Source organism: Ostrea edulis, chromosome 9 (assembly GCF_947568905.1).
Source record: "Ostrea edulis chromosome 9, xbOstEdul1.1, whole genome shotgun sequence".
In the NCBI taxonomy this organism is placed as follows: Eukaryota; Metazoa; Mollusca; class Bivalvia; order Ostreida; family Ostreidae; genus Ostrea; species Ostrea edulis.
In genome coordinates, this window is record NC_079172.1 from 61341619 (window position 1) to 61402566 (window position 60948).

Consider the following 60948-nt stretch of genomic DNA (forward strand, 5'->3'; position numbering starts at 1 on the left):
TAGCATCCAGATAACCCTTTGATTCGATACCAATAATATTCAAATACCTTTTTGATTGGATGCCAATGTTATAGTATTCAGACATTGCTTTGATTGGATGTCAGTATTATAGTATTCAGATATTGCTTTGATTGGATGCCAATGTTATAGTATTCAGATATTGCTTTGATTGGATGCCAATGTTATAGTATTCAGATATTGCTTTGATTGGATGCCAATGTTATAGTATTCAGATATTGCGTTGATTGTATGCCAATGTTATAGTATTCAGATATTGCTTTGATTGAATGCCAATGTTATAGTATTCAGATATTGCTTTGATTGGATGCCAATGTTATTCAGATATCTCTGTAATTGGATGTCTTCTAGCATTCAGATATCAGTATAATTATGATATCCATTTCATCGTATACTATTGTTATTTAGATATTACCTTGATTGGATAAAATTAATGCTATTGATTAGATACCATTAGTATTCAATTTTCTCTTATTATGTATATCATCAGTGTTGAGATATCCTTGTAATTGATTATCATTAATATTCAGATGTCACTTTAATTGTATTCCATCAGTATTCATAAATCTCTGGGACTGGTTGTCATTAGTATTCAAATAACCCTTTGATTGAATATCATAAAAATTAAGTTACCCCCGTCCTTTCGTTGGACACCATAAGTGTTGCAATTTCCTTTTGATTGGATTTTATTAGTATTCGATATCATTTGAACCGTTTACCAGTCAATAGTACTATATAATAATACTATTAACATTAGTATTTATATATCCTTTTAATTCGATAGTGTTAAGTTAGTATTCAGATATCTTTTTGATTGGATGATATTAGTATTCAAATATCCTGTTGACTGTTTTTCTTTAAATTCTATAGCGTTAGGTTAGTATTCAGATATCTTTTTTGATTGGATTCCATTGATATACATAAATCCTGGATTGAGTAGCCCGGATGTTCAGATAGTGATTTCAGTAGGATATTTAACATGTTGGTATCATTTTCATTTTGTAGGGAGGCTCCACCTGTATATGTATCCCATCCTCTGCAGCAGACAATAGTTTGTTCGCTTTTGAGTCTAGCAGAGTTTCGAACTGGACTGTGTGTAGCAACTCGGAAACACCTAACACGTGCGGGGGCACAAATAACGGCCGGGTGATAGCCAGCCTGTACGTGGATTCAAGTTATTTAGGTAATGCCGAGTAAACATCCAACATGTGAATGGGAAAATAAACATTCAACACCCAGCACGAATGGGGGATATAATAACCAGGATGTAGTCAGTCTGTTCGTGGATTCAAACATCCAATACATTTGTGTGTGTGTGTGGTGTGTGTGTGTGTGGGGGGGGGGGGGGGGTAATTTACATGTACTAGTTAACACGAGTGAGTGCAAATGACACCTATATGTGCAACACGAGTGGATGAAAATAAACAGCTTACACAAGTGGACGAATATAAACAACTAACACTTTTGGGTGAAAATAAACACTTATGAGTGGGCAAAAATAAAACCTAAAACGAGTAGGTGAAAGTAAAAGACTAACAAAACTGTGATCGAAAATAAACATCACGAGTGGGTGGAAAAATCACCTAACACGAGTGGCGAAAATAACGACCTAATACATATGGGAATTTTCATTCAATTATTCCCATCAAAATTCCCATATGTGTGAGTTAGCGAAAATAAACACTATCAAGAGAATGCGAAGACCAACATCAAACGAGTGGCGAAAATTAACACATACCTGTAATACAAATAGGCGAAAATTAACACATACCTGTCATAATGGCTTTAAATGCGTGGTGTTGTGGTCTGTTAAAGTGCGCCAGTTATGGCCCAATCACCTCCGACTTCAGCACTTAGGATTTCTGTTAGGGTTACCTCTCCCTTAGCCTTTCTCATAAATGGGTATCCACAAGGCAGCAGAGCTATTTGACCCATAGCTGGGACAAGGCTGATGAGTGCTAGGGCATATCCACACGCCGGTGGGCCTACACACTGCATCTCTGGGGCCCTTGCTGCTCCGAGATCCACAGATGCAATAAAAAACGGAGGGGCTGGTATATACATCCAATATCCAAATGGAGAGCGACAATCTGAAGCAATACCAACAGGCTTGCATTGTTCCAACTATAAAGCTGAAGAAAAAGCCATCAGTCATGCTGCACATACCATCACAGACAAAGTCAATATCACAACTCCAGTTTTTTTCTTTACAGATGCTCTGTCTGTATTACAGGGATTGACAAACAACAAGCTACCATCACTAGAACAGGCGCTATTTAACATTCAAAGTCGCATAACAGTGCTACAATGGATCCCTTCGCACTGTGGAGTCTATGGTAATGAACAAGCTGACATTCTCGCAAAACAAGGTGCTGGACAACAACAAGAGGAAAACCCAGTCTGCCTTGCAGAGATGAAAACCATAATAAAATCTCTGTACAGAAAATCCAACCATCAAGACAGTTACCACCATCTGTCGAGACCTGAACAAACCGTCATATTCAGACTGAGGACAGGACACAATAGACTAAACAAACATCTGAACAGAGTGATGAAAGTGGTACCATCCCCAATGTGTCCCTGTGGTGAGGCAGAACAAGATACAACACATATTCTACAGACATGCAAGAACCATCAGGCATTGAGACAAAGGATATGGCCATTACCAACAACCATCCAGGAAAGATATTTGGAACAGTGGAGGATTTACAGAAGACCACCAGATTCGTAGAGGAAGCAGAAATCCAAGTGTAGAGGCGAACGACAAGAAGAAGAAGAACACGTACATGTAATACAAATAGGCGAAAATTAACACGTACATGTAATACAAATAGGCGAAAATTAACACGTACATGTAATACAAATAGGCGAAAATTAACACGTACATGTAATACAAATAGGTGAGAATTAACACGTACATGTAATACAAATAGACGAAAATTAATACATACATGTAATACAAAATAGACGAAAATAAACATTTCTCACGAGTGGTTGAAAAACCACATCACACGAGTGGACAAAAATAAATTCCTAACACGAGTAGACCAAAATAAAACCCACCTTCGCAAATAGAGGAAAATAGACACTTATCACGAGTGGGCGAAAATAAAAACCTTAAACGAGTATGCAAAAACAAACACTTGCCACGTGTGAGGGGAAAACGTTTAGGGGAATCAGATAATGTGGATAACGTAACGACCCGGATGTATTCCGCCTTCATGGATTCAGGCCACTTTGTATAGACTAGGGATATGCTGTATGCATGATTATAGACGCAAAAATCAAATGAAATGAACACAGCTAATATTATATATACTTAGTGACTAGTCTCACAAGATTTTCAACTGTCGTTCTAATGAATTTAATTACCCGCTTATAGATGCAGTATAAACATCATTTTCAATGTCTTTCTCTAGTTTCAAGCGTTTCTGATGTTGATGGTAATTGTATGAGTGTTCAATGTGATGGGACAAGTGGAAACGCTGTTTTAAAGGCACGTGATTGTGAAATCCACAAGTTCAGGTCCTGTGAAAACGGACAACCAGGTAAGCTTTGAAATACTCCTAATAGATCCTCTATGTGTGCATCGTTCGCGTATTCAATGCTTACAAGAAGTATCATAAGATTTCTGTGGAATAGTATTGTATATCACGTGACCGGACCTCTGTTGCTGAATATTGAATTGATCTTCACCAGACTTGCGCACTTGAATATTATAGATCACATAATCAGACTTCTGTGATTTAGTTTTGAGTGAATGAAGAATTGAACTGAAATGATATTATATCTATTATTGTTATGCAATACATATATTTCTAAATAAGGTTCAATAATTAGACGGAGAATAAAAGAAGTTAAGTTTATTGCATTGTTTTAGCTACAGATCTTACGGGACTATCTGCATGGAAACAGGCGTATGAAGGCTGTTTGAATATTACCTCTATTTACGCCATGCAGTTGTCTTGTTTGTTTTTAACTCAACTTCCTCGCGTCACTAAAACGTCATACTGGATCGGATATAAAAGACAGTTCTACACGAGACAGGACAAAGGTGAGAAGTTCTAATCTTTGTTACACCCTCCAATATTAAATTGACATTTAAATTAGCTATCTCATGGTTTCTAGAAGCTTAGAGAGTAGCGAAGAGTTGTGGTTTTTTGTTCTATAGTCAATCAATTTTATACGGATATGAATTCAAGTAATCAACTAAAATTTATCCCCCTCTAAAATGATAATTTCAGAGTACTAAAGCATATCACAACGTTAACCAAATCCATCATATTGTGGTACAAGAATTAAACTATTGAGAAAGGCTTCTACAACGATATCATTTATAACTAGGATATGGTGAAATTTAAGCGCAGCTAATTTTACTAGGTATTTTCAAAATTATCAAACAGGCTAGACAAGACTTTATGAAATAGTTTTGTTTAAAAAAAAATGATACCACAGCTTTCCAAGCGTAGTAGTTGTACATGTAGCTCTTATGGCGGTGAAATACTTAAGTTCATGTTTTAATGGATGTACCCATATTAGCCTTTTAACCATCTGGACATCCTGAACGCCTCAGAAAAAGATTAGCTTGCACGTTACTTGTAACACGAAAAATTGCTGCATTTGCATCGCTGATTGTCTATCACAACTAAAGCTCGTTAAGGATGTTTGAGACATATATGGTTCATGTTCCATCTGAAATAACCATGACGTTATAAATTCAGGGGCATATCATTTTCCTTCCAAAAGTGTTTGCAATTTTTTCCAAAACAGAATATACAATGTATTCTATGCAGAAAATACCCATGCAGTAGACTAACGAACTAATGCAATTAGGAAAATTCTAATCAACTGTGTAGAAAACTGCTGTAGACTTTTCTATACGATTATCCAAAACATTTGAAGGTAACAATGTAAACGTTGCTGAAGTACAGAAATGTCAGAGTTGTAACACAAACGGGAGCTGCCAATACCAGAGCAAAAGTCAATGTGGTGTGGCGAAAAGGGTGATGTGTAGGGTAAATATGTCCATGATTTGACAATATACATACCAACATTACAAGATTTCCTGTTTTGGAAAAAAAAAATCTCTGTGCAAGGAGGAATCAAAATATTAATACAGATTCAACATTTTGTATGTACACTGATCATTTTCCATGTAAATCTCGAAATCAAAATGTTCACTTTTAAATTTTGTGACAGCATTTGTTAAACTTGGTCATTTTTTGAAAATATTCTGATTAATTCATGGGATTGTTTTTATTACGATAACAATTTTATCGTACCACAGGTCCCTTATTCAGATGAAACAGCAACTACTGCCCTGACACCGGAAACAGAGACAACAAGGGAGACAAGAACGTTCTCATTCTCAGATATAACACGTGGTGGCTCTCCACAACCAGACGGTTCCTCAAGCCCACCACCTGGTTCCGTTTCCCTCGAAAACAGAGGTAGCAAAACAAGTAGGTCAGCAGGGGTATATGTGCCTCTGGCGGAGAATTCTCATTATCGATGGTCGATCTATTAGAAAGTGTATATCGGGAAATAAAAAATAAAATATTTTCTGATGTTTTTTGTTACAATAATTCCTTACTGATAACATATAAAAGTTGAGAGTAAAAATAAAATGATATTTCAATTAAATTTGTCTTAATTGCTGTTATTGATAGGTTTACTTTTATTCAGTATTAATAAGATATTATTGATTTACAATAATTGTATATGAAATTATTCCCCGTAATGGCAGTGTGTAAGATACAATGTATAAAAGCAATACGTTATAAGTTTTTAGCTATCAAATGAAAATATTCTAGTGGAAGAAAGAAACTGTGCATTATTTAATATATGAAAAAATAATTTAAAAAATAACAATGAACAAATTTTATATTTTGAAATACTGTTAACAAATGTATTCGTTACAACATTTCATAATCCATTAATGTTAGCGTCGAATAACGTCAATTTCAGCACACTCGAAAGACACTGCTATTCGAACTTGAATTAACAAAGCTAATAACGCGTGGGACCACCATTTGCATTCATGCATGCTTGACAACGGCGTCTCATTGATGCCATTAAAGAGTTCAGAAATGCTTGAGGGATGTTGTTCCAGATGTTGTTAAAGCCTGGCCTAAATCAGCCAATGCCACTGCTTGATTTGATAAACGGCGGAAACATCGTTCTATTTCATCCCAGACGTGCTCGATCGGTGATAAATCGGGAAAATTGTTGGCCAAGGCAAGACATCGACATTATGTTGAACCAAAAAGTCCCTGACTACACGTGTAACATGTGACCATACGTTGTCTTGCTGCAGAGTGATGTGATTTTGCTGTCTCTGTATGAAGAGTATCACATGGCGCTGAATAATTTCATCTCGATAGCGAATGCCGGTGAGATTTCCATTGACAATTTGTAGAGGGGTCCTTCCACGTGCTGTTATTCCACCTACACCATAACGCTACCTCCACCGAATTGTCAACGTTGCACAAAACAAGCGTCCTGATACCGCTCCCCAACGCGACGATACACCCTACAACGGCCGTCACTGCTATCCAAATGAAATCTGGATTCATCAGTGAACAGAATATTGGACCAGTCCTGTATTCTGAATCGCAGATGTCGTCTGTACCACGCTAGTCTAGCGATACGATGACGTTGAAGCAATATTGGGCGCACTGTTGGACATCTTGATCTGATATTGTGCTCGCGCAGACGATTACGCACAGTTCTTGGACTGATTGGTGGAAGTCCAGGAATGCTACGAACAGTCAAGCTTGCTGTCTGGAAACGATTTCTCAGGTGCACAAGTCTAATGTGGTTGTCCTGTCGACGCGACGTCACACGAGGACGCCTAGAACGTGGTCGATCCCGAGTGTTACCAGATTGTTTGAAACATCTCCATAATGACTTGATGGTGTTCCGATGAACTCCAAAGTGTCCTGCTACGATATTTTGTGCCATTCCAGCTTGAAGCATCCCAACAGCACGATTACGTTGGTTTTCGCTGAGTCGTGGCATGACAGAAGTGTAATTTTTTTTTTTTCAAATCTAAAGTGCTTTCCTTAACGAATAGTGTCCAAACAAAACTTTTACACTTACTCCAAATAGCATTGGCCAGTAAAACTCGTGCGTACGAACACTTCAATAAACAACATGTGTTCACTAACCATGAAAAAGTTCGTGCATCTGAGTCGGGTACTATCTGATATTGTTCAAAAACATCACTTTTATCGATTGTTAGATTTTATGAATATAAACCATAAATATAGAAAAATTATACTAAATTTTATAATGCAGTTTCTTTTTCCCGCTAGTATATAAATCTGTAAAAAGAAATTATTTTGGTTTGAATATACTTCAACTGCAAATATTTATAGATTTGTTATATTTTGGTTATTGTGATATTCAAAAACCGCGACGCACAAATTGGAATTGCAGACGTGAAAACTCTATAAGCTTGTTTTCTGAAACAACCGGAAATCCTGCGATGTCAAGTACACAAAAAGTGCATACGTCATTTATTGTACCTTTGCTTTTAAATAGCAGCCGCGATATAATTATTTTAACAATCGTGTCATATGAAAGCGAGACGACAATGTGATAACATAATGGCAGAAAACAATTACCGGGTTTATGTAAGAAAGCAGAGACGAAAAGTACATACGAGGTTGGGTATTGTCAGAGATTATATTGCTATTGTTGAAATAAACGAGATTACTGGCGAATGACATTTGTGTTTATACTTGATTTTATTTATGTACATACATGAATTTCTTCTTCCTTGGAGTTTGTTTGGAATCTGAAAATACCATGGGTGAAATTATTTATTTGTATGTATGTCCAGTCTTATACTTTTGCTGTACTACTATTTTTATGCCCCCCCCCCCCCTTGAAAAAGTGGGGGCATATTGTTTTGCAACTGTCGGTCGGTCTGTAGACCATGTGTTGTCCGCTCAATATCTTGAGAACCATTCACTTGATGATAATGATATTTCATATGTGGGTTGGTTATGAGTAGAAGAGTACACCTAGTGTTTTTCAGGTCAAAAGGTCAAAGGTCAAGGGTCAATCTACTCTGGACATAGGAATATAATGTCCGCTCAATATCTTGAGAACCCTTTGCTTGAAAAACATCAAACTTAGCACACTAGTACATCCTAAGGAGTAGATGACCCCTATTGATTTTGAAGTCATAAGGTCAAAGGTCAAGGGTCAAACTGGGCATAGGAATATACTGACCATTCAATGTCTAGAGAACCCTTTGCTTGACAGACATCAAACTTGGCACACCAATACATCTTCAGAAGAAAATGACCCCTATTGATTTTGAGGTCACATGGTCAAAGGTCAAGGGTCAAACTGGACATTGGAATATACTGTCCGTTCAATATCTTGAGAACCCTTTGCTTGACAGACATCAAACTTGTTACACTGGTACAACTTCAGGAGACGATGATCCCTATTGATTTTGAGGTCACATGATCAAAGGTCAAGGGTCAAACTGGACATTGGAATATACTGTCTGCTCAATGTCTTGAGAACCCTTTGCTTGACAGACATCAAACTTGGTACACTGGTACGTATTTAAGAGAAAATGACCCCTATGGTCAAAGGTCAAGGGTCAACCTGGACATAGGAATATACTGTCCGCTCAATATCTTGAGAACCCTTTGCTTGAAGACATCAAACTTAGTACAGTGGTGTATATTTAGGAGGAGATTACTCCTATTGATTTTGAGGTCACATGGTCAAAGGTCAAACTGAACATAGTAATATACTGTCCACTCAATATCTTGATAACCCTTTTGCTTGACAGACATCAAACTTAGTACACTGGTTCATCTTCAGGAGAAGATGAGCCATATTGATTGTGAGGTCAAAAGTCAATTGTTGAACTGGACATAGTAATATGCTGTCTCCTATATTATAAGAATTATTTGCTTGATTGCCACCAAACTTGGTACACTGGTACAGCATAAGGAGTAGATGACTCCTATTGATTTTTAGGTCACATGGTAAATTCACTCTTGACATAGGAAGATATTGCCTGCTCAATATTTTGAATTGATGATACTACTATCAATTAAATGATGTGTATGTATAACCCTTTTCAATTTTGCACCATGGGGGCATATGTGTTTTACAAACATCTCTTGTTTTTTTAATTTTGGCCACAAAAGGCGGGCTCTAAATCCGCCACATTTTACATTGCTGCAGTTTATACCCGTCTGTTCCATTAAATATGGTCACATATTCCAGAGAGTGTATACTGCGGCTGTGGATCAGTGTATTCAAGCAATATCTCACTTAACTGATTTGTTTATTTCTTTAGATACTCAAGACACAGTGCCATTAATGGTGTTCAACGTTGTTATCATTGTCCTAGTAACCTCACTGGTTTTAGTGGTTACGCTGAGCATTTCCTGTATATGCTTTATAGTAAGGTAATAAAATTATGTTATAATATCAACCGTAGTGTCCCAATATGTCTGTGTCTGTTTTAGTATACCTTTTATGTCCGGTAATCGGACATTAGGGGATATATAATGTTTGGTTTGTCCGTCTGTTTGTCTGCAAAAACTTTAATATAAGTTTCGAATAGATAATGATAGGGTTTTCGTATTTCACATGTGTGGTCATTGTGACAGGACCTTTTATTTGGTATCAAATATTTTGACCTTCATTTTGGGGTTTGGCCTGCTTTTGAAAAACTTTAACATAAGTTATGACTTTTATATGGTTACTTACATAGCTTTTATATTCTACATGTACATTTCTCTTGAAAAGATCTTTCTTCAGGTAACATTTGGTGTACAGTAAGTACCTCATGACCTTAAACCATTGACCTACTTTTGGAAACTTTAACCTTGGTCATAACTTTTGAATGGATGTGGCTTTCATATTCCATGTGTCATTCTTGTAATAAAATCCTTCTTTGTTATCAAAGTGTTTGGCTTCATGATTTTGGCCTTGAGGTTTGACATACTTTTGTAAAACTTGGTCATTTTCAACTTCGTTGCAATTCAGGGACATAAGTGTTTCACAAGCATATCTTGTTACATTGTGAGATTGTAATACTAAATGTTTTGTTTAACAAAAGTCAAAAGATAATTTGAATTTCTTATGCATTCATACGACCAACGTGATAATTCCAGCTTCTCCATCGTCAACTTCCCATATTTATGTAGCAATATTGCATTATCACCTGCATATGGTGTTTATATCTCTCAACTGATTCGATATGCAAGAGCTTGTTCTGCTTATGGCCAGTTTTTAAATCGAAGCAGGCTACTGACAAATAAGTTGATAGTGCAGGGGTTCAAACAGTCTCGTTTAAAGTCAGCATTTCGCAAATTCTATGGTCGTCATAACGATCTAGTTTCCCAATACAACCTATCATTGGGTCAAATGCTGGCTGACACGTTTCATACCGATTGTTAAGCCGTTTTTGGCACACTGATTTTGACTGCAGATAACTCCGTTTGCCTTATCAAAATATAGGGCTCGCGGCGGGTATGACCGGTCGATAGTGGATGCTTACTCTTCCTGGGCACCTGATCCCACCTCTGGTATATCCAGTGGTCCGTGTTTGCCCAACCTTCTATTTTGTATTGCTTATTGATCACTGTTCGTTACCTTCACCTATGATAAAAAGCACTAAAAATAATCAATGAAACGAACAACAGTGAATTGTCAAATTTTTGGGACGATTTGTCCCTTCCTCAGGACGATAAAATATTTGCATAAATAGAAAAGGAAAGCAACACTACAACTAAACTACAAAAGCTGATAACAAACAAAATGTCTATAATTATATTAAAATTAATGGGCTTGCGGCGAGTGTGACCGGTTGACAGGGGATGCTTACTCCTCCTAGGCACCTGGTCTCATCTCTGGTGTGTCCAGGGGTCCAACTCTCTCTTTTGTATTGCTTATAGGAGTTGTGAGATTTATCACTGTTCGTTATCTTCGCCTTGATATAGGAGTTGTGAGATTTATCACTGTTCGTTATCTTCGCCTTGATATAGGAGTTGTGAGATTTATCACTGTTCGTTATCTTCACCTTTATATAGGAGTTGTGAGATTTATCACTGTTCGTTATCTTCACCTTTATATAGGAGTTGTGAGATTTATCACTGTTCGTTATCTTCGCCTTGATATAGGAGTTGTGAGATTGATCACTGTTCGTTATCTTCGCCTGTCATGGAAGGAGAAGTTGTAAAAGTGACACACATCAAATGTCGATATATTCTAACAAAGATTCTAGGAATTTAATATTTTTGCTCTGCGTTTCTGGAATGTGATTAAACATGGCAATAAGTTTTGTAATAACATTGTATTTATTTTCACTATATTTTTCTGTAGACGATACGCGAAAAGGGGGACAAAAACAGCTACGAGTAAGTATCTTAATGTTTTTGTTTTAGAAATAAAAGTTACTGTAGCAATTCTTGTCGTTAATTCATAAGCAATAGGATACAATATCAAGTATGGTAGACGAAAAGTCTAATGTCGTATCACGAAATTAGTAATTCATCTCCGAGATTTTCCAAAATTTCAAAACTCGTTGATTACAGATAATGGACCCAAAAATCATCAATGACATTAAAAGTCACCCATCTATTTTTATGACGTCATGATCCCATTTTTTTTTTTTTGGCATTATGGCATAACCATCTGTTACTCTATTATCCAGTGTTTCGTATTGTGTAAAATATTTCACGGTTTTTTTTTTTAGAGTATCCAAAAACTCGCGCTCCAAATTTGCTGAAAATAAATTCCAAACCAATTATTGATGATATGATGGTCAATAAAACATTTTAGAACCTGTGACTGATGCGATGTCATACAAAATATTACACATCAGCAAGATGTACCTATTCTCACACAATTTCACAATTTTGCCCGTAAATAAAGTAAATTCAAACAAAACTAAGATATATATAAAAACACAATGCAAGGTTTTATGAAATTGCAAAATAATTGAATTGAAGTTACACCGTTCGTAAAAAAGTCTTTAAAATAGATAAAGTTTATAACATTTTATTTGAAAGATATAAAATTTTGCAATATCGTTTAACATTGCATATTTGGAGAATTATCATATAAATGAATGAAGAGTGTTATCAATTCTAACTACCGTTTAGAAACAAAAAACAACGAGATGTCGGAGACAGCGGAACACAATCCAGATTTCAATGCGTACCTTACCATCAGAGAACGATCTTGTCACCTGTATGGGGATGTTCAGTATGACAAAGCGGAGGAACGGAAGAGTGTATCCTTACACAGCCAGGTATACGATACCAGCGTCAGCGATAAAAGTGGAGGATCAGATGATTATTTAACACCTACTGTAAAGACTGCCAAAGAAAACACAACCGGTAGTCAGTCATCTGAAAACACAACCGGTAGTCAGTCATCTGAAGGTTATGATGATATTATCACATCATCTTCACAAACTCGTATCTGACAATTGAAATAAAATTACAATCAGAGGAAATGAAGGTAAAGCATAGATCTCTCTCTGGTTTTAACTTTTACCGTTATCCTTTACCTCTTTACCTGGCTACATTTACAGTGCAGCTCTCTTGAACCAAATACAAATAAACATTTTGATATTGCAACATTTATATGATAAAATGTTTTCAAGCACTGCAAAAAAATTCATAACCCGCGTTAGTGGGTTATGAAAAAAATTCCCCGCTAAGATTGCTACCTTATCACCTGAAAAAACAACGAAGAAAGACATTTTATTATTTATATAATATACATTTTTAAAATATAAACTAAATTTTAGTATTAAAATATCCTGATCCCGTGGGAATGCGGGTTAGAATAGCTCCTCAGTACCCCTTGCTTGTCGAAGAAGGCGATAAATGGGGCGGTCCTTCGGATGAGACCGCAATAACCGAGGTCCCGTGTCAAAACAGGTGTGGCACGATGGAGATCCCTCCCTGTTCAAAGGCCATAAACGCCGATTGATTTATTTTTCACGCATATGGAGACGTCACTAAGACCGATGAAGAGCTTCAAATTTAGGCCTATTCTCGGCGCATATGGTCATTGAACAGTGAGGGTTCTTTAGCGTGCCACACCTACTGTAACACGGGCATCTGTTTTTAATGTCATCTCCGAGGACCCGTGACATTCCCACCTTATGCCGAGCGTTTGGTGATGGAACTACCTGTTTTAACGACTTAGGTCTGCCGCGGCCGGGATTCGAACCCCGGCCTTCCGCATGCGGGGCGAACGCTCTAACCTCTCGGCCACCGCGGCGGTTCATAAGCACCGAGCATAGGCCTAAATTTTACAGCCCTTCACCGGCAGTGGTGACTTCTCCACATGAGTGAAATATTCTCGAGAGGGATGTTAAACAATATTCAATTAATCGATCATATCGTTCACCTATTCCTGACTTTAAAAAGCTTTTGAATAAATTATGCTTGTAAGATAATAAAACAGGTCAGCTGATAAAGGAGAACAACTCATGCCCATGGGAATTCCAACAGAAAGCAACTAAAGTGTATGTGTGCGTAAACAAAGTGATATTCAGGATAAATGATCACACAAGATATTGAATTAGGAATTTAAATCACATCTTACTCACTGTATTCACGTTTGTATACTCTTTCCTTCTATCTCAAAAAACAAAAACAAAAAAAGTTTTATGAAAAACAAAATTTGAAGACATGTGTAGAAATAGCAATTTCACACGAAATAAATGGAAGTATTGTTTAATACCGTATCAGGATAGAATCACATAGTATACTGAAGAAAATTAACGTGGCCGAGGACACCAGCATCGACATCGTAAATGTGTTCCGACGATTATTGTGGGGTTGGGGGCTTCTTGGAAATCTGAGGAATCTGAAGCATATCTAACAGACGAATGACGCAAGGGAAACTATCAACTCTTTCTAATCTTTGAACGTACAGACTTGTGCTTTTATTATTCAAAGAAATATTGTGGGAAAGACAATGTTTAGTTGTTTCGGTCTTCAAAAACAACTTAAAAGTAATGTATATTTGGTGAAAAAGGAAATACTATGTACTATGCTAATTGTAATTGATAGGATAATGTGAAATCTACCTTTTATATAACTCAAGGGAAATCTACCTGTTTCAATGCTCATGGAGAAATCCGCTTTATAAGTCACAGGGAAATTCTACATAATATGAAACTACGAAAATCTACCTGTTGTATACCTCGTGGAGAAATCTGCTCTATAACTCACATATAATTCATAAGGAAATCTACCTGTTGTATAACTCATGGGTAAATCTACCTGTTGTATAACTCATGGGGAAATCTACCTGTTGTATAACTCATGGGGAAATCTACCTGTTGTATAACTCATGGGGAAATCTACCTGTTGTATAACTCATGGGGAAATCTACCTGTTGTATAACTCCTGGGGAAATATGTTGTATAACTCCTGGGGAAATCTACCTGTTGTATAACTCCTGGGGAAATATGTTGTATAACTTATAGGGAAATCTATCTGTTGTATAACTCATGGGGAAATCTACCTGTTGTATAACTCATGGGGAAATCTACCTGTTGTATAACTCCTGGGGAAATCTACCTGTTGTATAACTCCTGGGGAAATATGTTGTATAACTTATAGGGAAATCTATCTGTTGTATAACTCATGGGGAAATCTACCTGTTGTATAACTCATGGGGAAATCTACCTGTTGTATAACTCCTGGGGAAATATGTTGTATAACTCCTGGGGAAATATGTTGTATAACTTATAGGGAAATCTATCTGTTGTATAACTCATGGGTAAATCTACCTGTTGTATAACTCCTGGGGAAATATGTTGTATAACTTATAGGGAATTCTATCTGTTGTATAGCTCATAGTGAAATTTACCTAATAAAAACTTCTACTACATGTATATATTTAGCTCTATTATATAAATGTATACATATGTTTATAGAGAAATCTACCTGTTGTATATAGAAACACATCCAGATGCGGGATTACAAATCTCATCAGCAGACAGTCACATGTGGAGTAGCAGTCATCACCAGATCTACTGATGGGGCAGACATAAGAGCAGTTACCGCCATAAAAAAAATATATATACATAATGTATACACACACACACACACACACACACACACACACACACACACACATACATACATACATATATATATATATATATATATATATATATATATATATATATATATATACCTTTGCTCAGCATAATTACCGTTAATTAGATCTACAATAATAACTTTTGACAGAGGAAATCCAATGCGAATTTTCGATGGTCATTTTTGTTTCATTTAGGATTACATTTACCTTCACAATTCCTGATTCCATTGATTTGATATTATCTTCACATGGAATATACCTGTAATGAAAATAACTACCATATACACGTATACTCGCATATAGGTTGACCTGCATGTAAGTCGTTAACCCTCTTTTCGGAGATTTTTTAAAAGAATTTAACTAACTTTATAAGTCGGATTGATTTCTTTTTTTATCATATTGTCCGTCATCTCCATATTTACTCTCTAGCAAGAGTTGTGTTTCTTTGTTGTATATATTTTGGAACGTCATTAAACAGGTTGGGAACTAGCTGCAATAATGTAGCCCTATCCAATTTTTTTTAATTCTGACGTTTTCGGGATAGGACTACAATTCCATAGGATCTCCGTAATGGTGCAAAATAATTTTATGAATAACCGATAATAAACTCTGTGTATTAGTCCCAAATGTTGTTAACACCAAAAGGAGTACCAACTTTGTGCTCGGGTATGTCTAATAAAGGTGTTTTTCATTAAATACAATGTACAGCATGCAAAATTCGTCGTCTGCTCCGCCATGCTTGTTATCACGAGATCTCGTAGGTGGATCTAATGAAAAACCTAAACATTGACAATCAGCGTGAAAATGTAGTTACTCGAGCCACTTCGACAAAGAAAGGAAAATCATATTGTTGCAGAAAGAATTTACACTCTGCTGTTCGGTTTTTAACTTGATATTAAATTCAAACCTTTTCAATACCGACGAAATAGCTTTCGCCTCCATACTTGTCCATTGATGTAAATACTACCTTATATGGCATATGCAAATGACTTGACAATCGGAAGTTGAAACTTCAGTACATCAAACATGGCGCACAAGTATGAATCGAGAAATTGGAATTTATCGAAATTGTTGAAAACGGTAGAATAGAGCCTCACAAATCTTAAGTTGCAGGTTGTAAATTTATATATTGACTAAGAAACATAGAATATCATTTTATTTACGTAAAGAAAGTCAGGAAATGTTTAGAATGAGCGCAAATGTTGCGGGAGTGAATCACTCCCGCATTTGCACCATTACGGAGATCCTAAGGAGTTGTAGCCCTCTCCCTAAAAAAAAAAAAAAAAAAAAAAAAAAAAAAAAAAAAAAAAATCAGAGAGGGCTACATTATTGCAGCTAGTTGGGAACACTTCCCCTATAGCGAGATATTCTCGCTAAAATGCGATTATCCCTCTTTAACGAGAAATAAACATTATCATAAACAGGTGTTTTGGCGTCTTTATTGAAAATAATGGCAAATCCCGTGCAACGCTGAATAAGTGCGACACGCACTCAACATGATGCGAATTGTTTCTATGAAATTGACAACATAGTCATGAAATTGCATATCAAAGTTGCTGGGTAAGAGGGAAGCAGTCTGATATTCAATACACATCGTGAGTGTTTTTGTTTTGATTCATATATTTGCAGAAGTATCAGACATTTTAGCACTTTTTCTTCTTTTCACGTGAATCACGAAGAGATGTACTCCGCGGGTGTTTTTCTCGGTTGTACGGAATATATTTATTCTCGCTAGAGAGGGATAATCGCGTTTTAGCGAGAATATCTCGCTATAGGGGAAGTGTTCCCAACCTGTTAAAAGGTCATTTACATTTCCAATGCTTTTGCTTATCAATTGAAATGATAGCCATTTCCTCATGAATATGAACTACGTGCGTATGAATCTTGATAAATATAGTACCAATATTCAACGGCTAGGAATTACCATAGCAATGAAATGTGTAATATAAAAATAAATGGGATATGATCTGCGATGCTGTATGCCAGCATACTTTATGCTGGCAATAGGCGATGTAGGTCATTACCTCATGTATTTTCTAAAAACAATGAAATTTATTAAATACATGCATCTAAATCATGATTATATATTCCTGTGTTTAGTACTTTTTATTTATATGTACTTATAGCTATTCTTCATATATATCTTAGATTTGTAGCAATTTTCTTTTAAAATAAGAAAATACAATGATCTTGTACCTCAGGGCATGTCTGCCTAATTCTATTACATGTATATTATATATAATAAAGTATGTTTAAAATAGATTTGGGTTCCTTTTAGATATTTCTATGATATGTCTATGTAAAGAAATATCTTGAATCATTTTCATTAACACCTAATCCCTTAGGGGTTCTAGTTAGAATAGCTCCTCAGTACCCTTTGTTTGTAGTAAGAGGCGAATAATTGGCGCGGTCCTTCGGATGAGACCACAAAAACCGAGGTACCGTGTCACAGCAGGTGTGGCACGAGAAAGATCCCTCCTTGTTCAAAGGCAATTTAAGCGCCGAGCATAGGCCTAAATTTTGCAGCCCTTCACCGGCAGTGGTGACGTCTCCATATAAGTGAAATATTCTCAAGAGGGGCGTTAAACAAGATACAATCAATCAATATCTGATTTACATCTATAGGATATAGATGAAGTCTCGGGCCTCATACTGTATGGGGTGTATATGAAGTTAGGGGCCTCATGCTAAGTACTGTATAGTCTATAGATTAAGTCACGCACCTCATAAGATGTAAATCTTGATGTCACGAGCTCCATAGTTATAGGGTGTTTATGAAGTCATGAGCATCATACTTCGTAGGATGTAGATGAAGTCTGTTCGTTATCTTCACCTTACATTCAATATGATGTAGATGAAGTCTGTTCGTTATCTTCACCTTACATTCAATATGATGTAGATGAAGTCTGTTCGTTATCTTCACCTTACATTCAATATGATGTAGATGAAGTATGTTCGTTATCTTCACCTTACATTCAATATGATGTAGATGAAGTCTGTTCGTTATCTTCACCTTACATTCAGTATGATGTAGATGAAGTCTGTTCGTTATCTTCACCTTACATTCAGTATGATGTAGATGAAGTCTGTTCGTTATCTTCACCTTACATTCAGTATGATGTAGATTAAGTCTGTTCGTTATCTTCACCTTACATTCAGTATGATGTAGATGAAGTCGCGGGCGTCGTACTTAGTAAACGGTGAAAATGACGTCGAGAGCCTAATACTAAGTTTTCTATAGGGTACAAATGAACTCACGGACCTCATACCTACATGTTGTACTGTATATAGAGTAGATGAAGTGATGGACTTCTTAACATGTTAATCTAAAGGATGTAAAGGAAGTCACAGGCTTCATACTTCGCACTGTATAGGGTGTAGATGAAGTCACAGACTTCATACTTAGTACTGTATAGCGTTTAGAGAAAGTCACATGCTTCATACTTAGTACTGTATAGAGTGTAGATGAAGTCACGGGCCTCATACTTATATTGATGTGTTGAGTGTAGATGAAGTCACGGGCCTCAAACATAGTACTGTATAGAGTGTAGATGAAGTCACAGAAACCAACCATTAAAAGTTTGTTGTTTTGTTTTTATCAATTAAATGTTGCATACTTGTTTGGTTAATATTTCTTAATATGTCCCCAAGAACGCAATACAGTCAGTACCTATTCTCCTTCAAAGGGAGATTACTCTTGAACAACATGTTTCAGGTCTTCCGCATTTCTGATGTCGTTTTCTTGCCTTTGCTCTCGAACTTTAAACACTTTCCATACAATTTCTATAATGTTAAGGTATGGGCTCTCTCTCTGTGTTTGTAGGGGGGGGGGGGGTAGTGTTTCTATAACATGTTTTGTTTCCATTCATTCGATCTAAATGAAACATGACACAGTGCATTATCCTCTTCAAAAACGCAAGCGCAACGATTTGCAACAAACCAAAGACATTCGTTCAAAACTTCAATATGAAAGGCGAAGATAACAATCAGTGATAAATCTCACAACTCCTGTAAGCAATACAAAATAGAGTTGGGCAAACAAGGACCCCTGGGTATACCAGAGATGGGATCAGGTGCCTAGGAGGAGTAAGCATCCCCTGTCGACCGGTCACACCCGCCATGAGCCCTATATCTTGATCAGGTAAACGGAGTTATCCGTAGTCAAAATCAGTGTACCAAGAACGGCCTAACAATTCTCATGAAACACTTCTCTGTTCATATTCCCATCAACAGCTTTCAAGGTTCTTACTCCATGACAAGATACAGCCCCAAAACATGACGGAGGCTCTACATGTCTCTCTGTCACCACGCAAACCAAGGCACTTGGGTCTAAATCTCTCGTCTGCTTTCCTCCATACGTATTCCTTATTATTTCCCAGCACAATCTTTGTTTTATCACTAGATATGATGAATGGCCTCTGATTACCACTGTCCATTGTATTCTTTGTGGGCAAAAACGGCTTCTTTTGAGAAACTTGTTTTCTTTGAAATCAAACGTTTATATCTGTCAATCGTCTTATTATGGTCTTACACGATGGATTGATAAAATATTGTTTAACATCCCTTTCAAGAATATTTCACTCGTATGGAGACGTCACCATTGCCGGTGAAGGGCTGCAAAATTTAGGCCTATACTCGGTGCTTATGACCTTTGAGCAGGGAGAGATCTTTATCGTGCCACACCTGCTGTGACACGGGACCTCAGTATTTGCGGTCTCATCCGAAGCACCACCTCATTTAGTCGCCTCTTACGACAAGCAAAGGGTACTTAGGACCTAGTCTAACCCGGATCCCCACGGGATCCTATACGAAACATCACATTCAGTTCTAGTAGTAAATCTGGTCGTTAACACCTTGTAGGTGCCTTCTATTCTTTTTTATGCTCCGCAAGAGATACCGGTCATGTTATTCGAGTTTTGTGTTTATTATTAATTATTATTTGTTATAACAAATTATCAATTTGTTATTTCAAGTTACTAAATTCCTATTTAAAATCGTTAATTTAGCAAGAGTCCCACATGCTGTATTGGTAATCTGAGCATTAGTTAAAAGTATCACTACTGCAAAAGGCTATGAAATCGATACTATTTTTCCTGGTTGCATATCTAAGCTACATATAATGTAAATTCTATTCATATGATATTTAGCTTTAGCAGATTAGCTCAGACTCGGGCGATCTTTAAGGTCCATGAACCTCTTGTTTTGCTTTATTGCCACTTTAGTTAATATTGTGAATTATTGTAACTTATAAAGCCTTCTAGTACATGATGCTAGATCTGATATTGAGCAAATAACTTTCAGTTAGCAGGAAACCCATTTTGAAAATATATGCATGTTATTGATTGAAAAGTTTTTGTACCGATAGTATTTCACATTCTTTCTTTAAAAATATTGCTTAATAATTACACCCCCCCCCTTCCCAGAAAGGGGACATACTGTTTTAGTGTGAATTCTTCTTCCGCTCCTCATACTAAGTTTGTCCAGGCCATAGCTATCTTTTGACGTAGACCTTTGGTATGTGGAGATTATGAAAAGAAAATTCACGATTGCATGTTTATTATGATCTCTTGTAGTAAATACGGCATTAATAATCTGTTAAATTTGTTATAAAAAATTAATATTTTGTTATAACAAATTCATATTTTGTTATAACAAATTAATATTTTGTTATAACAAATTAGTAATTTATAACAAACTAATAAAAGATACTTCCGCGGCCCTTATATGCTTCCGTACCTACATGTTTGTCAATGCAGTGTAGTCAAACGGCTTCCGTGACCTAGGCTACAGCAGGTGTGGCACGATATATATATATATATATATATATATATATATATATATATATAAAGATATATGAAAAACTCTCATATGTTTATTTGACCGTGTTTGTCTCAAATTATCGGGTCCTCACGTTTTAGATAACGTTAAACCTACACAAATTATGATAACACATCTTTTGTATCTCGGCATATACACGATTTTCAAGGGAAATCAAAACTAAGAATAACCTCCAATGTTAGGCAACATCCGGTATAGCCTTACCTCTTTGTAAATCATTACCGCTATGATATAAATTCGATGCAGATAAGGGTATATACCGATTGAATATTACGAAATATGCATTAAAGGGACTGATTCAAGATTTTCTCCAAAATTTTGTTTTTCACTTTTAATGACCAAAATCTACTGTAAGGTGAAGATAACGTACAGTGATCAATCTCATAACTCCTATAAGCAATACAAAATAGATAATTGTGCAAACACGGACCCCTGGACACACCAGAGGTGGGATCAGGTGCCTAGGAGGAGTAAGCATCCCCTGTTGACCGGTCACACCCGCCGCGAGCCCTATATCCTGATCAGGTAAACGGAGTTATCCACAGTTAAAATCAGTGTGCCAAGAACGGCTTAACAATCGGTATGAAACACGTCAGACAGCATTTGACCCAATGCGATATTGTTTTGACGAACTAGATCGTTATAACGACCATAGAATTTGGGAAATGCTGACTTCAATCGAGACTGTTGAAACCCCTGTACTATCAACTTGTTTGTCAGTAGTTTACCTCGATTTAAAAACTGACTATACGCAGAACAAGCTCTTGCATATCGAATCAGTTGAGATATATAAACACCATATGCAGGTGATAATGGAATATTGCTACATAAAAATGGGAAGTTGACGATGGAGAAGCTGAAATTATCCCGTTTGTCATACTGTTGAGTTGTCAGTTTGCCGTTAATGTCTACTTTCAATAAAATATCTAAGTATGAAACAGAAGTGGACGACTCTATGGTGTCCTTTATTTCGAGCTCACGGGGATATATCAAATCGACATATGAATGAAAGCTATTATTGTTAATTGTCACTGCGTTGCAGCTAACCACACAATCAAACTCAGTTGTATGTTTCCAAGTTTATTGAGGAATGTGGTGAAAAGCTACAAGATACAAACAAACAAACATGTACATAAAATCAACTGATACTAGACAATGAATTCTACATACATGCATCAAATTTACATTTAAAACAATATTGCCAACTATTTGACTTAACAAACATCTGAATTCCAAGCAAACACATGTAGGATACTTGTAATGTTGAATTAATAGTAAGGAGATCACATATAGTAAACTACACACATGTACCAATGTGAAATTATACACCGTGAACTAGAATCTTCTATTTATAGAAACGAGTTGACATACACAACCTAACTGCACAAAAAAGCGAATGACACATACTACAAAATCATTATACAAATTCAAATAAATCATTTATAAATGCTTACAGTGTGCTCTCGGCCGGATAATGGACAATCATGGAAAAACTGTTGCTGCAAATGAGCGCGGCATCCTGCGCCAGCATGGATAGTAATTGTACTAAATAAACCAAAACCGTAAACCCGCAAATATCAGGCTACATATTAAACAAGTCGTACTTCAACCAATTCGTGAACACAACACTCCCCGTCTTATATCATAGATATAACTAATAACTTATTTACAATGACAATTTGTAGTCTAACTATAATGAAACTGACTCACAACACAGACAATCATTGGTCTAACAGAAGAATCATCTCCAAAATGGGTCGAGTATAAGTTGTCACCTTTCCATCCTTGGCGACACGAATGACAGATTTACGAACCATTTTGTCATTGCTCTCAATTGGGCGCTCCACTATCCCCATTGGCCTCAGATTCCTATGAACATTTTTCTCACGTAACAGGACAACATCCCCTGTCTTCAGATTCTGCTTACTTGTACACCATTTATGTCTCTTCTGTAAACTGTCCAAGTAGGTGGTGCGCCACTTTTTCCAAAACATGTCGGATAACACCTGTACATGCTTCCAACTTGCAGAGTACATATCCTTGATGCTCAAATGGTCTGAAAATGTTCCAATTTCCCCCTGCTTCTGGGTCAGTAAAATGTTTGGGCTCAATACCATAGGAGATGATGGGTCCGCATCAAGTGCTGTTATTGGACGAGAATTGAGGATGGTGCATACCTCGGCCATAAGTGTAACCAACACCTCGTGTGTAAGTTCTTTAGGTACTTCTTGCAGTAACATCGAGTCTAGGATCCTCCGAGCACTTCCTATAGCCCGCTCCCAAACACCTCCCATATGTGATGCATGGGGGGCATTAAACAACCATGTTGCTCTGTTGTTCTTAAGGTAGGTCTGAACTTCATTATCTTCAACGTTAATTGCATTCACATGAAGGTCATTCACAGCTCCAATGAAATTAGTGCCCTTATCTGATCGGATGAGCTTCACTGGTCCACGCAATGCTACAAAGCGTCGTAGGGCATTAATGAAACATGAGCTGGACATGTCCTCTATCACTTCAATGTGGACTGCACGTGTAGTTAAACAAGTAAATAGGACAGCCCATCTCTTGCTCTGAGCAGACCCACCACGTGTCTTCCTGGTAAGTACTGGCCATGGGCCAAATACATCAAGTCCCACAGACGAAAAGGGGGGTCCTGGGGTGAGCCGATCCACCGGAAGATCTGCCATCTTCTGTTCCTGGGGCCTTCTACGCAGTTTCCGACAAACAACACATGCGTAAATGATGGAAGAAATAAGTCTCTTTCCTCCAAGGATCCAGAAGCCATGAGAACGTACGGCACCTTCAGTGATTGTTCTACCCTGGTGGAAACCCTTTGTTATGGAAGAAACGTACAAGTAGAGTTGCCACATGTCCCCTAGGAACTATAACTGGATTAAGTGATGCAAGTCCAGTACTCTTCAGGTTGTTCAGATGGCCTCCAATCCTCAGCAAGCCTACATTATCAATGTATGGGGATAGGTGCTGAATACGACTGTCCTTAGGTAGGTCACATTTCCCCTTGATTGCTTCAAGTTCACCCCTAAAAGCCTGAGCTTGTACACATCTAAGGATGAAGTCTTCAGTGTCTTTGAGTGCAGATTCACATTTAGTCTTGTTACACAAGTGCCAACTAGTGCAATCAATCGAACCTCTGTAGGAGGCAGACACATGGCGGAGAATAGACAATGCAGACACAAGACTGTCCCATGTTGAGAATTTTGTGAAACGATCCTCAATAGGAGTTGGGTTGCTTAATAGATCTGCCTTAAAGGCACTCACTTCTGGTCGAATATCCTTGTCATCATCAGGGTTGATGAGTGGATAGTCCACATCTGGTTCACATTCCGCTAGGTCCCCTAAACATAACTGCACTGGTCCAACGAGCCAAGTATCCAAAGAATTCCCTACGTCAGAAACTGATCCCCTAGTTGCTGCATCTGCTGGATTCAGGTGAGTGGGTACATACCTCCACTGGCTAGGGGTTGATACGGCATGAATACAAGCAATTCTATTGCTCACATACGTGTAAAAACGTCTGGTTCTGTTCCTGATGTATCCCAGTACGACCTTGCTATCTGTGAAATATCTAATAGAGGACGTCGGGATATTAAGATGGTCTGAGACAAACTCTCCTATCTCTGTTGCCAATACAGCTCCACATAGTTCCAGACGAGGAATAATATGTCCTGCCAGAGGAGCGAGTTTTGACTTCCCCATGATATAGCCAATGTGGTGCTTGACCTTCAGGTAAGCTGCTGCTGCAATCGCTGCTTCAGATGCATCAGAGAATATCAGCACTTGTGGGTCAGGTGCTATGCTCAGCGATTGTGGAACAAACATTCGGGGAATCTGTAGACTGCTTAACTGGTCCAGTGACCTACTCCAACTCTCCCATCGCTCTCGGTACTCTTCTGGTAAGGGATCATCCCAGCTTGAACTTATCGTACACATCTCACGAAGAATCATCTTTCCACAGATTGTCAGTGGAGACAGAAAACCAATGGGGTCAAAGATACTGTTGACCCTGGAGAGGATTCCACGGCGAGTGAAAGAGACGCCCCCATCTGGCTTCTGGAAGATGAAACAGTCAGATCTCAGATTCCAGGCCAATCCAAGGCTGTGCTGAACCAAATCATCATCTTCACCAATCGAAAAATCCTGTACATCCTTTCCCAAGTCAGCTGCAGGGAATGCATCTACCACATCTTGTACGTTTGACACAATCTTGTGTAACCGAATTTTACCCTCATCATTCAGTACCTTCTGAGTACGCCTCATCAAATCAATTACTTCAGCAGGAGTAGGTCGAGACATCAATGCATCATCAACATAAAAATCCTGGTGTACAAAATTGACAACGTCAAGATCTGCATGTCGTACCGCTTGTCTGAGTCCATATGTTGCCACTGCGGGGGAAGGCCGGTTCCCAAACACATGGACGGTCATTCGATACTCTATCATCTGACGGAGTGGATCGTTGTTCTCATACCAGTAAAACCGCAAGTAGTCTCTGTCTCTCTCATTCACAAAGAAACGGTAGAACATCTGCTGGATGTCACCTGCGATAGCACACAAATCTTTCCGAAACCGCAACAAGATTCCTAGCAAGTTGTTTGTCAAGTTGGGTCCAGACAAAAGAGTGTCATTGAGTGAACACCCCTGATAAACTATTGAAGAATCAAACACAGCACGAACCTTGCCAGGCTTTTTTAGGTGCGCCACAGCAAATATGGGGATGTACCAACACTCTTGCCCCTTGGGTATCTCTGGTGCTCTCTCTGCTGCTCCTGTTTGGAATATGTTTTCCATAAATTCACACATCTGCTTTAACTTTTCAGGATTTTTCCTCAAACTGTGGTCAAGGTTGATGGCCCGTTTGAAAACTTGAGTTTTATTGTTCACTAGATGTTGGCGCACGTTCTTGAAAGGAAGAGGAGACGTCCAATTTCCATTAAAGTTCTTCTGGAAAGTCTGGTCCATAAGTGACAGGAATTCACGATCTTCTACTGAATTTCCCACCTTATTGTTATGTCTGTCAGTGTAAAACACATTATCACCCTTGAAGTCCCGAGCTTGAAAAGTTACATGGCTAGGGGGGCCTTGGACCTTAAGATGGATACTGTTCTGGCATGGGGTAAAGATTGTCCCTCTACCATCATTCTGAATATTGGTCTTCAGGACACTGAAATCACTTGGCTTGTGACGACCATCTAAACACACCTCTCCAATTATGACCCATCCAAGGCTAAGCTTCTGGACAAAGGGAGATGCTGGGGGCCCAGTCACTTGGCCTTGCACCTGATGTACATCCACCAAGTCTCTTCCAATTAGCAGCTGTATACCAACATCTCTGCGTAGTGGGGCAAGTTCCTTTGCAATGTGCCGTAAGTGAGGATGAGCACAAGCCACATCTGGAGTGGGGATTTCCATCATGTTGTCTGGAATATCATTACACTCTATGATAGGTGGAAGCTTATGACAGTTAAGTCCATCCATGGACTGAATACAGAATCCCACGGCTCTTCTCCCAGAGGCCTCGGTCACTCCAGCACAAGATTTGAGTCTGTAAGGAATGGGATCAGATGTGACTCCAAGTTGGTTCAAAAGTTCAGAGCGAGCTAGGGTGTGGTTGCTCTGATCATCGAGCAGCACGTATACAGTCACAGCAGCTTGTGGACGATCACTGGGAAATACCTTAGCTAGAACAACCTTGGCACAAGAACGTCCGCCATCAACTGAGCCGCAGAGTGTAGTGCACTTTGACGATACCTCTGTTCCCTCCCCGCCATGATCCGAGGTGAGTACCTTTGCTTTAGTGTCTTCATCACACAAGTCCCTCCTATACCAGTGCATGGCTGTAGGGTGAAGTGTACTCCTGCAGACAGAACATGGAGAAGATGCGGTACAAGATGACTGCTGATGTTGAGTTGATGCACAACATTTGAAGCAGATAGAGTGTTGCCTTAAGAATGCACGACGCCTATCCAGCCTCCACTTCCGAAATGCCTCACATTCGTTCAATGAATGTTTGGACTTGTGTACTGGGCAACGAGTAGTTACATCATTGGTGTTATTCTGACTCCATGTGTCATTTGTATCTATTTCTATCCGATTGTCTCTAGAAACACTTGTCTTGTGCGCAGATATCGTCTTCCTGCGTTCTACAGGTTTAGGATAACGGTAAGTATCTTTACGCGGTGGATTATAAACAAATCCTGGATCATTGCACATAGTTGCCATTTCACTGATGAATTTTAAGAAGTGTTCAAATGGAGGGTACTGTGAATTGTTCTGCTGTTTGTACCTGAAGGCTATGGTTGTCCATTTGTCTTGAAGCTTCTTTGGTAGCTTGGCTACTATAGGTGTAATACCAACAGATGTGTTGAACTGTGCTAACAAATTAGTAAAAATGTCATTTCCTTTCAAAGACTGGATCTCATTCAGAATATCACACAGTTGGTATAGTTCTTTCTCATCCTGACTGTCTAGAGTCTTAAAGTTCTCCAGCTTTTTCCTGATTGAAGCCTCTACAAGTGAGGGTGCACCATATCGCTCTTCCAGGCGACGCCAAACATTCAACCGACCTGCCACAGAATCATTGGCATGACATGCTTTAATGTTTCTGGCCTCAACACTTGATTTCGGTCCCAAGTACTTGACAAGCAGATCAAGTTCTTCTGTTGGAGTCACTTGGAGTTCCGCCATGACTCGCAAAAAGCTAGTCTTCCATGACAAGTAGTGCTCAGGCTTGTCATCAAAGGAATCGATTTTGGTTACCAGATCTTTTTTAAACCAGAACCTCGCAAAGTCTGTGAACATATGGGCTTCTGTTTTGGGAGGTTCAACTGTGTTCAAGGGTTGTAGTCCAGTCTCAGTGAGGGGTGTAAGTGGTTTTCTCATTGTGGATACAGAGGGTCCAAGGCTGTGATTCACAGGAAGTGGAATATCTGTGAAGTGAGACGGACTGTATGTTGGAACACAATTAGTAAAAGAAGTCGTTAAGTAAGATGGTAACATGTTCTCTCTCTGATTTTGTGGTTCAAATTCTGGAGCGTTCACATTCAAGGATGGCGGCTCGAGACCACGAATAAATTCATCCACAACACTCAGTTGATCCAAGTCGGATATATCTGACCTGCAATCCTCCTCCACCACAGAAAGTTCTGCCTGAGCCACTGCGATCTCCTTCTTAGCAGCCAACTCTTCTAATTCTGCTTGCATGTTGAGGGCATGTTGTTTAAGGGTATTTTCTTTCTTCACAAAGTCCAGACGAGCCTTAGCAGCTTCTAAACTGAGTCTTTTTTGTAAAACTGTATGGTGAGATTGAGAGCTAGATGATGAGGAAGATTTCGCAGATGGTGTGGGTGACTGCATACTGGAAAGCTTTTTGGATATAGAGCGTGCCAGAATCTCAACTCTCTCCATGAAGGTACGTCTCACAACCATATGGCTTGTCTGCTCAAGGGAACTTTCATAGGTGTTATTTCTTGATAAGAACTCCAGATATTCATCACTAAGATGTTTATAGTCATTAAAACTAGAGTCTAACTTTAGCCCCAATTCACTCAATTCACTTCTTTTACACACTGATATGTCATACTGCAACAGAGTTTCTAAGTTTCTACCCAACGACAACAGTTTATTTATATAAACATCACAATATTCATGAAACAGGCTTGAACCCTTTTCCGTAAGTTTTAACTGTCTTTTGGGACGCACATCCAGGCTGGACAACATGGAATCAGGGTCTGTTAGGAAGTATAAATCCTCTGGATCTGAGTACTTGGATGCCATGACTTCGAGTATTGGTCCGACTACCAGTGGGCTGCAGTACTCACACTCTTTTCACTGTCACTATTTATAAATGCTTACAGTGTGCTCTCGGCCGGATAATGGACAATCATGGAAAAACTGTGCTGCAAATGAGCGCGGCATCCTGCGCCAGCATGGATAATAATTGTACTAAATAAACCAAAACCGTAAACCCGCAAATATCAGGCTACATATTAAACAAGTCGTACTTCAACCAATTCGTGAACACAACATTAATAGACAAAATGTTATCGATATATCTAAATGTCGAATTGAAGGCCACAGCGAGAGGATTTTTCTTCTCGTGTAGAAGTTTTTGAATAAATTCTGCTTCATATGAATATAGAAACAGGTCAGCTAACAAAGGAGTACAATTCGTGCCCATGGGAATTCCAACAGACTGTTGGAAGACCTGATCACCAAAGACCACGAAGATATTGTCAATGAGGAACTCTAGCATATTTTTTTTTATTTCAACTTCAGAGTACTTGTGCGTGGAATCAGAGTGGTGTTTAACAAAGTAAGTTTTTGAATGACTGATCACTAGATATGAATATTTCCGTTTTCCGTTTTTGTTGATATATTTTAAAGATTTCACTTAATAAGAATTAAGGTTATACATTATCACAGAAGCTCATTTTAGGGAGTTTATTATTTGTTTTGTAAACAAAGATTGTGGTATGTTATTGTTTACGAAATTTTCGAAAGAAATGGATATTGATCAAAGTTTATCATATCTTTCAAATTTCAACCATTCTTTGGGTAAAATGTGTCCTCTAAAAGTTAAAATTTGTGACCCTACGGAATTAATATGTTTTATATTACAAAATTATTGTTTCACTGGTTTGTTTGTATACATTAAAAGACTCGAGTCTTTGTTTACATAACAGAGATTTAAGGCTAAAATATTCTTTTTATTCTTGCATTCAGAAAGTCAAAATTTTGGCTGTCAACATTAAATGAGTTATATTTTTAATGTTTAACATGAAAAATGAAAAATATTTTTCTCAAAAATCGTGATCCAGTCCCTTTATTAAAGCATTATGCATTATCAAATTCAAACACGTTTTAGACTCCCAAAGTAATGCGTATTTGTGATAGGATTACACAAGTTTGAATTATCTAAAAGATTTTTGTGAATTGAGGTTAGCTCAGCGCTTGATTTCCCTTGAAATAATCGCTATAAAAAGCTCATTACTTTGGGCTAGCTATGCCGGTTACAGCCATTCCAATTGCATTTTAAGAGAGAATTGTCATCCAGACTGTATTTCAATCCTTTTCTTACCAAGTGATAAATAAAATTAGAAATATTCGATGTTAGACAACCCCTGTACATAGAGCCCCACCCGAAAAATATATTAAATGTGTATGGTATGCTAATTAACCTCGGGCTAGCTAAGCCGGTTATTGGCATTGCACTTTTGAGTCGGACGCGTAGCCACTCAAGGTCAGTGACCTGCTTTAAGATGTCAAAAACAATAATGTCAGCTAGCTAAATTGAAAATAAAATCATATTCAACACTTGGAAATCTGAAAAAGTTGCGTTTTTGTAGTTTATCAAGATAGAACAGGTCGTAATAGCCTAGTGATGAGACCGTTCACTTCGAAGTCCAGAGTTCGATTCCCGATACTGTGTTAGATCCAAGACGTTTAACATAAGTACGAGTGATTGTTCTTTCAACAAGTTACATGTACCAAAGTAAAGAAGTCTCACTTCTACGGCTGTAAACGTCATTCCTGGGTCAGAAATTGTGGCACTTCACCTGGAGGTGGTCACATCTTTGCACAAGTGAAAATATCTTGAATGGAACGTAAACAGCGTACAGACTCTCTAGTCCCTACTGCTCGTCAGACACGATAAGATTTATGTCAGGTACGCACCATGTTAGATATCCTCCTATACACGTTATCATCACTACGGGAAACTCCAATGTTAGATATCCTCCTACACACGTTATCATCACTACGGGAAAGTCGCAGGTCTGTACTTAAGGAGGAATACTACACCAGAGAAATTTGATGATAAAATCTGGAGGATATGTAAAACAATATTTTGAAATCGAAAACTTTTAGATTTATTTTATGAAGTCAAAATATGCAGTTTTAGTAGAAAATGATTTGGAGGGGGGGGTGTTAAAACTTCTTGTGGATTCGAACCCACGATCAACAGTCAACACGCTAACCTACTGAGTTATTCAGCTAGGCAATTAAATTTAAAAGAAATAGACAAGTATTACAAATATTTATATTTTCATTCATGTTTTGAAAGGAAGTAAGCCATTATGACGATGAAATATACCTCCTTAAGGTATCCGATCCATAAAAGCAATTATATTCCCATCATTTGTATGGTGACTTTTACTTTTTTTTTTTTTTTTTTGCATATCTTGAAAGACTGTGGTAATAGGCATCTTTTCATCATGAGCTTTCTTTGGAAATTATATTCTAATTGACTTTATATATCAGAAATGTGTTTTCCTCATAGGGATTAATGTTAATCTCTATTACATATCCAGGCGCGTAGCCAGAAAAAGACAAGTGTACGCGAAGCATAGAAAGGGTTCTGAGGGCCGCCATGCGCCCCCCCCCCCCAGTGGGCAAGGGCAAAACCCTTGTGGGGGCCGAGGGGGCTAAGCCCCCAGAAGCTCCTGGGTTTTACCAATGAAATCAGCTATTTTTTGTTTATAGAAACGGTTTTTTGTCAATTTCCAAACCCAAAAGATTTCTCAAAATCATTTTCTAAAGTGCTTTATTTTATACCAACTCACCGTGTGTACTTGGACTGACATCACATTCGTTTTACGATTCTCCCTCTTGGACTGACATCACATTCGTTTTACGATTCTCCCTCTTGGACTGACATCACATTCGTTTTACGATTCCCCCTCTTGGACTGACATCACATTCGTTTTACGATTCCTCCTCTTGGACTGACATCACATTCGTTTTACGATTCCCCCCTCTTGGACTGACATCACATTCGTTTTACGATTCTCCCTCTTGGACTGACATCACATTCGTTTTACGATTCCTCCTCTTGGACTGACATCACATTCGTTTTACGATTCCTCTTCTTGGACTGACATCACATTCGTTTTACGATTCCTCCTCTTGGACTGACATCACATTCGTTTTACGATTCCCCCTCCTACCGTTGTTTTCGACAGCATGGTACGTATATACATGTATAATGTTAAATGGTACTGATAACAAAGACTATCTTAATCCGTCTACTACATCTACTGTATGATGTACATTAAAGTGATATTCAACATGATGTTAATGATTTGACATTAAACATTGATTGGACATTATGATCCTGATTAAATTATAAACAGAGATTATATAATGCAGTTATATTTAGGCACAATAATTATCTTAACAACAAAGTCTCTCTCTCTCTCTCTCTCTCTCTCTCTCTCTCTCTCTCTCTCTCTCATGTGTAGGCAGTTGCGTACTTGCGTATAGGCAGCTTCACACCTGATATATTTCTTATATGTCTTGTCAATTTTGAAATTTCTTTTGGTGAATCGCTGTGTATGTTAATTATCTTTCATTTGATACTAAATTTTGCATGACATAACAATCAATTCTTGACTGTTTTTTTTTTTTTTTGGGGGGGGGGGGTGAAGGGTGGGGGGGTAGGGATCGGATACCTTAAGTCGCGGTGAGATACGCCAGTTAAAGGTATTTCTTGTAGTATAACTGAAGGTTAGAGGCGTCCACTGCGGGTTATAGAGGTGTACATGGTGTATTATCACTGCGGGTTATAGAGGTGTACATGGTGTATTATCACTGCGGGTTATAGAGGTATACATGATGTATTATCCCTGCGGGTTATAGAGGTGTACATGATGTATTATCACTGCGGGTTATAGAGGTGTACATGATGTATTATCACTGCGGGTTATAGAGGTGTACATGTTGTATTATCACTGCGGGTTATAGAGGTGTACATGGTGTATTATCACTGCGGGTTATAGAGGTGTACATGGTGTATTATCACTGCGGGTTATAGAGGTGTACATGTTGTATTATCACTGCGGGTTATAGAGGTGTACATGATGTATTATCACTGCGGGTTATAGAGGTGTACATGTTGTATTATCACTGCGGGTTATAGAGGTATACATGATGTATTATCACTGTCGGTTATAGAGGTGTACATGTTGTATTATCACTGCGAGTTATAGAGGTGTACATCTTGTATTATCACTGCGGGTTATAGAGGTGTACATGATGTATTATCACTGCGAGTTATAGAGGTGTACATCTTGTATTATCACTGCGGGTTATAGAGGTATACATATGTATTATCACTGCGGGTTATAGAGGTGTACATGTTGTATTATCCCTGCGGGTTATAGAGGTATACATGATGTATTATCACTGCGGGTTATAGAGGTGTACATGTTGTATTATCACTGCGAGTTATAGAGGTGTACATCTTGTATTATCACTGCGGGTTATAGAGGTGTACATGATGTATTATCACTGCAGGTTATAGAGGTATACATGATGTATTATCACTGCGGGTTATAGAGGTGTACATGTTGTATTATCACTGCGAGTTATAGAGGTGTACATCTTGTATTATCACTGCGGGTTATAGAGGTGTACATGATGTATTATCACTGCGGGTTATAGAGGTGTACATGATGTATTATCACTGCGGGTTATAGAGGTGTACATGATGTATTATCGCTTCGGGTTATATAGGTGTACATGATGTATTATCACTGCGGGTTATAGAGGTGTACATGATGTATTATTACTGCGGGTTATAGAGGTGTACATGATGTATTATTACTGCGAGTTATAGAGGTGTACATCTTGTATTATCACTTCGGGTTATAGAGGTGAACATGATTTATTATCACTTCGGGTTATAGAGGTGTACATGATGTATTATTACTGCGGGTTATAGAGGTGTACGTGATGTATTATCATTGTGGGTTATAGAGGTGTACATGTTGTATTATCACTGCGGGTTATAAAGGTGTACATGATGTATTATTACTGCGGGTTATAGAGGTGTACATGATGTATTATCCCTGCGGGTTATAGAGGTGTGCATGATGTATTATCACTGCGGGTTATAGAGGTGAACATCTTGTATTATCACTGCGGGTTATAGAGGTGTACATGATGTATTATCACTGCGGGTTATAGAGGTATACATGATGTATTATCACTTCGGGCTATAGAGGTGTACATGATGTATTATCACTGCGGGTTATAGAGGTATACATGATGTATTATCACTGCGGGTTATAGAGGTATACATGATGTATTATCACTGCGGGTTATAGAGGTATACATGATGTATTATCACTGCGGGCTATAGAGGTGTACATGTTGTAATATCACTGCGAGTTATAGAGGTGTACATGATGTATTATCACTGCGGGTTAGACGCGTTGTGGTGTATCTCCTTGGCGGGGTTAAAGTGTTTTGTCGTACAGAATGTAATTATTACACATTAAAAAGATTTTCTAATATTTGTTCAAAGCAAAAAATATGGTATTTAATACGGGTAGGTCACCCGTTCACTAGATATAACTATCTAACTTCGGGTTCCCCCAACATAATTTGTAATAAAAATAAATTAGGGGGAAATTAGGACCGAGATCAAAAGTTCAATGTCTGACAAAACACTAAATTCACATACTTTTCACCAAGATCCCTCTTGAAACTAGGTATGATGAATTTTGAAAATAATGGAATAACAAGTTAAAAAACAAACCATACGAGTATGAATAACACTGTATACCTTATCTACTGTTTATTCACAAATGAACGTGTTCATTAAAACTATTAAATGTTCATTAAAATGTAATATCATTATGTGGCTTTTAACCACCACTTGTCTTTTCTTCCCACTAAAGTATAATTGATGTCGGATGACAGAGACCTACGGAAGTTTTTATCCCCACCCTTAACTATTTGAATTTAGATTTTTATCCGACATCGAGTACCTGAATAAACTTATATCTGTGAAAGGTAAATCCCTAGTAGACTTTATCTACAAACATTTACATTACATACATGATAACAAACATTACTTTGTTCGTGTAATTAAGAATTGAATAATTATACATGTTGCAAATGTTCTTGTGAAGTAGAGTATAAACTAAAGAATTCAAAACACCTTATTGATATATGAATTAGGATATGAAAAGAAGAATTTGATACACCTTATTGTTTATTGTATACATGTAGGCCTATTGCTTTCAAGATTTTTCAACAAACACCTTATTGTATATATCAACGAACATGGAGAGCAATAAGTGAATATTCTGAGTTTAACATTACATGGAGGAATATCGTTATTAAGATTTACATGTACACTGTGCAAATTGAAACAAATTTCGCATAGAGCTTTCTTTACTGGCAAGAGTATATTCCAAGTATCAGATGGAAAACATTGGCTAGACAGACCTTTATGTGTAGTGTGTACATGCATGAAACAAGTATTCCTGATTTTTAAACACGTTTATGATCCTTAGCTCAAAAGCTCTAGCCAAGTGGACTGCACTCGTTTTTTGCTCAAAGCAGGCAAAACAGAACAAGTTTGACAATAGAAAATGTCATTTATTTAGTAAATGACGAAAAGTATATAAAGTACAGGGGGTCATTAAAACCAAGTAAAAATTAAGATCATATGCTGCAAATGACTAGATGACCCCCTGTTACATACATCTATAAAATTGACATTGAGAAAGAGAACATATATACACAAAATAAAAACATCCGATAGGGGGTCTAATAAGATGACCCCCTATTGCATACACATATGTAAAAAGACTAGCATAAAAATATTGCTTGCCCACAAAAAAGGGTGGGTAGCAACAAGAAATCAAGGCCTATTCTTGATTTTTAAACACGTTTATTTTGCCTTAAAAATTATTTTCTGCATGTTTGCTTAATATATATATATATATATATATATATATATATATATATAAGTGTCTTTTTTGGAAGTAAAATACAGAAAAAACTCTGAACACTTTGTTGAAATATTTCGACCGTGTTACCGGTCTTCATCAGTATATATGTATATATATACCTAATTTTTTTTTCAAATATTGTTTACAAATAATTCAGGAAATATGTTACATGTAGTCAGCTTCCTATACGGGCATGTTACAGAGGTTAATTTCTACTTCCTGGTTCTGTAAGCGGATGACTAAGTAGTGAAATGGGTCGAGGTACCGGCTGGTAAAAAAAATAATTGAATCACGATTAAAAGGACAAGACTTAATGTACAGGACGGTTCACATACATTTGGTAATCTTAATCAAAATTCACAGATGAGCGCACCTTGTTTTCACCCTCACCACCACTTCATGGCTGGCCGACCCCGACAAAACAACGCGGACTTGCTAACTATAGACATACTTAATTGACGCCTTCCGTTCACAGTCGCCTGTACTCATCTTCCTCGGCGAGTGTGTAGTGTGGACATCGTCCGTGATGGATATGAAAATAATTGTATCGTGGATAATCTGGTGTACATGTAACTGCAACTTAGGTAACATCTCTCTCTCTCTCTCTCTCTCTCTCTCTCTCTCTCTCTCTGAAATTGATCAAAATTTTAGTATACCGTTTTCCAGACTGAATTTTATGGTAGATTTATGTAGTGCATGTACAGAACACAAAACAAAGAGGATTTTTGCGATACATGGTCATATACCGATCATAATATTATTGAAAGACATGTACATCAAATTAATTAAATATATACGTATCAAATGTGCGTGAGCCATACAGTACATGTAAATAAGAGAAAGAGAGATGAACTGATTTGATACGAATCTGGCATGAATTTCAGAGAGTAGGATGCTAAGAAATAATGTAACCCGAACACAGATGATAGAACAATTCTTTACCCATGTGAAGAGAATGGGGTTTCCCCCCAAAAATAATTATAGAAAAAATGATAGACAATACGTAATTGAACAACTTTGCCCCTAGTAGCAGCTACGATGAAATGACTGAAATCGCGATAGATTGGTAATAGTTTTGGTTCCAATTTGTTAATCTAAAACATCGTACATTGATACATGACGCACAAAGTTTTGCACTATAGAAACTATGTTATTAATGGTAAACTATAGATCATGGGAAGTAGAAAATAGCTAACAATTTACAAGTAATATAAGCAATATTAAATTTATCACCTTTGGAGGTGTATGATAAAAAAGAAAGGCATTCTTGTAATTAACGACCTCTAAACCAAGTAAGCTTTATCATTAATCATAGGCGGGGGGAGGGGGGGGGGTGTTATATGTATCGATAAATATAGTCCATTAACTATTAATAGTTTATAGATGTTTTAAATCACAATTCCACTTATTGTGAACCCTTATTTATCAATAAAAGTATGTTGTACGTTTTTTAAATTCTGATTTTCTCAAACAGTTACAAGATACGTAAAGTTGTAAACTATGGAGTACAATAAATCAAAGCTGTAATCTACATAGTTTATAGAGATATATCTACCGCATTCGAAAAATAAGAATACCGTTAACAGAAGTTTTCTATAGACCCGGTGAACTGGAAAAAGTACGGGCTGATTACATCAATCGTTTTCATTGGCTGATTAAGACATACCCAGATTACTGCTGTGGGACAGTAGATACCACACCGGTAATTTTTTTTTTCATTACTACATGTATATAGAGGGAAAAATATTTAAAAATCAGTTTGCTAAATTAATGCCAAATAATGCAGTCGGAAATGTTCTTTATGTATCTTACCTGTCTCGGCTGCCGACACCTGAAAAACAACACCCTACCTGGCATATTCTTAGAAACAAATACCCGCAAATAAGACTACCCTCAAATCCACGTGTTTTTCACAGGTGTGTAAACAGCCTGAGTGCACGTCAGGAATACGAAATAATTCCTTTATAAACAATTAATTTCATGTATTTCTACAAATTACACAAAATGTCATAATCAAAGGTACAAAAATTAAAAGAAAAGAATAGTGGGTTTAAATCGCGCATCAAAAAAAAAAAAAAATCTTTAAAATACATGGAACTACAATTAGGTTCATTTTGATTGGACCGGTGTAATACCCGTAGCTGGTCACCGCGCATTCCACGATTACAATTCCCCCACCGTTATCAGTTATCGCATTTTTGGATGAGAAGAATTTATATTCTATGTCGACTTTCAAATGTGCGCATTGCATTAATATGAAGAATTGCACCACAAACAGACACTTTTCATTAATCATTATTATCCACAATCATAAAAACGTTGTCATATTTGATTAATGACCATACGCGTGTGTTCAAATGACATTCCACATTCTGATATTTCAATCCAAGAAAATTGATAATTTTAAAACAAGGAAATAGAGGGAAGTGGGGAGGGTTAGCAGAGGATTTGTTACCATAGAATGTTTCCTTGTCAATATACATGTAATACACACACTGCAATGTATCAGTAACATTACTTTTCCCATTCGCAATGTCTTCGGGACTTTGTCACCGCGATAACATTCAACTTTGCTATACTTTGATATTTGTAATCAAATAGACATTGTTTTATAACATTAACTAACTAGATTTATCAAGCAATAGATAATGTCTCTACAATATGTAGTATCCAAATGGAATTGCTTTCTTGTTAAAATCTATTGAGTAATTGAATTCATCTAGAAACCAGTCAGCTACAATTCCTAAACTTTAACACGGTCTACTTGAAATGATTGTTTATCTTCCGTTTTGGCAACAACTACATTAAATCTGTAGTCTGAAGTCTGTATAGAAATCATTAAGTGAATTATTCATGTAATGTTTCGAATTTTAGCCAGTGTAATTTCCATTTCAAAGTTGTTTAAGGCGATATTTTAAAAATAGTACCATTATTTGTTTTGAAATATACCCCTATTTCTTCTCGCTTTTGATTGACGCAATTATGCCTTTTTTCATTTATTAGGAATTGTACATTCATGCTAGTACATCTTTTACTGTTGTTATAAATAAATAGATAGAGTATTACGAATCAATCTTTAAACTCACGAAAGTTTTGAATGTTTGCATATTACTCAATTTTTCAAGTGAATGGTTTTTTTTTTAAATTTCAATTTCACCTCTACAGTTGTAGATGGGACCTATTTAAAGTTATATCCAAAAGACCTGTGATTCTCACTTCTAAATGCCGAGCGTTTGGAGAAGGAGCAATCACTACCAATGTCTACATCCTACATGTAGGTTTCACACAAAAGTGACTCGAACTATGACCTTCCTGTAACTGGTACCTATTAACTGGTACCCTTACTTCTCATTCCACTAGTCAAACCCACTGATATTATGATTCCTCTCACACAACTAGATGTTAGTGCAGTGGCAAATTACAAGCAGTCAATCATTTATAACACCCCCCCCCCTCCGTAATCTTGAGTTATGCTTGTTTTCTTTCTCCTTGTGAATTTTACCTCCTTACAGGAAATAGAACGCTTTCCTTTTAAAACTTTTTCACTACTTTTTTTGCGTAAGGGATAGTTAGAATAAAACAACTTAGTTGAAGTGAGTTTCCTAAATTCATTGATTCATTCATGTCTTTCATAATCAAACACTTGTCATAAGTTACTTGTAAGTTTACACGGAATAGATCATACTACAATCTTATCTTATACTGGTAGTTTAGTACGCGTAATTGTGACAACTAAGTCTTACTGAAGTGAAACTTATCAGATACACGAAGACCGTTAACTTTACTTCATGAAGTCCATGAGAATTCCTATCTCTACTTACTTAGGATTAGCTGTACTTAGGATTAGCTGTCCTTAGGATTACCTGAGGTTTCAGGTGAAGTAGTATCAGTCATTACGTTCTAGAAACACAGTCTACGACTAAAACTCTGATTTTGTATGGAATTACAGAGATTTCTATCATTACAACGCAATACTATTAGTCTGATTATAAACTCCATATTCCCGTTCATTTATCCTAGAGATGTGTGCAATTAATGAGGAATAACAGTCACCAGAGAAATCTCATCATGGATGGTTCAAAAGTGGAGGATAGATACAATAATATTTTGAAATATAAATGCCTTTCTAGTAGAAAGTAATCTGATTGATCTAGCTGTGAACCGCGAACGTGCCAGTTTTCATTCTACCTTGAAAAACTGTTCAGAAAATGAAAATGAAAACAATAAGGAAACAGTCGAAGTCCTTGATTGATTCCTATATGACACGACAATACCTGAGATATTTATTAAGTAGAGTACTATATACATCGTTCTAAATGTCTAGCACATAGTGTTTTGATGAAATTTTTCTATGGTATTTTTAAGTATATATGATATGGTGTACAGAGTACTAAAGTTCTAGCTGTGTCCGGAACCAAAATTATGGCCGGAACCAAAATTACGCGGGAAAGAAGTAAGGTATAGCCCGGAACGTAAATTATGCGACACAGAAGAGTGTGGACCTGAGACTTCATTTCACCCTTCTCTGACTGTTTTTCCACTTGACACCCTCCCCTCCATTTCTCTCCTCCACCTTCCCATTCATAAATATCAAGAAAATTATATGGACACGCCACATATATATACATCCACAATTAAAAAAGAGAAGAATTTGCTCTCGAAAGGGTTCAATATTTTGTAGGCACTTGTAAGGATGATAACACAACAATCGTCTTGCTTAACACAACACTGTCGTGGAGTGGAGGACAACAGGCATGTCGTGATAGAAATGGCACAATGCTCAGCGAACAGGAAGCACGATCTGATCCGGAAGTCATCCGACAACTGACGTCAGGGAATGAGTACTGGACTGGAATGCATCAGTACTTATCAGATTGGATCGGTGTTTATGGTCAGTATATGTCTTTGTCAATGATTGTTACGTTGTGCATGGTCAGTATATGTCTTTGTCAATGATTGTGACGTTGTGTATGGTCAATATGTACCTGTATCTATGATTGAGCCAGTGTATATGGTTTATAATGATACATGATTAGATTCTTGTTCATGGTCAATAACTACCAATATCAGTGATTTAATCTGTGTTCATGGTCAGTGTCTAGTAATATCAATTATGGAGTCGGTGTTGATGAATAGTATGTACCAATATTAATGATTTGATCAGTGTTTATGATTAGTATATACTATTACATTTACCAACCTTTGGATTATTGTTGATGGTCAGTATTTACCAATATCAATGATTGGGTCGTTGTCCATGGCCAGTAAATAACATATTTACATACGGCAATAAAATGTCTATAAATTCTAGAGAATACCTTGTCCATTATTGACTGTCAACTTTTCATGAAATTATAGAATCCGCACCGAAACTTTCTGGTTACTAGTTAACGTTATTACACTTCCGCTGTAAACAAATATGGCGAATCAGCTCAAGTTTTGGTAGCTGTATTGATATATTATCCATTAAGTATCAAATTCTTACCATATATCGATCCTGATTTCCAGTTAAGAACCAGAAAATAATGCTATTCATAATTTCAAACATTTCACTAGATTAATCGATATAATTGGTAAAAAAAAAAAAAAACGTGCCTAACTGTTTATATTAGCTGCACACATTCATATGATAACCGTCCCGTGGGGCTCTGGGTTAGAATAGGTCTTCAGTATCCCTTGCTTGTCATAAGAGGCGAGTGAATGGGGCGATCCTTCGGATGTAACCGCAAAAACCTAGGCCCCATGTCACAGCAGGTGTGGCACGATAAAGATCCCTCCCTACTCAAAGGCCGTAAACGCCCAGCATAGGCCTAAATTTTGCAGCCCTTCACCGGCTATGGTGACGTCTCCCTATGAGTGAGAAATTATCTCTCGAGACGTTTACCAATATACAATCAATCATATGAGAACCAATAATTCTTTAGTTTCTAAAAATGTTTACAATTGTTTGAATTATCAGCATAAAACAACTTACGTATGGTTTTACTATGTAATAAAGGAGTTGTTGAAATTATTATGGTGTATATTGCCATTCGTTGGATATAAAAATTTGCTCACAAGTTCGCGAATTCCAAAACCCAACTCTGCCAATATTCATCAATATAAATGCAATGACCGTATGATATCAATTCTGGATTGATGTGTATGGTTAACACATACCCGGTTCAATGACTAGGTCTGTTTTGTTATACAGCGCCATTTTGTTGTAGGATGGGAATACAGCAACAATATAACACAGATAGCTGACGTCACTACACACGAGCTGGAATGGTCGTCTCCTGGGAGTTGTCAGGAGATCTGTCATAAGTACAGGATATTTGCTATTATTGTACGTTTCATGTCAAAGAAGAAAAATGAAATTTTCTTTGAATGGATTTGCTTTGTATATAATTATACATTAATGATATCTTCTAACATGAAAGGTGAAGATAACGAACAAGGGATCAATCTCATAATAAGCAATACAAAATAGAGTTGGGAAACACGGATCATTGGATATACCAGAGGTGGGACCAGGTACTTAGGAGGAGTAAGATATTTTTTCTTCTCACGTAGAAGTTTTTGAATAAATTCTGCTTCTTAAGAATATAAAAACAGGCCAGCTAACAAAGGAGCACAATTCGTGCCCATGGAAATTCCAAGAGACTGTAGGAAGACCTGCTCACCAAAATCTACGAAGATATTGTCAATGAGGAACTCCAGTATATTTTTTATTTCAAATTCAGAGTACTTGTACGTGGAATCAGAGCGATGTTTAACAAACTAGTAATTTTTTGGATGACTGATCACTAGATATGAATATTTTCGTTGTCCATTTTTATTGAAGAATCAACTGTCTATCTAGTCTTTAATATATATCAAGCTTTCAGGGGGTCCGTATAGGGACTTAGCATGTACCGAAGGCAATTTATAGAACACCATAATTTATTTGTGTATTCAATTATCAATGTATGAATATTACTTGTATTCGGATACCCACGTCTTTGGAGCCAGATGTTGTAGTGTTTGTACACCACAATAATGGTATGTTCCTTTAATTGGACTCTATAATTAGTATCCAGATAAACCTTTGATTCGATACCAATACTATTTTAATATCCTTTCATTAGATGACAACAGTATTCAGATATTGCTTTGATTGGATCCCCCTAACCGCCGCGGTGGCCGGGAGGTTAGAGCGAGACGCTAAGCAACCTACAATCAATCAATTGATTAATTGGATGCTAGTGTTATCCAGATATCTCTGTAATTTTTCAGATATCAGTATAATTGGATATCATCAGTATAATTATGATATACTATCCCAATTCAGATATCTTGATTTGATATCATTAGTTCTCAGATATATCTGTGATTAAATACCATTAGTATTCAAATTCCTCTGGTAATGTATATAAGTGTTCAGATATCCCTGTGATTGAATATCATTGATATTCAGATATCACTTTAATTGTATACCATTATTTTGTTCATATTCCCGTGGGGATTCGGGTTAGAATAAGTCCTCAGTACCACTTTCTTGTCGTAGAAGGCAACTAAAAGGGCGGTCCTTCGGATAAGACCACAAAAACCGAGGTCCCGTGGCACGATAAAGATCCTTTCCTGCTCAATGGCCATAAGCACCGAGCATAGGCCTAAATTTTTGCAGCCTTTCACCGGTCATGGTGACGTCTGCATATGAGTGAAATATTCTCGAGAGGGACGTTAAACAATATTTAATCAATTAATCTTATTCATAAATCGCTGGGACAGGTTGTTATTAGCATTCAAATAACCCTGTGATTGAATACCATAAATCCAGATATCCTGGTCCTTTCATTGGATATCATTAGCATTCCAATATCCTATTGATTATATTTCCTTAGTATTCAGATACTATATATATATATATATATATATATATATATATATATATTTATATTTATATATATATATATATATATATATATATATATATTCCAATCAAGGGCCCTCAAGGGGCAGCATGAAAATACATACAAATAATGTACATATACAAGTAAAGAAAGAAGTGATTACATAACACATAGTTATATACAAATAGTGTTATATATTGTTCAAAATAAATTTTCCAGTTATAATTAGAATAGATGGCTCTTCAGAACATATTATGTAAATGAATTTTTGTTCATCATTGAGTTTGGTAAAAAAATTAACTGTTTTTTCTATAGCACCACAAAAAGATTTTCTTTCATCAACAAACTTTTCGTATTTAATCAAAAAATGAATCTCATCACCTAATGAACCAGAGTTGCATTTGTTACATATTCGTCAATATTTTTTATTTTATTAAGATAATTCTCAAAACCAAAGTGCTCCTTAAGTTTAAAATAAGTGCACAGTTTTCCATCAATTAATTTATTTCGATTATTGTACCAGGTTTCAGTGTATTTATCACAGAGTAATTTCTTTACAATATTCTTAAATCTATACTGACTAAAATCTCTTAACGGATATCCAATTTTAACATATTCTAAAGCTTTTTCTACTAGTGAGTACCATGACAGTTTGTTGTTGAAATGTAAAGATTTACTACATAGATAAGCATCCTTAAGTAGTTTAAATTCATTTTGGTTTTCAAACCTGTACCAATAACAAATGATTGATTTCAAAATATCATGATGTAGAGGGAATCTCCCCAATTCTGATAGTACAGCAAAATTTTTACTTTTCTTATGTACACCAAGAATACATTTAGAATAATTTTGATGAAGCTTCTCACAGTGATTTAAAAAGTTTGTCGGGATCAAATGGTGATGATGATTTTAATTTATTCCATGAACCTATGTATCCATCCCATATTTCAGAATTGTATAATGAAATTGGTTTTATTGTGTGGTCAAAGAGATGAATACTTGTTTGAATTCCCGGTGATAAACATAAAAATTCAGTATGCTTTTGACTATCCCTTGTTATCATTAGTATTTATATCCATTTGATTCTATAGCGTTAAGTTAATATTCAGATATCTTTTTATTGGACGACATTAGTATTCAGATATCCTGTTGACTGGTTGTTGTTTTTAAATTCTATAGCGTTAAGTTAGTATTCAGATATCTTTTATAGGATGACATTAGTATTCAGATATCCTTTTGACTGTTTTTTATTCGATAGCGTTAAGTTAGTATTCAGATATCCCTTTGACTGTTTTTTATTCGATAGCGTTAAGTTAGTATTCAGATATTCTTTTTATTGGATGACATTAAAGGACACATATCGTGTTTTCAAAGTATACAACATTACATGCATTTCGTCTTCTTTATCCTTATAGTAATTAATTCTAATAGCTCGTTCGCCGTTGTGATAATTAACTACAAAACAGACTTAAATCTAAGCCCCGATTTCAAAAAGTCTAGTTAGTTAAGTATTTAGATATCCTTTTGACTGGTTTTTTTTTTATTCTATAGCGTTAAGCTAGTATTCAGATATCTTTTTATTGGATGACATTGATATACATAAATCCTGGATTGAGTAGCCTGGATGTTCAGATTGTGATTTCAGTAGGATATTTAACATGTTGGTATCATTTTCATTTTGTAGGGAGGCTCCACCTGTATATGTATCCCATCCTCTGCAGCAGACAATAGTTTGTTCGCTTTTGAGTCTAGCAGAGTTTCGAACTGGACTGTGTGTAGCAACTCGGAAACACCTAACACGTGCGGGGGCACAAATAACGGCCGGGTGATAGCCAGCCTGTACGTGGATTCAAGTTATTTAGGTAATGCCGAGTAAACATCCAACATGTGAATGGGAAAATAAACATTCAACACCCAGCACGAATGGGGGATATAATAACCAGGATGTAGTCAGTCCGTTCGTGGATTCAAACATCCAATACATTTGTGTGTGTGTGCGGTGTGTGTGTGTGGGGGGGGGGGGTAATTTACATGTACTAGTTAACACGAGTGAGTGCAAATGACACCTATATGTGCAACACGAGTGGATGAAAATAAACAGCTTACACAAGTGGACGAATATAAACAACTAACACTTTTGGGTGAAAATAAACACTTATGAGTGGGCAAAAATAAAACCTAAAACGAGTAGGTGAAAGTAAAAGACTAACCTAACTGTGATCGAAAATAAACATAACGAGTGGGTGGAAAAATCACCTAACACGAGTGGCGAAAATAACGACCTAACACATATGGGAATTTTCATTCAATTATTCCCATCAAAATTCCCATATGTGTGAGTTAGCGAAAATAAACACTATCAAGAGAAGGCGAAGACCAACATCAAACGAGTGGCGAAAATTAACACATACCTGTAATACAAATAGGCGAAAATTAACACATACCTGTCATAATGGCTGTAAATGCGTGGTGTTGTGGTCTGTTAAAGTGCGCCAGTTATGGCCCAATCACCTCCGACTTCAGCACTTAGGATTTCTGTTAGGGTTACCTCTCCCTTAGCCTTTCTCATAAATGGGTATCCACAAGGCAGCAGAGCTATTTGACCCATAGCTGGGACAAGGCTGATGAGTGCTAGGGCATATCCACACGCCGGTGGGCCTACACACTGCATCTCTGGGGCCCTTGCTGCTCCGAGATCCACAGGTGCAATAAAAAACGGAGGGGCTGGTATATACATCCAATATCCAAATGGAGAGCGACAATCTGAAGCAATACCAACAGGCTTGCATTGTTCCAACTATAAAGCTGAAGAAAAAGCCATCAGTCATGCTGCACATACCATCACAGACAAAGTCAATATCACAACTCCAGTTTTTTTCTTTACAGATGCTCTGTCTGTATTACAGGGATTGACAAACAACAAGCTACCATCACTAGAACAGGCGCTATTTAACATTCAAAGTCGCATAACAGTGCTACAATGGATCCCTTCGCACTGTGGAGTCTATGGTAATGAACAAGCTGACATTCTCGCAAAACAAGGTGCTGGACAACAACAAGAGGAAAACCCAGTCTGCCTTGCAGAGATGAAAACCATAATAAAATCTCTGTACAGAAAATCCAACCATCAAGACAGTTACCACCATCTGTCGAGACCTGAACAAACCGTCATATTCAGACTGAGGACAGGACACAATAGACTAAACAAACATCTGAACAGAGTGATGAAAGTGGTACCATCCCCAATGTGTCCCTGTGGTGAGGCAGAACAAGATACAACACATATTCTACAGACATGCAAGAACCATCAGGCATTGAGACAAAGGATATGGCCATTACCAACAACCATCCAGGAAAGATATTTGGAACAGTGGAGGATTTACAGAAGACTACCAGATTCGTAGAGGAAGCAGAAATCCAAGTGTAGAGGCGAACGACAAGAAGAAGAAGAACACGTACATGTAATACAAATAGGCGAAAATTAACACGTACATGTAATACAAATAGGCGAAAATTAACACGTACATGTAATACAAATAGGCGAAAATTAACACGTACATGTAATACAAATAGGTGAGAATTAACACGTACATGTAATACAAATAGACGAAAATTAATACATACATGTAATACAAAATAGACGAAAATAAACATTTCTCACGAGTGATTGAAAAACCACATCACACGAGTGGACAAAAATAAATTCCTAACACGAGTAGACCAAAATAAAACCCACCTTCGCAAATAGAGGAAAATAGACACTTATCACGAGTGGGCGAAAATAAAAACCTTAAACGAGTATGCAAAAACAAACACTTGCCACGTGTGAGGGGAAAACGTTTAGGGGAATCAGATAATGTGGATAACGTAACGACCCGGATGTATTCCGCCTTCATGGATTCAGGCCACTTTGTATAGACTAGGGATATGCTGTATGCATGATTATAGACGCAAAAATCAAATGAAATGAACACAGCTAATATTATATATACTTAGTGACTAGTCTCACAAGATTTTCAACTGTCGTTCTAATGAATTTAATTACCCGCTTATAGATGCAGTATAAACATCATTTTCAATGTCTTTCTCTAGTTTCAAGCGTTTCTGATCTTGATGGTAATTGTATGAGTGCTCAATGTGATGGGACAAGTGGAAACGCTGTTTTAAAGGCACGTGATTGTGAAATCCACAAGTTCAGGTCCTGTGAAAACGTACAACCAGGTAAGCTTTGAAATACTCCTAATAGATCCTCTATGTGTGCATCGTTCGCGTATTCAATGCTTACAACAAGTATCATAAGATTTCTGTGGAATAGTATTGTATATCACGTGACCTGACCTCTGTTGCTGAATATTGAATTGCTCTTCACCAGACTTGCGCACTTGAATATTATAGATCACATAATCAGACTTCTGTGATTTAGTTTTGAGTGAATGAAGAATTGAACTGAAATGATATTATATCTATTATTGTTATGCAATACATATATTTCTAAATAAGGTTCAATAATTAGACGGAGAATAAAAGAAGTTAAGTTTATTGCATTGTTTTAGCTACAGATCTTACGGGACAATCTGCATGGAAACAGGCGTATGAAGGCTGTTTGAATATTACCTCTATTTACGCCATGCAGTTGTCTTGTTTGTCTTTAACTCAACTTCCTCGCGTCACTAAAACGTCATACTGGATCGGATATAAAAGACAGTTCTACACGAGACAGGACAAAGGTGAGAAGTTCTAATCTTTGTTACACCCTCCAATATTAAATTGACATTTAAATTAGCTATCTCATGGTTTCTAGAAGCTTAGAGAGTAGCGAAGAGTTGTGGTTTTTTGTTCTATAGTCAATCAATTTTATACGGATATGAATTCAAGTAATCAACTAAAATTTATCCCCCTCTAAAATGATAATTTCAGAGTACTAAAGCATATCACAACGTTAACCAAATCCATCATATTGTGGTACAAGAATTAAACTATTGAGAAAGGCTTCTACAACGATATCATTTATAACTAGGATATGGTGAAATTTAAGCGCAGCTAATTTTACTAGGTATTTTCAAAATTATCAAACAGGCTAGACAAGACTTTATGAAATAGTTTTGTTTAAAAAAAAATGATACCACAGCTTTCCAAGCGTAGTAGTTGTACATGTAGCTCTTATGGCGGTGAAATACTTAAGTTCATGTTTTAATGGATGTACCCATATTAGCCTTTTAACCATCTGGACATCCTGAACGCCTCAGAAAAAGATTAGCTTGCACGTTACTTGTAACACGAAAAATTGCTGCATTTGCATCGCTGATTGTCTATCACAACTAAAGCTCGTTAAGGATGTTTGAGACATATATGGTTCATGTTCCATCTGAAATAACCATGACGTTATAAATTCAGGGGCATATCATTTTCCTTCCAAAAGTGTTTGCAATTTTTTCCAAAACAGAATATACAATGTATTCTATGCAGAAAATACCCATGCAGTAGACTAACGAACTAATGCAATTAGGAAAATTCTAATCAACTGTGTAGAAAACTGCTGTAGACTTTTCTATACGATTATCCAAAACATTTGAAGGTAACAATGTAAACGTTGCTGAAGTACAGAAATGTCAGAGTTGTAACACAAACGGGAGCTGCCAATACCAGAGCAAAAGTCAATGTGGTGTGGCGAAAAGGGTGATGTGTAGGGTAAATATGTCCATGATTTGACAATATACATACCAACATTACAAGATTTCCTGTTTTGGAAAAAAAATCTCTGTGCAAGGAGGAATCAAAATATTAATACAGATTCAACATTTTGTATGTACACTGATCATTTTCCATGTAAATCTCGAAATCAAAATGTTCACTTTTAAATTTTGTGACAGCATTTGTTAAACTTGGTCATTTTTTGAAAATATTCTGATTAATTCATGGGATTGTTTTTATTACGATAACAATTTTATCGTACCACAGGTCCCTTATTCAGATGAAACAGCAACTACTGCCCTGACACCGGAAACAGAGACAACAAGGGAGACAAGAACGTTCTCATTCTCAGATATAACACGTGGTGGCTCTCCACAACCAGACGGTTCCTCAAGCCCACCACCTGGTTCCGTTTCCCTCGAAAACAGAGGTAGCAAAACAAGTAGGTCAGCAGGGGTATATGTGCCTCTGGCGGAGAATTCTCATTATCGATGGTCGATCTATTAGAAAGTGTATATCGGGAAATAAAAAAAAAATATTTTCTGATGTTTTTTGTTACAATAATTCCTTACTGATAACATATAAAAGTTGAGAGTAAAAATAAAATGATATTTCAATTAAATTTGTCTTAATTGCTGTTATTGATAGGTTTACTTTTATTCAGTATTAATAAGATATTATTGATTTACAATAATTGTATATGAAATTATTCCCCGTAATGGCAGTGTGTAAGATACAATGTATAAAAGCAATACGTTATAAGTTTTTAGCTATCAAATGAAAATATTCTAGTGGAAGAAAGAAACTGTGCATTATTTAATATATGGAAAAATAATTTAAAAAATAACAATGAACAAATTTTATATTTTGAAATACTGTTAACAAATGTATTCGTTACAACATTTCATAATCCATTAATGTTAGCGTCGAATAACGTCAATTTCAGCACACTCGAAAGACACTGCTATTCGAACTTGAATTAACAAAGCTAATAACGCGTGGGACCACCATTTGCATTCATGCATGCTTGACAACGGCGTCTCATTGATGCCATTAAAGAGTTCAGAAATGCTTGAGGGATGTTGTTCCAGATGTTGTTAAAGCCTGGCCTAAATCAGCCAATGCCACTGCTTGATTTGATAAACGGCGTAAACATCGTTCTATTTCATCCCAGACGTGCTCGATCGGTGATAAATCGGGAAAATTGTTGGCCAAGGCAAGACATCGACATTATGTTGAACCAAAAAGTCCCTGACTACACGTGTAACATGTGACCTTACGTTGTCTTGCTGCAGAGTGATGTGATTTTGCTGTCTCTGTATGAAGAGTATCACATGGCGCTGAATAATTTCGTCTCGATAGCGAACGCCGGTGAGATTTCCATTGACAATTTGTAGAGGGGTCCTTCCACGTGCTGTTATTCCACCTACACCATAACGCTACCTCCACCGAATTGTCAACGTTGCACAAAACAAGCGTCCTGGTACCGCTCCCCAACGCGACGATACACCCTACAACGGCCGTCACTGCTATCCAAATGAAATCTGGATTCATCAGTGAACAGAATATTGGACCAGTCCTGTATTCTGAATCGCAGATGTCGTCTGTACCACGCTAGTCTAGCGATACGATGACGTTGAAGCAATATTGGGCGCACTGTTGGACATCTTGATCTGATATTGTGCTCGCGCAGACGATTACGCACAGTTCTTGGACTGATTGGTGGAAGTCCAGGAATGCTACGAACAGTCAAGCTTGCTGTCTGGAAACGATTTCTCAGGTGCACAAGTCTAATGTGGTTGTCCTGTCGACGCGACGTCACACGAGGACGCCTAGAACGTGGTCGATCCCGAGTGTTACCAGATTGTTTGAAACATCTCCATAATGACTTGATGGTGTTCCGATGAACTCCAAAGTGTCCTGCTACGATATTTTGTGCCATTCCAGCTTGAAGCATCCCAACAGCACGATTACGTTGGTTTTCGCTGAGTCGTGGCATGACAGAAGTGTAATTTTTTTTTTCAAATCTAAAGTGTTTTCCTTAACGAATAGTGTCCAAACAAAACTTTTACACTTACTCCAAATAGTATTGGCCAGTAAAACTCGTGCGTACGAACACTTCAATAAACAACATGTGTTCACTAACCATGAAAAAGTTCGTGCATCTGAGTCGGGTACTATCTGATATTGTTCAAAAACATCACTTTTATCGATTGTTAGATTTTATGAATATAAACCATAAATATAGAAAAATTATACTAAATTTTATAATGCAGTTTCTTTTTCCCGCTAGTATATAAATATGTAAAAAGAAATTATTTTGGTTTGAATATACTTCAACTGCAAATATTTATAGATTTGTTATATTTTGGTTATTGTGATATTCAAAAACCGCGACGCACAAATTGGAATTGCAGACGTGAAAACTCTATAAGCTTGTTTTCTGAAACAACCGGAAATCCTGCGATGTCAAGTACACAAAAAGTGCATACGTCATTTATTGTACCTTTGCTTTTAAATAGCAGCCGCGATATAATTATTTTAACAATCGTGTCATATGAAAGCGAGACGACAATGTGATAACATAATGGCAGAAAACAATTACCGGGTTTATATAAGAAAGCAGAGACGAAAAGTACATACGAGGTTGGGTATTGTCAGAGATTATATTGCTATTGTTGAAATAAACGAGATTGCTGGCGAATGACATTTGTGTTTATACTTGATTTTATTTATGTACATTCTTCCTTGGAGTTTGTTTGGAATCTGAAAATACCGTGGGTGAAATTATTTCTTTGTATGTATGTCCAGTCTTATACTTTTGCTGTACTACTATTTTTATGCCCCCCCCCCTTTGAAAAAGTGGGGGCATATTGTTTTGCAACTGTCGGTCGGTCTGTAGACCATGTGTTGTCCGCTCAATATCTTGAGAACCATTCACTTGATGATAATGATATTTCATATGTGGGTTGGTTATGAGTAGAAGAGTACACCTAGTGTTTTTCAGGTCAAAAGGTCAAAGGTCAAGGGTCAATCTACTCTGGACATAGGAATATAATGTCCGCTCAATATCTTGAGAACCCTTTGCTTGAAAAACATCAAACTTAGCACACTGGTACATCCTAAGGAGTAGATGACCCCTATTGATTTTGAAGTCATATGGTCAAAGGTCAAGGGTCAAACTGGGCATAGGAATATACTGACCATTCAATGTCTAAAGAACCCTTTGTTTGACAGACATCAAACTTGGCACACCAATACATCTTCAGAAGAAAATGACCCCTATTGATTTTGAGGTCATGTGGTCAAAGGTCAAGGGTCAAACTGGACATTGGAATATACTGTCCGTTCAATATCTTGAGAACCCTTTGCTTGACAGACATCAAACTTGTTACACTGGTACAACTTCAGGAGACGATGATCCCTATTGATTTTGAGGTCACATGATCAAAGGTCAAGGGTCAAACTGGACATTGGAATATACTGTCTGCTCAATGTCTTGAGAACCCTTTGCTTGACAGACATCAAACTTGGTACACTGGTACGTATTTAAGAGAAGATGACCCCTATTGACTTTGAAGTAACATGGTCAAAGGTCAAGGGTCAACCTGGACAAAGGAATATACTGTCCGCTCAATATCTTGAGAACCCTTTGCTTTAAGACATCAAACTTAGTACAGTGGTGTATATTTAGGAGGAGATTACTCCTATTGATTTTGAGGTCACATGGTCAAAGGTAAAACTGAACATAGTAATATACTGTCCACTCAATATCTTGATAACCCTTTTGCTTGACAGACATCAAACTTAGTACACTGGTTCATCTTCAGGAGAAGATGAGCCATATTGATTGTGAGGTCAAAAGTCAATTGTTGAACTGGACATAGTAATATGCTGTCTCCTATATTATAAGAATTATTTGCTTGATTGACACCAAACTTGGTACACTGGTACAGCATAAGGAGTAGATGACTCCTATTGATTTTTAGGTCACATGGTAAATTCACTCTTGACATAGGAAGATATTGCCTGCTCAATATTTTGAATTGATGATACTACTATCAATTAAATGATGTGTATGTATAACCCTTTTCAATTTTGCACCATGGGGGCATATGTGTTTTACAAACATCTCTTGTTTTTTTAATTTTGGCCACAAAAGACGGGCTCTAAATCCGCCACATTTTACATTGCTGCAGTTTATACCCGTCTGTTCCATTAAATATGGTCACATATTCCAGAGAGTGTATACTGCGGCTGTGGATCAGTGTATTCAAGCAATATCTCACTTAACTGATTTGTTTATTTCTTTAGATACTCAAGACACAGTGCCATTAATGGTGTTCAACGTTGTTATCATTGTCCTAGTAACCTCACTGATTTTAGTGGTTACGCTGAGCATTTCCTGTATATGCTTTATAGTAAGGTAATAAAATTATGTTATAATATCAACCGTAGTGTCCCAATATGTCTGTGTCTGTTTCAGTATACCTTTTATGTCCGCTAATCGGACATTAGGGGATATATAATGTTTGGTTTGTCCGTCTGTTTGTCTGCAAAAACTTTAATATAAGTTTCGAATAGATAATGATAGGGTTTTCGTATTTCACATGTGTGGTCCTTGTGACAGGACCTTTTATTTGGTATCAAATATTTTGACCTTCATTTTGGGGTTTGGCCTGCTTTTGAAAAACTTTAACATAAGTTACGACTTTTATATGGTTACTTACATAGCTTTTATATTCTACATGTACATTTCTCTTGAAAAGATCTTTCTTCAGGTAACATTTGGTGTACAGTAAGTACCTCATGACCTTAAACCATTGACCTACTTTTGGAAACTTTAACCTTGGTCATAACTTTTGAATGGATGTGGCTTTCATATTCCATGTGTCATTCTTGTAATAAAATCCTTCTTTGTTATCAAAGTGTTTGGCTTCATGATTTTGGCCTTGAGGTTTGACATACTTTTGTAAAACTTGGTCATTTTCAACTTCGTTGCAATTCAGGGACATAAGTGTTTCACAAGCATATCTTGTTACATTGTGAGATTGTAATACTAAATGTTTTGTTTAACAAAAGTCAAAAGATAATTTGAATTTCTTATGCATTCATACGACCAAAGTGATAATTCCAGCTTCTCCATCGTCAACTTCCCATATTTATGTAGCAATATTGCATTATCACCTCAACTGATTCGATATGCAAGAGCTTGTTCTGCTTATGGCCAGTTTTTAAATCGAAGCAGGCTACTGACAAACAAGCTGATAGTGCAGGGGTTCAAACAGTCTCGTTTAAAGTCAGCATTTCGCAAATTCTATGGTCGTCATAACGATCTAGTTTCCCAATACAACCTATCATTGGGTCAAATGCTGGCTGACACGTTTCATACCGATTGTTAAGCCGTTTTTGGCACACTGATTTTGACTGCAGATAACTCCGTTTGCCTTATCAAAATATAGGGCTCGCGGCGGGTATGACCGGTCGATAGTCGATGCTTACTCTTCCTGGGCACCTGATCCCACCTCTGGTATGTCCAGTGGTCCGTGTTTGCCCAACCCTCTATTTTGTATTGCTTATTGATCACTGTTCGTTACCTTCACCTATGATAAAAAGCACTAAAAATAATCAATGAAACGAACAACAGTGAATTGTCAAATTTTTGAGACGATTTGTCCCTTCCTCAGGACGATAAAATATTTGCATAAATAGAAAAGGAAAGCAACACTACAACTAAACTACAAAAGCTGATAACAAACAAAATGTCTATAATTATATTAAAATTAATGGGCTTGCGGCGGGTGTGACCGGTTGGCAGGGGATGCTTACTCCTCCTAGGCACCTGGTCCCATCTCTGGTGTGTCCAGGGGTCCGTGTTTGCCCGCCTCTCTCTTTTGTATCGCTTATAGGAGTTGTGAGATTTATCACTGTTCGTTATCTTCGCCTTTATATAGGAGTTGTGAGATTTATCACTGTTCGTTATCTTCGCCTTGATATAGGAGTTGTGAGATTGATCACTGTTCGTTATCTTCGCCTGTCATGGAAGGAGAAGTTGTAACAGTGACACACATCAAATGTCGATATATTCTAACAAAGATTCTAGGAATTTAATATTTTTGCTCTGCGTTTCTGGAATGTGATTAAACATGGCAATAAGTTTTGTAATAACATTGTATTTATTTTCACCATATTTTTCTGTAGACGATACGCGAAAAGGGGGACAAAAACAGCTACGAGTAAGTATCTTAATGTTTTTGTTATAGAAATAAAAGTTACTGTAGCAATTCTTGTCGTTAATTCATAAGCAATAGGATACAATATCAAGTATGGTAGACGAAAAGTCTAATGTCGTATCACGAAATTAGTAATTCATCTCCGAGATTTTCCAAAATTTCAAAACTCGTTGATTACAGATAATGGACCCAAAAATCATCAATGACATTAAAAGTCACCCATCTATCTTTATGACGTCATGATCCCATTTGGGGGGGGGGGGGCATTATGGCATAACCATCTGTTACTCTATTATCCAGTGTTTCGGATTGTGTAAAATATTTCACGTTTTTTTTTTTTAGAGTATCCAAAAACTCGCGCTCCAAATTTGCTGAAAATAAATTCCAAACCAATTATTGATGATATGATGGTCAATAAAACATTTTAGAACCTGTGACTGATGCGATGTCATACAGAATATTACACATCAGCAAGATGTACCTATTCTCACACAATTTCACAATTTTGCCCGTAAATAAAGTAAATTCAAACAAAACTAAGATATATATAAAAACACAATGCAAGGTTTTATGAAATTGCAAAATAATTGAATTGAAGTTACACCGTTCGTAAAAAAGTCTTTAAAATAGATAAAGTTTATAACATTTTATTTGAAAGATATAAAATTTTGCAATATCGTTTAACATTGCATATTTGGAGAATTATCATATAAATGAATGAAGAGTGTTATCAATTCTAACTACCTTTTAGAAACAAAAAACAACGAGATGTCGGAGACAGCGGAACACAATCCAGATTTCAATGCGTACCTTACCATCAGCGAACGATCTTGTCACCTGTATGGGGATGTTCAGTATGACAAAGCGGAGGAACGGAAGAGTGTATCCTTACACAGCCAGATATACGATACCAGCGTCAGCGATAAAAGTGGAGGATCAGATGATTATTTAACACCTACTGTAAAGACTGTCAAAGAAAACACAACCGGTAGTCTGTCATCTGAAGGTTATGATGATGTTATCACATCATCTTCACAAACTCGTATCTGACCATTGAAATAAAATTACAATCAGAGGAAATGAAGGTAGGTTTGATGTAATTAAAGCATAGATCTCTCTCTGGTTTTAACTTTTACCGTTATCCTTTACCTCTTTACCTGGCTACATTTACAGTGCAGCTCTCTTGAACCAAATACAAATAAACATTTTGATATTGCAACATTTATATAATAAAATGTTTTTAAGCACTGCAAAAAAATTCATAACCCGCGTTAGTGGGTTATGAAAAAAAATTCCCCGCTAAGATTGCTACCTTATCACCTGAAAAAACAACGAAGAAAGACATTTTATTATTTATATAATATATATTTTTAAAATATAAACTAAATTTTAGTATTAAAATATCCTGATCCCGTGGGAATGCGGGTTAGAATAGCTCCTCAGTACCCCTTGCTTGTCGAAGAAGGCGACTAAATGGGGCGTTCCTTCGGATGAGACCGCAATAACCGAGGTCCCGTGTCAAAACAGGTGTGGCACGATGAAGATCCCTCCCTGTTCAAAGGCCATAAACGCCGATCGATTTATTGATTGTATCTTGCTTAACGTCTCGCTCGAGAATTTTTCACGCAATGGAGACGTCACTAAGACCGGTGAAGAGCTTCAAATTTAGGCCTATTCTCGGCGCATATGGTCATTGAACAGTGAAGGTTCTTTAGCGTGCCACACCTACTGTAACACGGGTATCTGTTTTTAAGGTCATCTCCGAGGACCCGTGACATTTCCACCTTATGCCGAGCGTTTGGTGATGGAACTACCTGTTTTAACGACTTAGGTCTGCCGCGGCCGGGATTCGAACCCCGGCCTTCCGCATGCGGGGCGAACGCTCTAACCTCTCGGCCACCGCGGTGGTTCATAAGCACCGAGCATAGGCCTAAATTTTGCAGCCCTTCACCGGCAGTGGTGACTTCTCCACATAAGTGAAATATTCTCGAGAGGGACGTTAAACAATATTCAATTAATCGATCATATCGTTCATCCATTCCTGACTTTAAAAAGCTTTTGAATAAATTATGCTTGTAAGATAATAAAACAGGTCAGCTGATAAAGGAGAACAACTCATGCCCATGGAAATTCCAACAGAAAGCAACTAAAGTGTACGTGTGCGTAAACAAAGTGATATTCAGGATAAATGATCACACAAGATATTGAATTAGGAATTTAAATCATATCTTACTCACTGAATTCACGTTTGCATACTCTTTCCTTCAATCTCAAAAAAAGCAAAAAAACGTTTTATGAAAAACAAAATTTGAAGACATGTGTAGAAATAGCAATTTCACACGAAATAAATGGAAGTATTGTTTAATACCGTATCAGGATAGAATCACATAGTATACTGAAGAAAATTAACGTGGCCGAGGACACCAGCATCGACATCGTAAATGTGTTCCGACGATTATTGTGGGGTTGGGGGGGGGGGGCTTTTTGGAAATCTGAGGAATCTGAAGCACATCTAACAGACGAATGACGCAAGGGAAACTATCAACTCTTTCTAATCTTTGAACGTACAGACTTGTGCTTTTATTATTCAAAGAAATATTGTGGGAAAGACAATGTTTAGTTGTTTCGGTCTTCAAAAACAACTTAAAAGTAATGTATATTTGATGAAAAAAGAAATACTATGTACTATGCTAATTGTAATTGATAGGATAATGTGAAATCTACCTTTTATATAACTCAAGGGAAATCTACCTGTTTCAATGCTCATGGAGAAATCCGCTTTATAAGTCACAGGGAAATTCTACATAATATGAAACTACGAAAATCTACCTGTTGTATACCTCGTGGAGAAATCTGCTCTATAACTCACATATAATTCATAAGGAAATCTACCTGTTGTATAACTCATGGGGAAATCTACCTGTTGTATAACTCATGGGGAAATCTACCTGTTGTATAACTCATGGGGAAATCTACCTGTTGTATAACTCCTGGGGAAATCTACTTGTTGTATAACTCCTGGGGAAATCTACCTGTTGTATAACTCATGGGGAAATCTACCTGTTGTATAACTCATGGGGAAATCTACCTGTTGTATAACTCCTGGGGAAATCTACCTGTTGTATAACTCCTGGGGAAATCTACCTGTTGTATAACTCATGGGTAAATCTACCTGTTGTATAACTCATGGGTAAATCTACCTGTTGTATAACTCATGGGGAAATCTACCTGTTGTATAACTCATGGGGAAATCTACCTGTTGTATAACTCATGGGGAAATCTACCTGTTGTATAACTCCTGGGGAAATATGTTGTATAACTCATGGGTAAATCTACCTGTTGTATAACTCCTGGGGAAATCTACCTGTTGTATAACTCCTGGGGAAATCTACCTGTTGTATAACTCCTGGGGAAATCTACCTGTTGTATAACTCCTGGGGAAATATGTTGTATAACTTATAGGGAATTCTACCTGTTGTATAGCTCATAGTGAAATCTACCTAATAAAAACTTCTACTACATGTATATATTTAGCTCTATTATATAAATGTATACATATGTTTATAGAGAAATCTACCTGTTGTATATAGAAACACATCCAGATGCGGGATCACAAATCTCATCAGCAGACAGTCACATGTGGAGTAGCAGTCATCACCAGATCTACTGATGGGGCAGACATAAGAGCAGTTACCGCCATAAAAAAAATATATATACATAATGTATACACACACACACACACACACACACACACACACACACACATATATATATATATATATATATATATATATATATATATATATATATACCTTTGCTCAGCATAATTACCGTTAATTAGATCTACAATAATAACTTTTGACAGAGGAAATCCAATGCGAATTTTCGATGGTCATTTTTGTTTCATTTAGGATTACATTTACCTTCACAATTCCTGATTCCATTGATTTGATATTATCTTCACATGGAATATACCTGCAATGAAAATAACTACCATATACACGTATACTCGCATATAGGTTGACCTGCATGTAAGTCGTTAACCCTCTTTTCGGAGATTTTTTAAAAGAATTTAACTAACTTTATAAGTCGGATTGATTTCTTTTTTATCATATTGTCCGTCATCTCCATATTTACTCTCTAGCAAGAGTTGTGTTTCTTTGTTGTATATATTTTGGAACGTCATTAAACAGGTTGGGAACACTTCCCCTATAGCGAGATATTCTCTCGCTAGAGAGGGATAATCGCGTTTTAGCGAGAATATCTCGCTATAGGGGAAGTGTTCCCAACCTGTTAAAAGGTCATTTACATTTCCAATGCTTTTGCTTATCAATTGAAATGATAGCCATTTCCTCATGAATATGAACTACGTGCGTATGAATCTTGATAAATATAGTACCAATATTCAACGGCTAGGAATTACCATAGAAATGAAATGTGTAATATAAAAATAAATGGGATATGATATGCGATGCTGTATGCCAGCATACTTTATGCTGACAATAGGCGATGTAGGTCATAACCTCATGTATTTTCTAAAAACAATGAAATTTATTAAATACATGATTATATATCCCTGTGTTCAGTACTTTTTATTTATATGTACTTAATTATAGCTAGTCTTCATATATATCTTAGATTTGTAGCAATTTTCTTTTAAAATAAGAAAATACAATGATCTTGTACCTCAGGGCATGTCTGCCTAATTATATTACATGTATATTATATATAATAAAGTATGTTTAAAATAGATTTGGGTTCCTTTTAGATATTTCTATGATATGTCTATGTAAAGAAATATCTTGAATCATTTTCATTAACACCTAATCCCTTAGGGGTTCTAGTTAGAATAGCTCCTCAGTACCCTTTGTTTGTAGTAAGAGGCGAATAATTGGCGCGGTCCTTCGGATGAGACCACAAAAACCGAGGTACCGTGTCACAGCAGGTGTGGCACGAGAAAGATCCCTCCTTGTTCAAAGGCAATTTAAGCGCCGAGCATAGGCCTAAATTTTGCAGCCCTTCACCGGCAGTGGTGACGTCTCCATATAAGTGAAATATTCTCAAGAGGGGCGTTAAACAAGATACAATCAATCAATATATGATTTACATCTATAGGATATAGATGAAGTCTCGGGCCTCATACTGTATGGGGTGTATATGAAGTTAGGGGCCTCATGCTAAGTACTGTATAGTCTATAGATTAAGTCACGCACCTCATAAGATGTAAATCTTGATGTCACGAGCTCCATAGTTATAGGGTGTTTATGAAGTCATGAGCATCATACTTCGTAGGATGTAGATGAAGTCTGTTCGTTATCTTCACCTTACATTCAATATGATGTAGATGAAGTCTGTTCGTTATCTTCACCTTACATTCAATATGATGTAGATGAAGTCTGATCGTTATCTTCA

The 60948-nt window shown here is 36.9% G+C and overlaps 3 protein-coding genes and 1 non-coding gene across 10 annotated transcripts in view; 2 read left to right on the top strand and 2 right to left on the bottom strand.

Annotated features, from left to right (window-relative positions):
* Window positions 1-16440, top strand: part of LOC130050249 (uncharacterized) — a 30188-nt gene extending 13748 nt beyond the window's left edge. Inside the window, exons 4-12 of one of the 5 annotated variants that reach the window (XM_056149816.1) lie at window positions 1024-1201; window positions 3438-3566; window positions 3899-4072; window positions 4921-5033; window positions 5306-5468; window positions 9353-9464; window positions 11386-11420; window positions 12168-12316; window positions 14992-16440. In XM_056149816.1, the coding sequence (XP_056005791.1) occupies window positions 1024-1201; window positions 3438-3566; window positions 3899-4072; window positions 4921-5033; window positions 5306-5468; window positions 9353-9464; window positions 11386-11420; window positions 12168-12316; window positions 14992-15246 (1308 nt within the window). In that variant the 3' untranslated portion in view covers window positions 15247-16440. Of the gene's footprint in view, window positions 1-1023; window positions 1202-3437; window positions 3567-3898; window positions 4073-4920; window positions 5034-5305; window positions 5481-9352; window positions 9465-11385; window positions 11421-12167; window positions 12529-14968 lie in introns of all 5 variants that reach the window. The other 4 variants (XM_056149815.1, XM_056149819.1, XM_056149817.1 and 1 more) reach the window with 4 other exon arrangements.
* On the bottom strand, window positions 13228-13299 carry Trnaa-cgc (transfer RNA alanine (anticodon CGC)). Its single transcript has one exon. It is a non-coding gene; the product is annotated as a tRNA-Ala (tRNA).
* A 6254-nt stretch (window positions 16441-22694) lies between the features above and the next one.
* LOC125647152 (uncharacterized) lies at window positions 22695-23663 on the bottom strand. The gene has a single exon (XM_048873837.2). It carries the CDS (start codon window positions 23661-23663, stop codon window positions 22695-22697), a length of 969 nt encoding a protein of 322 aa, XP_048729794.2.
* A 12285-nt stretch (window positions 23664-35948) lies between these two features.
* Window positions 35949-60280, top strand: LOC125657772 (uncharacterized). Of its 3 annotated transcripts, none has more exons than XM_056149821.1 (12): window positions 35949-36322; window positions 40420-40629; window positions 41948-42066; window positions 45297-45474; window positions 47705-47833; window positions 48166-48339; window positions 49188-49300; window positions 49571-49745; window positions 53618-53729; window positions 55505-55539; window positions 56288-56621; window positions 59104-60280. In XM_056149821.1, the coding sequence occupies exons 1-11, from the start codon at window positions 36265-36267 to the stop codon at window positions 56584-56586; spliced, it is 1602 nt and encodes a 533-aa protein (XP_056005796.1). In that variant the 5' UTR covers window positions 35949-36264; the 3' UTR covers window positions 56587-56621; window positions 59104-60280. The 3 variants fall into 3 exon arrangements, with proteins under 3 accessions (XP_056005796.1, XP_056005797.1, XP_056005798.1); XM_056149822.1 differs by having other exon boundaries at window positions 59127-60280; XM_056149823.1 differs by having other exon boundaries at window positions 49571-49733.
* The last annotated feature ends 668 nt before the right edge of the window (window positions 60281-60948 follow it).

Bases quoted from the DNA above. Each gene is read 5' to 3' on its own strand.
- LOC125657772 (XM_056149821.1), top strand. From the start codon at position 36,265: ATGGATATGAAAATAATTGTATCGTGGATAATCTGGTGTACATGTAAC. The intron at 40,630-41,947 runs GTCAGTATATGT...ATTTTGTTGTAG, and splicing joins AGATTGGATCGGTGTTTATG to GATGGGAATACAGCAACAAT. The intron at 55,540-56,287 runs GTAAGTATCTTA...ACTACCTTTTAG, and splicing joins GGGGACAAAAACAGCTACGA to AAACAAAAAACAACGAGATG.
- LOC125647152 (XM_048873837.2), bottom strand. From the start codon at position 23,663: ATGGCAGATCTTCCGGTGGATCGGCTCACCCCAGGACCCCCCTTTTCG.